Below are 71,842 nucleotides of genomic sequence, written 5' to 3'. Positions count from 1 at the left end.
GGACAGAATGTCAAGTGTAATACCAGTTTTGTTTTGTGACTTTTGTTGACAGGGTTTTGCTTTATTGGCTTAATATGTATTTATTTTTAAAGCAATAAAACAAAAGAAAGAAAGAAAGAAAGAAAGAAAGAAAGAAAGAAAGATGTAGTACTTTATATTGCACATGCAGGGTTTTTCCTGGCTTAAAACGAGGCGGAGGTGGTGAAATCCTGACCGTGTATTTTGATAATAAGATAATAAATAATCCACCCTCCAACCACCCAAACATATGATATTCTCTGAATTAGATATCTGCATCTGATCATCACATTACAATTATTATTATAAATTATCAGCGTTAAGCATGATAATATGGTAAAATATCACACTGAAGTAGACCGATTTAAAATTAACATTTATTTTAAATAAAAGTTCTTCTTTTGGCAAAATTACATTTCCTTAATAGCCTAAACAGAGTCCGTCTTACTAAACTAAAACTTTCCAATTTAAAACCTTCAAACTTCAAGCTTTTAAAACTACTTCAAACTTTCAAGTTAGGCTTTTTCAAGAGAACTTAAAGTTTGTTTACAAACTTTGTAAAGTGTTACCGAATTATGGTAAACATCATGTAGCCTACACGTTACAACGCAGATAGTGGCTGTTAATGCATGAAAATAAAAATTCAGCATTAACAATCACCATGTTTATTCTCATTTGAAGGGCTTTGATAACATATCTGTGAAAATAAAAGACATTACGAATAAAAAAAGATTGAAAATGGTGCACGTTTGTGCGAGTTATTCATCATTGTGCAACACAATTCGGATACCACATGACAACTTACTTACAGTGCTTGACTTTTTCACTAAAAACCCCATGCATATGTGTATCAATGTCTTAGTAAGGGAGCTCCGATCAGGATTTTTGGAACCGATCACTGATCGTCAATCACAGGAAGCAGTATCTGTAGATACCACTATATCTAGTCGCAAAACAGCACAAGCACAGCACAAGTGCGTCTTTACACATCGTCAGCTTGACCGACCGGTTTGTGAGAACGGCAAATTGAGAGATCAGTGATCAAATCATTAGAAGCGATTATCAGCCGATAGCGATCGGTAGCCGATCAAACATTGCAAACATTAAGGTTTATTTCCATGGTGACGCATCTAGCTTGTCAGTCACCATTACACAATATAACTTATTTAAAGTATAACTTATCTATCGGTTTTATTTCATTTTTTTATTTTTTTTATATTTTTTATATCTGAAATATCTTATATTCTGATTCTTAAATACATGTAAGTGAATTTATGTTGTCGTTCAAACACCTAATGATCATGTAAGTTGATCTATAATGCCTGACGGGCGCTGCCATGTTAGTTTGCACTGCAATGCTGAGAATAGGGGACCGGTTGCATGAAAGCCCTTAAGTTAAGAAAACTATGTGAGTGGTGCAGCAGGATTTTGAGCACCCTCCAGTGTCATAGCTGGACTTTTATAGATACAGAGAATATATAGATAATTGTCCTTAACATACTTGAGTATCTGCAGTCTATAGTTTGGATGGTTGAGTTTGTCGGAGAGCAGCTTGACTCCTGAATCTCCTGGGTGATTGTAGCTCAGATCCAGCTCTCTCAGGTGTGAGGGGTTTGAACTCAGAGCTGAAGACACATAACCACAGCCTTCCTCTGTCACCATACAGCCTGATAACCTACAGAGAGAGAAGATCTAAAATCTATTCTTGTTTTTTGTCATTTTTGGTCATTGTGCAAATTATCTCCTTTTGTGTCGCAGGGAAGAAAGTAAAACAACATGAGGATGATTAAATTACACAATTTTAATGTTTAAGCATAAATGCTTTAATGTTATAGTAACTTGTAAATGTAACCAATGTAACTGCTGTATTTCTCATATGTTTCCACATTTGTTTAAATTCAATTCTAATGTGAATTGTTTTCCACAATAAATGTGGAAAACAGAAAATGTGATCCGATTTAATGAATATCTCAGTTCTTCCACTGGACTATACCTGGAATCTCTACTTTCTCTCTTTAAATCATCACTCACCTTTTCTTCCCTACTTCTCTCCCTATTATAATTTACAGTGGGAAGGTTTGTAACTAAGAGAAACACAGTAGACCAGATACCTTGTTGTTGTTTTTTTATCTGTCAAAATGATGGATTTTTTTGGAATGTTTTTATAATCCAGCAAATGACAATTTTCACACATACCTGAACATTAAATTAATCAATCTAATTGTTAGGTTGTAATGACACTGTTAGCTCTAAAGTGACTTTTCCATATTAGTTAGGGAGACAGTGGCACATTTGTTTTACTATCAATGGCAGATCTAAATCTATATGGCTGTATTTACCTGTGGCCTCATGCCTGCAGACAAATCAAAGCTATGCCACTAGGGAAAAGGTGAGGTGAGCTGCTCCTCTTATCAAAAGCTATTTAATGTAATCTCCTAATTGAAAAAATACATAGCATCCAGAGTATATGGCCTCTTATCAGAGATTACACATGGCTAAATACAGAGGTGTAAAGTCCAGGTTCAGAAAGTAAAAGTCATCCTCAGTATTTTGTTCCAATCACCTGGATTTGCTAAATAGCACAGTTTTTTAGCCAAGATATCGAGCTAATTGGTGAGTTTAATTGGTGAGTAATTGGTCAGTTGGTTGAGTTCATGGGTGGAATAAACATATGGCAGGACTTTTACTTTCTGACCCCTGGACTTTTGTCACAGTGTCTGGTTTGTGTTTCCCTGGGTTAAACACTGGAGGTCCTCAGTTTTCACGGTGTCTAAGCATTCTCACTACGTTTCCCATGATCCTGTCTGTCACTGAGTGTTTATTGTGTTCAGCTGTTTATGTCACAGTGTCTGGTTTGTGTTTCCCTGGGTTAAACACTAGAGGTCCTCAGTTTTCACGGTGTCTAAGCATTCTCACTACGTTTCCCATGATCCTGTCTGTCACTGAGTGTTCATTGTGTTCAGCTGTTTCTCGTCACCTCGTTCAGCTCAGGAACAGACACGGGCACGGGCACCAGCTCTGGAACAGCAGACACTGAACGAGGTGACGAGAAACAGCTGAACACAATGAACACTCAGTGACAGACAGGATCATGGGAAACGTAGTGAGAATGCTTAGACACCGTGAAAACTGAGGACCTCTAGTGTTTAACCCAGGGAAACACAAACCAGACACTGTGACAACTTTACACCTCTGGCTAAATATTATTACTACACACTTGAGTATCTCCAGCTGACAGTTTTGGCTCTTCAGTCCACCAGAGAGCAGCTTCACTCCTGAATCATGCAGGTCATTGTTACTCATTTCTAGTTCTCTCAGGACAGAGTTTGAGGATTTTAGAGCTGATGACACAATTTCACAGCACTGAGCAGTGAGGTTACAGCCAGCAAGACTGAAAGAGAGTAAAACAATTTTACTGTGTGAGTGCAAAATCTGTAATAGTGAAAATATACATCAAGTAATGTAAAAAGATAAACAGTTCATAATTTAAAAATGTCATAAGTTTATAAGTACAAATCACTTACATGGCTTTTGTGCAGTTGATCACAGCTGGTATCAGTCTTCTTCTCCCTTCATCTGATGTGTTGTATTTCTTGAGGTTCAGCTCATCCAGCACCTCCTCTGACATCTGAAGCATGTAGGCGATTGTTGAGCAGTGAGCAGGAGAGAGTTTCTCCTCTGAGTTTTTGTCTGATTTAACAAACTCCTGAATCTCTTTGGACAGAGTCTGATCTTTGACTTCCAGCAGACAGAGGAACAGATTAATGGATCTTTCAGCGGAGAGTCCATGTCCATCTTTGATCTTCTCTTTTATGTACTGTGTGGTTCTCCTGATGCTCTCTGAGCTGTTCTCTGTGTGCATCAGTAGATCCTGTAAGAGTCTCTGATTGGACTCCAGTGAGACGCCCAGCAGGAACCGCAGGAACAGATCCAGGTGTCCATTCTTACTCTCAAGAGCTTTATCTACTGCACCTCTAAGCAAATTATGCATTGAATCAAAAACCTTAAGGGTCTCCACGGTGCTTCTTAAATAGCAGTAAAACACATGGAAGGCAGCGAGAAACTCCTGAACGCTCAGATGAATAAAGCTGTAGACTTTCCTCTGATGAATCACTGATTCCTCCTTGAAGATCTCAGTGCAAATCCCAGAATACACTGAGGCGTCAGTGATGTCTATGCCGCTCTCTCTCAGGTCCTCCTCATAGAACATCACATTGCCCTTCATCAGCTGTTTGAAAGCCACTTCAGCAAGTTTCACAATCACTTCTCTGTTGGACTGCAGGAGTTTCTCTGGATCTCTCTCTTCATACTTCTGATTCCTCATGTTGATCTGAATCAGCAGGAAGTGGATGTACATCTCAGTCAGAGTTTGAGGGATTTCTGCACTCAGATCTTCTTCCAGGAGCTTCTGAAGCACAGTGGATGAGATCCAGCAGAAGACGGGTATGTGGCACATGATGTGGAGGCTTCTTGCTCTTCTGATGTGTGAGATGATTCTGCTGGCTTGATGCTCGTCACTGATTCTCTTCCTGAAATATTCCTCCTTCTGAGGCTCATTGAATCCCTGAATCTCTGTCATACGGTTGATGTATTTGGAGGGGATCTGATTGGCTGCTGCTGGTCTGGAGGTGATCCAGATGAGAGCCGAGGGAAGCAGATCTCCTTTCATGAGGTTTGACATCAACACACCCACTGTTGAAGTCTCAGTCACATCAGAAACTTCCTGAGCGTCTGAAAACTTCAGTGTGATTCTGCTTTCATCCAGACCATCAAAAATAAACACAACTTTACACTCCTCATAAATCTTTGAGTCCAGATCTTGAAGTTCAGTATGAAAGTCCAGCAGAAGTCTGTGAAGACTGTACTGATGATCTCGGATCAGGTTCAGCTCTCGAAATGGAAGCACAAACATGAAATCTACATCCTGATTGGCTTTTCCCTCGGCCCAGTCCAGAATAAACTTCTGCACAGAGACGGTTTTCCCGATTCCAGCGATTCCTTTAGTAAGAACAGTCTTGATGTGATCTTTCTCCTCATGTCCTGGTTCAGGAGAGGCTTTAAAGATGTCATTGCAGTAGATTGGATTGTCTTGTGAATATTGTGTACTGGCGGTTTTCTCCATCTGTAAAACCTCATGTTCTTCATTCACTCCTTCTGTCTCTCCCTCTATGATGTAGAGCTGTGTGTAGATCCGGTTCAGGAGGGTTTGATTATCTTGGAGTTTATTTCCTTCAAATAATCTCTCATACTTGTACTTCATGCTGGTTTTGTGCTGGTCTTTGACTCTCTGTAGTTTATCATTCACTGGTTTCTGTAAGTTTGCAGTCTCCTCCAGCAGGACTACTGCTGCATTGTGATGCCTAGGTTCAGATATCACAGCTCCATCACTGACTCCAGGGGGCTGGATTAAAGATTGGTTACTCTTCAGAGAAACACAGCTGGGTTCTGGTGATGCTGTTCTTAGACTCCTAGTTATAATCAGCATATCCAGAAAAAAAGAAGAAATCAAACTATATTTCTTGTGTCTTAGTATCTGCTTAAGTTATTTTTAATTATATTGCTTGTATCAAGTGAATCACCTTAAGTCGGATGTCACTTCTCCATCACTGACTCCAGGGGGCTGAATTATAGATTGGTTACTCTTCATAGAAACACAGCTGGGTTCTGGTGATACTGTTCTTAGACTCCTAGTTATAATCAGCATATCCAGAAAAAAAGAAGAAATCAAACTATATTTCTTGTGTCTTAGTTTCTGCTTAAGTTATTTTAAATTATATTGCTTGTATCAAGTGAATCACCTTAAGTCAGATGTCACTGCTCCATCACTGACTCCAGGGGGCTGAATTATAGAGTCGTTACTCTTCATAGAAACACAGCTGGGTTCTGGTGATGCTGTTCCCTGTGTTCTCTTCTCCTTTCTTTCCTCACTCATTTTGAGACAGTACTGATCTTCTTGTTCTCTATTAAAGCGAGTAAAATTACTCCTGCAAACAGATTTATCACCTAACATCACTCAATGGTCACTTTGATGGTTGCCTTCAGCCATTCTGTTGTGTGTGAGTAACGTTACACATACTTGTTAGTAGAATAAGTTGACATGTACAAGTGCAAGCCTTAAGGCCATTGCACACTGAGTCTGAAATTCGCATCCGAAATTTTCGCACGTTAAAAAAGAAATACGACCTTGCGTTATGTCAATCACGCTTGCACACTGCCTCCGAAACTTTCGTCCGTCATAAAAAAAAACGAAACAGGTTCGATTTTCTGCGTTTTTCACATCTGTATCAAGCAGTTTGATTGGTGTTTGAATGGTGCTTTGACAATTCAGAGCCAACGAATTACGAATACGAAAAAACGCATACGAAAATTTCGGACTCAGTGTGCAATGGCCTTTAGTGCTCAATTATGATTTATTTCTCAGATCAGATTTTTTGTTTGTTTGGCTGTTCACATTATTAACACTGACTAAATCTGAGTGTGAACTGATCACAGTCCTGGGCTGCGTTTCTTAAAAGCATTGTGAGCTAAGTTGATCATAGAGACCATTGGAGGTAATGGTTTTACAACTTATTTAGACTTATGATGCTTTAATGGAAACAGCCTTGGGGCCCATACCATGATGGTAGTTGAACAAACTCAGGGTTACAGGATTAGTTTTGAGTTGACAAAACCAAACCAATCCAACCAGGTTTTGTTGGTACCATGATGCTGATCATCAACTTTCTCTGTCAACTCAGGCTTTGATTCTGAGTTTAGGAGTTTAGGTGTGACATCAGTAGCGAACAGTCAATTACATGCTGAGAAAGACGGGTTAGGAAATTAAAGGAATTTTTTTTTTAACAGAAAGAAGAAAATAGCCATCTATGAAAGAGGACGACTAAAAGAAAAAGTCTTGATATCTCAGTGCAAGTAAAAGTTGTTAAGTTAGTTTATACAATTGATAAAGGTATAGAGAGAATTGAACATTTAAGCTCACATGTAGTGATTTTATAGCTTTATCTATTGATTCTAACGCATATTTATACTACCTTTATATATTTATATTTAAACTGTGCATAATAATAATAATTGATCAACTAAAATTGTATATGTGTGTCCAACTTTTTGAGGGTTAGCAAAAACTCACCATTTTGTGTCTGGCCCTTTAAATGCTAATGAGCTGATCTGATAAATTCTATAGCTTAAATGCAGCGTTATTGGCTTGCAGTTTTCGCCGTTTACGCTCCTGTGTAATGACCCTGCATTCAATATGAATGATGAAACAGGTTAAATTATTGGCAATACAGTATAGTATTCTAGTTTTTCTTCGATTTTCATAACTGTAAAGATAAATACTGTAAAAAGGTAACAAATACATAACCTCAAAACATGAATAAACCATAAATATAGCTTTTATATATTTAAATATAGCCATAAAACTGCCTATACAGTAGTACTACAAAGAAACAAAACAAAAAACAAATTTATTTAATACGCTCAAATTTATTTATAGAATCTGGTTATTTTGAAACAAACGTCTCAAAATAAAGTGGGAGTGGCTTGCGAGACTAATGATTATGATGCTAACCTTTACAAATAGTGTGGAAAACATTTTAGTCAATTTGTGTTTCATGGAAAATAGCATTTAACAAATCTGTTGCCGCATCTGCTGGAAAGCCAGGTAAAATAATTTGCATGTACGCGCATGTCCCCAGTGTTTTTTCAGTCTCTTAGACGCCAGGTTTATTTTCCACTACGTCGTAACAACAACAACAACAACGCCCTTCGCGTTTGCCAAGACTGTCATTCTAAAAACACTCTCAAAATCAACTGGACAACCATAAATAACAATAACCATGAATTTATAATCTAAACGACACATTAGTTGTTGTATATAAATGTACTTACGTGGAAGAACTCTCCCGCTGTTACAGCCACCTTCCTTGTCGAACTACCTGTGTGCGCTGCTTGCTTTCGTTTGACCTGTTCTTCCGGTTCACCTGCTTTAGTCCAAGGCTTTAGAACTCACACAAATATTTCAGAAACACGTTTATTTACTGCACACTCACTCACTCACACTCTCTCTCTCTGTCTCTGTCACACACTCAGAGAGAGAGAGAGAGAGAGAGAGAGAGAGAGAGAGAGAGAGAGAGAGAGAGAGAGAGAGAGAGAGAGAGAGAGAGAGAGAGAGAGAGCGAGAGAGCGAGAGAGAGAGAGAGAGAGAGAAAGAGAGGGAGAGAGAGTTTAATGTCTGTAAAATAAAGTATTACTTTACAAACTATTCAGTATAAATTGTTTAATAAATGACCTTCCATTTACAGATGTAGGATTATGTGTGCTTCACTTGTTTTGTTTTAATGTCATCAGAACTGCACTGATATACAGACAGTAATATATGAATGAATATTGAGAATATGACTAGAGAGAAACATCCCTAATATCACCAAACCACTAATAAAGTTGTATTTTTGATAACTGTTAGTTATCCTTTGATTTATTAGAATGAGAGAAATCTAAATGTGAGAATAAATGTACAGCTTTTATCACACATATCTTATATGTTTATTTGACGTACACAAGAATGACTGAGCATTGTTCATTCATGATGTCATGTTTAGTGTGAACATCTCCCTCTAGTGTCGCACGTCATCATCACATTCTCGAGTGAGTTGCTGCTGATTCTACTGTACATGAACATATTTCACACATTCAGTGAAACGGGAAGTAACTGAACACACATAAATTAAAACTCAATTTAAAGAGATGGTCCTCACTGCAGAACACGAGATCCAGGGGGCGAGGTTTGATCCAGATCCAACTCCTCCCACTTTATATAATTTGCTTCACCAGATGAACCAGCATATTTGTGAAGTTGCAGCAATTTTAAGAGTAAGTTGTGTGCATGATGTGGTGCAATGTAAAAGGATGAATGAGTGATTTATCGTTTAATTCTATGTGTAAATAGAATGTCTGTGGCTGAGTTCACTGAATACATTTTAAATGTCCATCAATCAAGACAAAGAACATTTTCCCATGAATGGTCCTGCATAATCAACATGCAATCTTTGCCATGGTTTTTCAAGGATGCATTGGGGCAAAAGCCGGAACATTCATATGTTATTGGCACATACAACAGGTTTTAACCTTTCAACATACTGATCTAACTTGGGCCACCTTACATAACTTCGGGGCAAAGCTTTCCGGTCTACCGACACTGGGAATGATTCCTCGTCAGAGCACACAACCATCCTGTTCACTTAATTCATCTTTTCTAGATGTGAATGGGTCAAATTCTGCTCCAATTAATTCATGCAGGGATCCTCATTGCAACATTTCTCTCACCCTGGATATTTCTGGACCTCTTTGTGTCCACCCTCTCACCTGTTCTGCTGTAATCAAGGTCCTGTCTGCGTTCTCCAGCATTAGGACTCGTTCCTCCAGTGCCAGATTCTGTCGACAATGGTAACCAACTCAGAGCATCTGCATTTCCATGATCCTTGCCAGGCTTGTAGATGATGTTGTATTCATATGCTCTATAGTGACACAGCCCATCGCTGAATCCTAGGAGATGACATTTGGGGAACTGATTTTAACTCTATTTTAACTAGGGTTTATGGTCTGTAATGATGGTAAACTTCTGACCATACAAAGAATTATGAAAGCGTGGAGTAAGCCGAACATTACGGCCAACCCTTCCTTGTCCAACTGCGAATAATTCCGCTCAGCTTGATTTAATGTACGTGACAAATCCAATGGATTTCACAACCATCAGGCATCTTATGGGAACGAACTGCACTTAAGCCATAAGGACAAGCATCACATGATAAAATCAAATCCTTCTGAGGGTCATAGTTAGGGTGACCAGACGTCCCGTTTTTCCCGTGACAGTCCCGTATTTCAACTCTAATTTTAGTGTCCCGACTTATTAAAAAAAGCATGTTTTGTCCCGTATTTCATTGTTAATATATATATATATAATTTTTTTTTCTGAGTGATAGTGTGTGTGAGTACTCCTCTAATCACGTTTCCTCTCTCTTGGGCCAACTCTTGAACGAATTCTGCACCTTTTTGATGGTCTACGTGCATACTTTCTTTCTCAGGAAAAGTGCCCAAAGTTTTTAAGAGACACATTCAGCAACCATTGCACAAAACTTTGGCTTAGATTTGCACTTAAGCAAACTGCAGCTTTCCATCGTGCACTGGAGACAGTAGAGCAAGACAATATATCTGCCACAGAAGTGGCTTTGCACATATATGATCTGAGAAATGTCTTGCAGGCCAGGCTGGAGGAATCATGTATTCCCTCTGACATCAAAACACAGTTAGACACCCTTGTTGAAGCTGGTGACATAAAAGCTGATGATTTTTATTGTGCAGTGAGAAGCTTTTACTCAGCATCAGTGGATTACCTTGATAATTGGAGCTGCTCACTGGAGAATACAAAAGAACTAGAGTGGGTCCTACTGAGAAGGGTTCCAGAATGGAGAGACATTCAGAGCAGCCTCAGCAAATTCTACTCAAGAATACCTGCTCTCACATTGGTTGACGAAGCCATACTTTTTGATGAGTGGGCCTGTGCCAAAAACATTGTCACTTGTCACCTCACTGTGGAACAAAAACAAGGTGGCTGTGTCTGATAGATGGACAGACGTGTTTAGTGAGATGGGAAGCAAGTCTTATCTTTGACTGTGGAGTTTGTTTTATGCCTGCCGGGTACATCTGCACCTGTGGAACGTGTGTTCTCGTTAATGAATGCATCATGGACTGATGAAAAATCCTGACTGAGTGTTACAACAATGAAGGCAATGCTTTTCGTACAAATTAATTTCGGACTGGACTGCTACGCATTTTATGATAAACTCTTGAAAGACAAGCGCACGCTGGCAAAAATTGGTTCCAGTGAAAAATACAAAACGGTAACAGTGAATGATGCTGTTGCATCATCTTGTTCCCACTGATCTGCAATTTTATGTAAGTCTACATTTATTTTTTTACATAGCTAACAATATTATTAAGTGTAAATACTTGTACAGGTATGTGTGCAGTAGGTGTTGTGGGTTCTGTGTCTGTCCCGTATTCCACTCTGAGAAATCTGGTCACCCTAGTCATAGTGGACCAGAACTTGTACTGAGTGGATCATTTCTTTAGACTATATTACAATTTTTCCCTCTTCTCTTGATCTTGAATTGAATTTAAACTGCTGTACAATTTCACTGGGTTTTGGGTTGAAATGCTCTTTTAGCAATTCCACTAATTCACCAAAAACATTGTATGTTTGCCTTCCTACAGTGCTCAACAATATATATTTTTGCTTGTCTGCCTCTGTAATATAATTTGCCTTAAATAAATGTAGAAAAAAGTAACAATATTCTTCCCAACTATGAGATTGACCATCAAATGGCGTGACTGTTCCTATCATGTTGGCCATTTTCTTTTCCAAAGCTCCAACTTGTATGGATTCAGCTTCCTCACCTTTTAAAAACGTCTTTCCTCTTCAGAAACGTATTTTGCTTGCTTCCATCCTCTTTGCCAAAATGCAATAACTTGCAAGAAACAGATCTGTTCAAAATGGTTAATTTTACTCAGGTGATTCAGCAGCAAGCAGGACACCTGATAACATCACAGGTGGATTACATATGCACACATAACCGGTTCTTCTTTGCTACTTTTAAGCCAAGTGGAATGGCATTAGATTGCCCCCTACAGGTCGATATACAAAAGCTCACTCTACAACACCCTCTAATGTTGGTGTGTTATTCTGTAAGAGATTATTAGTCAGTGTGCTTACAATCTGCTCCCAATGTGGTCGTCCTTATGTTTCACGTTCAACGTTTCCCTACTGTATTCAGTGTATGTTTTACCTTGTGTTTTAATAAACTTTTTTTTTTTTGTATTTTTGTATTTATGTAAGTGAGATGTTTTTATTGTGTTATGTAAATTAAGTCAGATTCCCTTGTGAAGTCATTTATAAATATTAAATTACAGAAGCTTTACTATACTATATGCTGCTATACTTTAGTCACATTCAGTTTTATAATAATATGCATAATCAGTGGTGTAAAAACCAACTTCAAGTAGAAAGAGAACTTGATTTAATATTACTAAAATAAAGGAGAAGTGCCTACTTATAAATAAGCGTGTGTATTATAAGCCAACTGTATACCACAAACACATTTATTCATTATTTTACTCTCATGCCTTGTCGTACAGAACTGTTTTTTCTCCACTTCAACGAGTGTCATTAATTGTGCAGCTTTCTTGTTCCGTGTAGTTCTCGGCCTGGCACGTGATTATCACTTTCTGCGGAGATGCAAGGCTCTTGCCCACACATAATAGCTATAGCAAAATGTGCAGTATATTTCACAATTAAATGTTCCAGATAACTAAAGGGCATTAAGTACATCATTTGTTATTAGCAGACATTAAGTTTACCAATTTAGTATACCAAAAGTGAAATTTTTGTAGCATACTTAGCCTAAAATAAATGTATTTCAAGTACATTTTAGTATATTTATTTTTAACTAGGGTAGCCAAAGTGATACCTTACTGTTGTATATGTTAATGAATCTACTTAAAGGCACTAAAGGCGTACGTCCCACCCTGCCTGCAAATCCCCATCCAAAGTCACGCCTCCTGAAAGCATTAACAAGCACAGCCACCGGCCTAACAGACTTTTGTTATAAGAACGTTCTCCAAATATTCAGTGTTGTTCTGGGAATGTGAAAAATGTCCCGTTTTCTTGACGTTAGAGGAACGTGTTTTAAAAGGTATACTGTTCCTCAAACGTTCTTTCAACTTAATTTCGATTTAAAGTTTAACATTATAGGAACGTTGATTTCTAACATTCCAAGAACATAAAAATGTCCAGTTTCCTGAATGTTAATATAATGTAATTTAAAGGTTAGTGTGATGTTCCTGAAACATTCTTTCAATCATTCAAACTCCTGCTGTGAAATAAGAACACAAACTACAACTTTATTCAGACACAGTCTTAGATGAACTGAAGATAAAAGAAGACATTCAATCTCTCAAGATCTGATTAAACAACTCCACAAACAGCATTACCAGTTCACTTATTACTAACCAGACTATTTCTGTCACGTCTACAGAAGATCTTATTGAGAATTAACAGAGGTTACACTAACGATGTAATTGGCTATTAAACAGAATTCTCCCTTCATTTTTCTGATTTATTTCAACTAAAGAATAATTAATTTAAATGTCTTAGTATTTTGGTATGATGTCATCCCTGGAGCTGATATGATCCAAACCTGACGATGAGAATGTTTCAGTGTCTCTAATTTACTCAGAAACCTGAGCAACTGACCAAGAAAGAGAGCTGCCTACATTTTAAAATGAATCATGTTTGTTGCGGATGAGTAACAACGGCCGTCTCAGACTCAATGTGAGATGGCAGCATGGATGCAAAAAGACACAGAAACTACAGCCATGGCCAAAAGTATTAGCAGTGACATTTTGGGTTTTACAAAGTTTGCTGCTTCACTATTTGTGGTGTTGATTGACATTGTTTCTAGATTAGATGTGTAAAGGGGTCACATGCATTTTAAACAAGTGCAAAAACCTTCATCTGCCCAAAAATTGTAATCACAAAAAAAAAAATTTCACTCTTTTGGGCCCTTGCACATCATATCACACACCATATCACCAGCAGTGTTGGGGGAAACTCATAACAAGTAACATCTCTCTTTTTCAATTTACAACAAAATATCTAAGTTACTTCTTCAAATAAGTAACACTATAGTTACTTATTCACATTTATTGACTGACAGCTCTCCTGTTCTCATGTAGAGAGAAATAAAGTGAGGAGGTGTGTGTGTGTGTGTGTGTGTGTGTGTGTGTGTGTGTGTGTGTGTGTGTGTGTGTGTGTGTGTGTGTGAACATGATGGTTATTTTAGTTCTAGACTAAATGTGAACATATATTAACTCATCTCACTTGCACAAAAACATTCAGTATTCCTTAAAATTAATAAAAACTAATTTTATGCAAAACTTGTATAATTAATTAATTGCTTCATGTATTTAATCTCACTTTATTAACCAATGTCTTTGCTGCTGACCTTCAATGATGTAAATCAACCATACTAATAAGCAAAAATGACTTTAGATTAGATTTATAAATAAGAGTGTTGAACTTCCTTCTCCTGAATCCTATTGTTCTTTAATCCAGAATAACAGCAGCTGAAAGGTTTGTTTGAGCGGCGCCCTCTACTGTACAGGAGTGAATATGCATTTCCTTCAGCCTGAGGCTTATTCACTTCACTTTTGGGGTGCTTCTCAATTCTTATTTGTGCATCCTCGTTTCCTTTCCTCGTTTCTCCTTGAGGACGCGAGGGAAAGCTGCAAGGAAAGATCTGAGGACGGAGGAATTGAATGAAAGCTTTTTTCTACTTTGGAATACTTGATCACTCGAGCGTCACTTCTCATTGTCATCAGCAGCGCTCAAAGGATCTGCCTTTATGTTGTTGAAGTTTGGTTATTTAATAAATTCATATAATAATAAAGCAAGATACCCTGTTGAAATATGTGAGATGTGCGGTTTATATAAACTGCAAAGGTAAAGTATAAATTAAAATGATTGTGACCGATGAGAAGGGGGAGGATAATTTATACGTGCGTCATGTTTAGTCGATAAAACTCTTCCGCATAGGATACACCTGTGTATCCTCGCTCATAGCTCCTCTGGAAGCTCCTCACTCCTCACTCCTCGATCCTCGCCTCCTCGCGGTGCAATTAGAGAATGGAGATGTCCTTCAAGATGGCTGAGCTCGATCGGTTTCCGGGTCATATATGGAGGATGGAGGAGAGAGGAGACGAGGAGTGATATTGAGAAGCACCCTTGGTGTGAAAGGGTCTTTACATTTGCCAAAAATATAACTTTCTTTGTTGTTATTAAAAAACAAACAAGCAATCCCAGCGCAGGTGGGAAAAAGTAACGCAAAGTAATTTAATGCATGACTTTTCATAAAAAGTAACTAAGTAATGCAATCCAAAATGTTTGTTTGTAGCAGAAAGAGAACTGATTTGTTGTCTACTACATGGAGTAACATACACAAATGTCTTTCACAGACATTACTAACCAGTAGTGAGACCTTGTGACCTCGCCGCCAGCCACTGCAGTGTGAATGCAGCTTAACAAGTCTGAAGCTTAACTCGTTCATAAAAGTATCAAACCTGATAGCATAAACATTCCTCTCTTTATGGTCTGTGGTCCAGTCTCAGTATTTGCTCATGTGGATTTTTGCTGAGTTCATACTTCTGTAAAACAAAGTGTCTGCAGACAATTATAAATTCTACTAAAGATCTTACAGCTGCCCAGCTGGCATTCGACTGACCTTAAACATTTAAATGTGGTTGAAATAATGTCAGTTTATGAAAAAACATAAATTCAACGTCAAAACAACGTTGAACACCAAATGGTTGAAATTGTGTTGTTAACTCACTATGGATTCAACATAGAAGTTGTACGTCAAATCAACATTATTTTTACAACCATGAACAAAATCCAACGGTTATCCAACACTGACACCTGACGTTGATTCAACGCTGACTCTATGTTAAAATGCCAGCTGGGCTGTAAGATCTTTAGTAGAATTTATAATTCATCATTCAAATTGTTGTACTGCAAAGGCTACCCTGAGCTTATAAAAATATTATAAAGATATACATATGGAAAGAAACAATGTTCCAAGAGTTTGTAAAGTATCATTTCAAATTTTCATTTTCTTCATGAATAATCAGCTCTTGTAATATCTTATTAAAATCCATGTGTTTGTCTGATCGGCCTCTGTCCAGAAGGTGGCGCTAAATGATCATCAGATCATCTAATCCCAATTGAGTTACAGCAATAGAAATGTAAAACAGTGTTATGACCTCTTATCTCTAACGCTAACATTCATAGTGTTGTCAGTTATTTATTCATATAAACAAATTAATTAACCTGCATTCTAATTACAGTTATTAAATCAATGATTAAACTTACAGTACAACAAGACTGTGTTGTTTCAGACTGATTAGTTCAATAGGGAAACACTCGACCTTCTTCGAAAAAAAATTTGGGTAAGAAACAGGCTGAACCTTTCCAGTAAACAAACTGTCTCTAGAGGAACCGGTTTATATTCGCATTCCACAAACCAGTTCTCATGATAATATGGTTCCACCGCCCTCCTGTTATGCTTTCATAACTCCTCTGAATCTTCAAGAGAGCTTTTCTGGTTTCATAAACCGAGATCAGCACTAAAAAGATGTAGATATCACAAAATTATAGAATATTTACCCTGAGTTTATCTGTGATTGTTCTAGACACTTCAAGACGTTCGTCTCATCTGAATGTTGCAGTATTTTCGTGTCTTTTTTAAAATAATTATTTATTTATAATATAAAATTATTTAAAATAATTTGCTTTCTCTCTGACAGTCAAGAGACAAAATCTAGTTATACACAGAAAGTTCCAGTCCTAGTCAGATTTAAGCCTTTCTTACAGAACAATTTACAGTAAATAAACACCATATAGTGAGATTTATAACTTTTTTATTCTGAGAATAGACCAACAGAGTATACACTGCCAGATTTCCATACAAAGAAAGGGGTATACAAAGAAAATATTAAAAAAGAGATGCACTATCAACAAAAGAGAAAGTGTAACCAAAAATCTAAAATTCCTGTAAATAGGAAAATGTGCAACACTCACTCTTGAAGAAATCCAACTTTATTGATAAAAACAAAACGTGACGTTTCGTCCATTGTCAAGGCCTTTATCAGACATCAAGAGAAGCAACGTCACATACTGCTATATACACTCTAGCAATCAGCAACAGGTGCGCTACTCTAATAATTGTGGGAAGGGTTTCCTAACAAGATTTGGGGAGAAAGGAAGGAGAAAGAAAAGGGGAGAAAAAGGGGGAGGGGAAAATAAAGGAGGAAGAGAAGGCAAAAGATCAACAAAACATACTATAGTCTATTTCCTGATTCAGACATTTGGGAAACAATGTATTTAAAGTAAAAGTCCAAAAGGTTTCTCTGGACTTGCGCTTCACGTCAATATCTCCTCCCCGACCTACTGAATAAAGTTATTCAATGCCAAAATAAATAAAAAAAACTCAAAACTCACAAATAAAAAGAACAGGAACATTTTTTTATTTGTGAGTTTTGAGTTTTATTCATTTATTTTGGCATTGAATAACTCAAAATGAATAAAATCAAAAGTGAAATGCAAAATCAGAATACTATGCAAACCTCCAATAATTACATATGTTAAATAAAACAAATATTTTTAGACATTTAATCTAAATTTATTGACCAATGTACTTACTGCTGATCTTCGATGATAAGCAAAAAATAAAATAAAAATTTATTGGTGGCGTGTTAAACCTTCTTCTCCTGAATCATATTCTTCTGCAATCCAGAATAACAGCATCTGAAAGGTTTGAGCTGTACCCTCTACTGTACACGTGTAAATTTACATTTCTTTCAAACTGAGGCTTATTATTTACATTTAGGTATGAAAGGGTCTTTACATTTGCACAAAATAAAAATAAAAAAATTATACAAAAAAACAAGCCCAGTCTAGGTGAGAAAAAGTAACATAATGCATTACTTTGCTTAAAAAGTAATTTTGTAACGCAATTTGTAACATTTTAAGGGAGCAACGCAATATTGTATTGCATTACTTTCCCCAACACTGTCAACAAGTGAATCCAGAACCACCATCTGACCACCTCGACTGAGACTCTATTCAGAGGAACTTCACAAAGTAAAATATGACTCAGATTTTATATTTTTTGATGACTCATTGATAACTTAATTTTAATATTTTAAGCGCATCTCAATAAAGAATACATCACATTTGCTTTCATATGATTGACTATATTTACTTCTTTTACTCATGTAAATGTGCATACTCATGTATGCCTTTCTCAATGTAAAATTTACTAAATTTGTAGTTGAAATCATACATTATATACGGTATATGGTGATTTTCACAAGTTTCATCAAACTTTTCCACTTATAGCCATTTTACCAAGATTATAATGGAGGTAGAAGCGTTGTCAATGGTGTTGTTAAATCTGACACAGACACAGTTCAGACTCAAAAACCTTAAATCCAGCATAGAGGGGTTCAGTGAATGTGGTTTCGAATGTGTGTAAGTGTGTGAGTGTGTGTGTGTCAGAGACGCTGTAGAAGGACAGAGTGCCGGCTGACACATCCAAATACACTCCTACTCTCTTAGATTTTGGTACATGGGTTGATATGTTATTGCTCACATTATTGTGCCAGACAGCAAATCCTTTACTATTGCAGAAAAGGCACCAGGATTTGTCATTGAATCCAAACTTACAGACAGTCCCTTCTTTCCTACTGATTCCTTTATACGCCACTGCTATACGAGCCCAAGTCCCCCGTTCAACCTCCCAGTAACAGCGTCCAGTCAGTCTCTCTCGACACAGAACCTGAGGATTATCAGCAAATCTCTCTGGATGATCAGGATACGGCTGACGCTCTTTCACATATTTGATCTTTCTGTTCCCTTCAGACAGAATGAGATGAGTATTTGCTGTGTTTGGATCCAGTGTGAGATCACAGGCATCTGAACACAAGATGACAGATATTAAAAACAGTTTGTGAATCACATTTGTTTTACTAAATGTGCAAGAGTGTGTCAGAGGAAGAACTTACATTTGTGTAGTCCTGGTTTGATACATACAGGCCTTTCGTGATCCAAACTAAAACACAAACATACAGACAAAACTAACCGTTAGTACATTAAACAATTAAATATAGTGTTGTCAAATCTGTGTATAGCGCTTTTCCTATCATTCTAAAGAAGATTCACGTGTGCAGGGGCATAGCCATCATTTCAAACGTGAGGGGGACAGAATGTCAAGTGTAATACCAGTTTTTTTTTCCAGACTTTTGTTGACAGGGTTTTGCTTAATTGGCTTAATATGTATTTATTTTTAAAGCAATAAAACGAAAGAAAGAAAGAAAGAAAGAAAGAAAGAAAGAAAGAAAGAAAGATGTAGAACTTTATATTGCACATGCAGGGTTTTTCCAGGCTTAAAACGAGGCGGAGGTGGTGAAATCCTGACCATGTATTTTGATAATAAGATCATTTGTATAATTTGCAAGAGAAATAGGCAGAGTTATTCATCATTGTGCAACACAATTCGGATACCACATGACAACTTACTTACAGTGCTTGACTTTTTCACGAAAAACGCCATGCAAGTGTGTATCAATGTCTTAGTAAGGGAGCTCCGATCAGGATTTTTGGAACCGATCACTGATCGTCAATCACAGAAAGCAGTATCTGTCGATACCAATATATCTAGTCGCAAAACAGCACAAGCACAGCACAATTGCGTCTTTACACATCGTCAGCTTGACCGACCGGTTTGTGAGAACGGCAAATTGAGAGATCAGTGATCAAATCATTAGAAGCGATTATCGGCCGATAGCCGATCAAACATTGCAAACATTAAGGTTTATTTCCATGGTGACGCATCTAGCTTGTCAGTCACCATGACACAATATAACTTATTTAAAGTATAACTTATCTATCGGTTTTATTTCATTTTTTTTTATATCTAAAATATCTTATATTCTGATTCTTAAATACATGTAAGTGAATTTATGTTGTCGTTCAAACACCTAATGATCATGTAAGTTGATCTATAATGCCTGAGGGGCGCTGCCATGTTAGTTTGCACTGCAATGCTGAGAATCGGGGACCGGTTGCATGAAAGCCCTTAAGTTAAGGAAACTATGTGAGTGGTGCATCAGGATTTTGAGCACCCTCCAGTGTCATAGCTGGACTTTTATAGATACAGAGAATATATAGATAATTGTCCTTAACATACTTGAGTATCTGCAGTCTATAGTTTGGATGGTTGAGTTTGTCGGAGAGCAGCTTGACTCCTGAATCTCCTGGGTGATTGTAGCTCAGATCCAGCTCTCTCAGGTGTGAGGGGTTTGAACTCAGAGCTGAAGACACATAACCACAGCCTTCCTCTGTCACCATACAGCCTGATAACCTACAGAGAGAGAAGATCTGAAATCTATTCTTGTTTTTTGTCATTTTTGGTCATTGTGCAAATTCTCTCCTTTTGTGTCGCAGGGAAGAAAGTAAATCTCATATGCTTAAAACAACATGAGGATGATTACATTACACAATTTTAATGTTTAAGCATAAATGCTTTAATGTTATAGTAACTTGTAAATGTAACCAATGTAACTGCTGTATTTCTCATATGTTTCCACATTTGTTTAAATGTGGAAAACAGAAAATGTGATCCGATTTAATGAATATCTCATGAGTTCTTCCACTGGACTATACCTGGAATCTCTAATTTCTCTCTTTAAATCATCACTCACCTTTTCTTCCCTACTTCTCCCTATTATAATTTACAGTGGGAAGGTTTGTAACTAAGAGAAACACAGTAGACCAGATACCTTGTTGTTGTTTTTTTATCTGTCAAAATGATGGATTTTTTTGGAATGTTTTTATAATCCAGCAAATGACAATTTTCACACATACCTGAACATTAAATTAATCAATCTAATTGTTAGGTTGTAATGACACTGTTAGCTCTAAAGTGACTTTTCCATATTAGTTAGGGAGACAGTGGCACATTTGATTTACTACCAATGGCAGATCTAAATCTATATGGCTGTGTTTACCTGTGGCCTCATGCCTGCAGACAAATCAAAGCTATGCCACTAGGGAAAAGGTGAGGTGAGCTGCTCCTCTTATCAAAAGCCATTTAATGTAATCTCCTAATTGAAAAAATACATAGCATCCAGAGTATATGGCCTCTTATCAGAGATTACACATGGCTAAATACAGAGGTGTAAAGTCCAGGTTCAGAAAGTAAAAGTCCTCCTCAGTATTTTGTTCCAATCACCTGGATTTGCTAAATAGCACAGTTTTTTAGCCAAGATATCGAGCTAATTGGTGAGTTTAATTGGTGAGTAATTGGTCAGTTGGTTGAGTTCATGGGTGGAATAAACATATGGCAGGACTTTTACTTTCTGACCCCTGGACTTTACACCTCTGGCTAAATATTATTACTACACACTTGAGTATCTCCAGCTGGCAGTTTGGGCTCTTCAGTCCACCAGAGAGCAGCTTCACTCCTGAATCCTGCAGGTCATTGTTACTCATATCTAGTTCTCTCAGGACAGAGTTTGAGGATTTTAGAGCTGATGACACAATTTCACAGCACTGAGCAGTGAGGTTACAGCCAGCAAGACTGAAAGAGAGTAAAAAAATTTACTGTGTGAGTGCAAAATCTGTAATAGTGAAAATATACAACAAGTAATGTAAAAAGATAAACAGTTCATAATTTAAAAATGTCATAAGTTTATAAGTACAAATCACTTACATGGCTTTTGTGCAGTTGATCACAGCTGGTATTAGTCTTCTTCTCCCTTCATCTGATGTGTTGTATTTCTTGAGGCTCAGCTCATCCAGCACCTCCTCTGACATCTGAAGCATGTAGGCGATTGTTGAGCAGTGAGCAGGAGAGAGTTTCTTCTCTGAGTTTTTGTCTGATTTAACAAACTCCTGAATCTCTTTGGACAGAGTCTGATCTTTGACTTCCAGTAGACAGAGGAACAGATTAATGGATCTTTCAGTGGAGAGTCCATGTCCATCTTTGATCTTCTCTTTAATGTACTGTGTGGTTCTCCTGATGCTCTCTGAGCTGTTTTCTGTGTGTGTCAGTAGATCCTGTAAGAGTCTCTGATTGGACTCCAGTGAGACGCCCAGCAGGAACCGCAGGAACAGATCCAGGTGTCCATTCTTACTCTCAAGAGCTTTATCTACTGCACCTCTAAGCAAATTATGCATTGAATCAAAAACCTTAAGGGTCTCCACAGTGCTTCTTAAATAGCAGTAAAACACATGGAAGGCAGCGAGAAACTCCTGAACGCTCAGATGAATAAAGCTGTAGACTTTCCTCTGATGAATCACTGATTCCTCCTTGAAGATCTCAGTGCAAATCCCAGAATACACTGAGGCGTCAGTGATGTCTATGCCGCTCTCTCTCAGGTCCTCCTCATAGAACATCACATTGCCCTTCATCAGCTGTTTGAAAGCCACTTCAGCAAGTTTCACAATCACTTCTCTGTTGGACTGCAGGAGTTTCTCTGGATCTCTCTCTTCATACTTCTGATTCCTCATGTTGATCTGAATCAGCAGGAAGTGGATGTACATCTCAGTCAGAGTTTGAGGGATTTCTGCACTCAGATCTTCTTCCAGGAGCTTCTGAAGCACAGTGGATGAGATCCAGCAGAAGACGGGTATGTGGCACATGATGTGGAGGCTTCTTGCTCTTCTGATGTGTGAGATGATTCTGCTGGCTTGATCCTCGTCACTGATTCTCTTCCTGAAATATTCCTCCTTCTGAGGCTCATTAAATCCCTGAATCTCTGTCAGACGGTTGATGTATTTGGAGGGGATCTGATTGGCTGCTGCTGGTCTGGAGGTGATCCAGATGAGAGCCGAGGGAAGCAGATCTCCTTTCATGAGGTTTGACATCAACACACCCACTGTTGAAGTCTCAGTCACATCAGAAACTTCCTGAGCGTCTGAAAACTTCAGTGTCAATCTGCTCTCATCCAGACCATCAAAGATTAACACAACTTTACACTCCTCATAAATCTTTGAGTCCAGATCTTGAAGTTCAGTATGAAAGTCCAGCAGAAGTCTGTGAAGACTGTACTGATGATCTCGGATCAGGTTCAGCTCTCGAAATGGAAGCACAAACATGAAATCTACATCCTGATTGGCTTTTCCCTCGGCCCAGTCCAGAATAAACTTCTGCACAGAGACGGTTTTCCCGATTCCAGCGATTCCTTTAGTAAGAACAGTCTTGATGTGATCTTTCTCCTCATGTCCTGGTTCAGGAGAGGCTTTAAAGATGTCATTGCAGTAGATTGGATTGTCTTGTGAATATTGTGTACTGGCGGTTTTCTCCATCTGTAAAACCTCATGTTCTTCATTCACTCCTTCTCTCTCTCCCTCTATGATGTAGAGCTGTGTGTAGATCCGGTTCAGGAGGGTTTGATTATCTTGGAGTTTATTTCCTTCAAATAATCTCTCATACTTGTTCTTCATGCTGGTTTTGTGCTGGTCTTTGACTCTCTGTAGTTTATCATTCACTGGTTTCTGTAAGTTTGCAGTCTCCTCCAGCAGGACTACGGCTGCATTGTGCTGCCTAGGTTCAGATATCACAGCTCCATCACTGACTCCAGGGGGCTGGATTAAAGATTGGTTACTCTTCATAGAAACACAGCTGGGTTCTGGTGATGCTGTTCTTAGACTCCTAGTTATAATCAGCATATCCAGAAAAAAAGAAGAAATCAAACTATATTTCTTGTGTCTTAGTTTCTGCTTAAGTTATTTTTAATTATATTGCTTGTATCAAGTGAATCACCTTAAGTCAGATGTCACTGCTCCATCACTGACTCCAGGGGGCTGGATTAAAGATTGGTTACTCTTCATAGAAACACAGCTGGGTTCTGGTGATACTGTTCTTAGACTCCTAGTTATAATCAGCATATCCAGAAAAAAAAGAAGAAATCAAACTATATTTCTTGTGTCTTAGTTTCTGCTTAAGTTATTTTTAATTATATTGCTTGTATCAAGTGAATCACCTTAAGTCAGATGTCACTGCTCCATCACTGACTCCAGGGGGCTGGATTAAAGATTGGTTACTCTTCATAGAAACACAGCTGGGTTCTGGTGATACTGTTCTTAGACTCCTAGTTATAATCAGCATATCCAGAAAAAAAAGAAGAAATCAAACTATATTTCTTGTGTCTTAGTTTCTGCTTAAGTTATTTTTAATTATATTGCTTGTATCAAGTGAATCACCTTAAGTCAGATGTCACTTCTCCATCACTGACTCCAGGGGGCAGATTTATAGAGTCGTTACTCTTCATAGAAACACAGTTGGATTCTGGTGATGCTGTTCTTAGACTCCTAGTTATAATCAGCATATCCAGAAAAAAAAGAAGAAATCAAACTATATTTCTTGTGTCTTAGTTTCTGCTTAAGTTATTTTTAATTATATTGCTTGTATCAAGTGAATCACCTTAAGTCAGATGTCACTGCTCCATCACTGACTCCAGGGGGCTGAGTTATAGATTCGTTACTCTTCAGAGAAACACAGCTGGGTTCTGGTGATGCTGTTCCCTGTGTTCTCTTCTTCTTTCTTTCCTCACTCATTTTGAGACAGTACTGATCTTCTTGTTCTCTATTAAAGCGAGTAAAATTACTCTTGCAAACAGATTTATCACCTAACATCACTCAATGGTCACTTTGATGGTTGCCTTCAGCCATTCTGTTGTGTGTGAGTAACGTTACACATACTTGTTAGTAGAATAAGTTGACATGTACAAGTGCAAGCCTTAAGGCCATTGCACACTGAGTCTGAAATTCGCATCCGAAATTTTCGCACGTTAAAATATAAATACGAGCTCGCGTTATGTCAATCACGCTTGCACACTGCCTCCGAAACTTTCGTCCGTCATTAAAAAAAACGAAACAGGTTCGATTTTCTGCGTTTTTCGCATCCGTATCAAGCAGTTTGAATGGTGTTTGAATGGTGCTTTGACAATTCAGAGCCACCGAATCACGAATACGAAAAAACGCATATGAAAATTTCGGACTCAGTGTGCAATGGCCTTTAGCGCTCAATTATGATTTATTTCTCAGATCAGATTTTTTGTTTGTTTGGCTGTTCACATTATTAACACTGACTAAATCTGAGTGTGAACTGATCACAGTCCTGGGCTGCGTTTCTTAAAAGCATTGTGAGCTAAGTTGATCATAGAGACCATTGGAGGTAATGGTTTTACAACTTATTTAGACTTTTGATGCTTTAATGGAAACACAGCCTTGGGGCCCATACCATGATGGTAGTTGAACAAACTCAGGGTTACAGGATTAGTTTTGAGTTGACAAAACCAAACCAATCCAACCAGGTTTTGTTGGTACCATGATGCTGATCATCAACTTTCTCTGTCAACTCAGGCTTTGATTCTGAGTTTAGGAGTTTAGGTGTGACATCAGTAGCGAACAGTCAATAACATGCTGAGAAAGACGGGTTAGGAAATTAAAGGAAATATTTTTTTTAACAGAAAGAAGAAAATAGCCATCTATGAAAGAGGACGACTAAAAGAAAAAGTCTTGATATCTCAGTGCAAGTAAAAGTTGTTAAGTTAGTTTATACAATTGATAAAGGTATAGAGAGAATTGAACATTTAAGCTCACATGTAGTGATTTTATAGCTTTATCTATTGATTCTAACGCATATTTATACTACCTTTATATATTTATATTTAAACTGTGCATAATAATAATAATAATTGATCAACTAAAATTGTATATGTGTGTCCAACTTTTTGAGGGTTAGCAAAAACTCACCGTTTTGTGTCTGGCCCTTTAAATGCTAATGAGCTGATCTGATCAATTCTATAGCTTAAATGCAGCGTTATTGGCTTGCAGTTTTCGCCGTTTATGCTCCTGTGTAATGACCCTGCATTCAATATGAATGATGAAACAGGTTAAATTATTGGCGATACAGTATAGTATTCTAGTTTTTCTTCGATTTTCATAACTGTAAAGATAAATACTGTAAAAAGGTAACAAATACATAACCTCAAAACATGAATAAACCATAAATATAGCTTTTATATATTTAAATATAGCCATAAAACTGCCTATACAGTAGTACTACAAAGAAACAAAACAAAAAACAAATTTATTTAATACGCTCAAATTTATTTATAGAATCTGGTTATTTTGAAACAAACGTCTCAAAATAAAGTGGGAGTGGCTTGCGAGACTAATGATTATGATACTAACCTTTACAAATAGTGTGGAAAACATTTTAGTCAATTTGTGTTTCATGGAAAATAGCATTTAACAAATCTGTTGCCGCATCTGCTGGAAAGCCAGGTAAAATTATTTGCATGTACGCGCATGTCCCCAGTTTATAAACCCTTTATTGTGGGATTTTTTTTCAGTCTCTTAGACGCCAGGTTTATTTTCCTCTACGTCGTAACAACAACAACAACAACGCCCTTCGCGTTTGCCAAGACTGTCATTCTAAAAACACTCTCAAAATCAACTGGACAACCATAAATAACAATAACCATGAATTTATAATCTAAACGACACAGTTGTTGTTGTATATAAATGTACTTACGTGGAAGAACTCTCCCGCTGTTACAGCACCTTCCTTGTCGAACTACCTGTGTGCGCTGCTTGCTTTCGTTTGACCTGTTCTTCCGGTTCACCTGCTTTAGTCCAAGGCTTTAGAACTCACACAAATATTTCAAAAACACGTTTATTTTCTGCACACTCACTCACTCACACTCTCTCTCTCTCTGTCTCTGTCACACACTCAGAGAGAGAGAGAAAGAGAGAGAGAGAGAGAGAGAGAGAGAGAGAGAGAGAGAGAGAGAGAGAGAGAGAGAGAGAGAGAGTTTAATGTCTGTAAAATAAAGTATTACTTTACAAACTATTCAGTATGAATTGATTTAATAAATGACCTTCCATTTACAGATGTAGGATTTTGTGTGCTTCACTTGTTTTGTTTTAATGTCATCAGAACTGCACTGATGTACAGACAGTAATATATGAATGAATATTGAGAATATAACTAGAGAAACATCCCTAATATCACCAAACCACTAATAAAGTTGTATTTTTGATAACTGTTAGTTATCCTTTGATTGATTCGAATGACAGAAATCTAAATGTAAGAATAAATGTACAGCTTTTATCACACATATCTTATTTGTTTATTTGACGTACACAAGAATGACTGAGCATTGTTCATTCATGATGTCATGTTTAGTGTGAACATCTCCCTCTAGTGTCGCACGTCATCATCACATTCTCGAGTGAGTTGCTGCTGATTCTACTGTACATGAACATATTTCACACATTCAGTGAAACGGGAAGTAACTGAACACACATAAATTAAAACTCAATTTAAAGAGATGGTCCTCACTGCAGAACACGAGATCCAGGGGGCGAGGTTTGATCCAGATCCAACTCCTCCCACTTTATATAATTTGCTTCACCAGATGAACCAGCATATTTGTGAAGTTGCAGCAATTTTAAGAGTAAGTTGTGTGCATGATGTGGTGCAATGTAAAAGGATGAATGGGTGATTTATCGTTTAATTCTATGTGTAAATTGTAATTTTGAATGTCTGTGGCTGAGTTCACTGAATACATTTTAAATGTCCATCAATCAAGACAAAGAACATTTTCCCATGAATGGTCCTGCATAATCAACATGCAATCTTTGCCATGGTTTTTCAAGGATGCATTGCGGCAAAAGCCGGAACATTCATATGTTATTGGCACATACAACAGGTTTTAACCTTTCAACATACTGATCTAACTTGGGCCACCTTACATAACTTCGGGCCAAAGCTTTCCGGTCTACCGACACTGGGAATGATTCCTCGCCAGAGCACACAACCATCCTATTCACTTAATTCAGCTTTTCTTGATGTGAATGGGTCAAACTCTGCTCCAATTAATTCATCCAATTAATTCATGATCCTCATTGCAACATTTCTCTCACCCTGGATAATTCTGTATCTTTTTGTGTCCACCCTCTCACCTGTTCTGCTGTAATCAAGGCCCTGTCTGCGTTCTCCAGCATTAGGACTCGTTCCTCCAGTGCCAGATTCTGTCGACAATGGTAACCAACTCAGAGCATCTGCATTTCCATGATCCTTGCCAGGCTTGTAGATGATGTTGTATTCATATGCTCTTAGTAACACAGCCAATCGCTGGATCCTAGGAGATGACATTTGGGGAACTGATTTTAACTCTATTTTAACTAGGGTTTATGGTCTGTAATGATGGTAAATTTCTGACCATACAAAGAATTATGAAAGCGTGGAGTAAGCTGAACATTACGGCCAACCCTTCCTTGTCCAATTGCGAATAATTCCGCTCAGCTTGATTTAATGTACGTGACAAATCCAATGGACTTCACAACCATCAGGCATCTTATGGGAATGAACTGCACTTAAGCCATAAGGACAAGCATCACATGATAAAATCAAATCCTTCTGTGGGTCATAGTGGACCAGAACTTGTACTGAGTGGATCATTTCTTTAGACCATGTTACAGTCTCCCCCTCTTCTCTTGATCTTGAATTGAATTTAAACTGCTGTACAATCTCACTGGGTTTTGGGTTGAAATGCTCTTTTAGCAATTCCACTAATTCACCAAAAACATTAACTGGGCTTAATAAATTCCTCAGTAGACTGTATGTTTGCCTTCCTACAGTGCTCAACAATATATATATTTTGCTTGTCTGCCTCTGTAATATAATTTGCCTTAAATAAATGTAGCAACATGTAACAATATTCTTCCCAAGTATGAGATTGACCATCAAATGGCGTGACTGTTCCTATCATGTTGGCCATCTTCTTTTCCAAAGCTCGAACTTGTATGGATTCAGCTTCCTCACCTTTCAAAAACTTCTTTCCTCTTCAGAAACATATTTTGCTTGCTTCCATCCTCTTTGCCAAAATGTAATAACTTGCAAGAGACAGATCTGTTCAAAATGGTTAATTTTACTCAGGTGATTCAGCAGTAAGCAGGACACTTGATAACATCACAGGTGGATTACATATGCACACATAACCGGTTCTTCTCTGCTACTTTTAAGCCAAGTGGAATGGCATTAGATTGCCCCCTACAGGTTGATATACAAAAGCTCACTCTACAACACCCTCTAATGTTGGTGTGTTATTCTGTAAGATATTATTAGTCAGTGTGCTTACGATCTGCTCCCAATGTGGTCTTCCTTATGTTTCACGTTCCACGTTTCCCTACTGTATTCAGTGTATGTTTTACCTTGTGTTTTTCCCCCCATTGTGCTGGTAATGCATTTTGCATGTATTTATGTAAGTGAGATCCTTTTATGCCCTTGTGAAGTCATTTATAAATATTCAATTACAGAAGCTTTACTATATGCTGCTGCTATACTTTAGTCACATTCAGTTTTATAATAATATGCATAATCAGTGGTGGAAAAACCACACATATTTTCTACTTCAAGTAGAAAGAGAACTTGATTTAAAATTACTATAATATTACAATATTAATATTACAAACTCTTGGAACATTGTTTCTTTCAATATGTATATCTTTATAATAGTTTTATTTACATATTTTAAGCTCAGGGTAGCCACACCTTTGCAGTAAAACAATTTGAATGATGAATTATAAATTCTACTAAAGACCTTACAGGTTACATCATGATGTAACCTGTAAGATCTTTAGTAGAATTTATAATTGTCTGCAGACACTTTGTTTTACAGAAGTATGAACTCAGCAAAAATCCACATGAGCAAATACTGAGACTGGACCACAGACCATAAAAAGAGGAACAAGTTCAGCACATGTTTATGCTATCAGGTTTGATACTCGAACACAAAAACTGGTGCACAATGACATTTCTAGCTTTCTTTTCAATGACACTCCTTGTAGCTGCCGTCAAAGGCAACTCATATATGTCAGTTCAATATGGTTCACAGTTAAAATATAAATATATAAGAGGTTAAAAATCATACAATTGAAGTAAATAATAATTTCGTGTTTATTTCTTTTTGTGAAAAACTTTGTGAAAAAAGAGGGGAACTTATTTTTTTGTTCCGTGTGGTAATTATAATTTGTTGCTATGGGGACGCTATGAGTGCACTCGCTAAGATCATGGAGATATGTGCTGCGGCTTACGAGCCTGCTGTATGAAAGCCCCAGGAAGATATTAAGTTATCCATAAGTTTTGTCGGTGAAGTATGAAGATGAATACCCCCTAAAGTTTACCCTCTCGGCTTCATGCGGCCAATGAGGTATATTTTCTTTCTCTTTTTGGCATTTATTTGTTTTACGCGATTGTGTTTGTAAGCCAATTAAGATATTATTTTACATGTCATAAATGTATGCTTTATTTCTTAGTTTTGTATGTGATTTCGTTAAGTATTGTCTGCAAGTATGTCAAGAATTTAAGGTTAATTTACGCTTTTCTGTGTTTTGTTTGTACCAGTTCTGACGGCAATGTGAAATGAGCAATAAGGGGACATGTAAAGACATGTTTGAAGATTTGTCATTGAATAAATGCCTGTTAAAACCCAGGAACGATTTGAGCCTTTTTTAATACTCGAGGGGAGTAACAGTCAGAACTCAGCCTGCTTCTTTGTGCTGTACATATTTTTTTATTTGACATTGAAGGTCATTTCTATATTTAATACAAGGTGAAAACAGTTTAAGTTAATTCTATCAGAGTTCATATTTACAGTTAAAGAGTATTATATCTGTAATTCTTCACAATAATTTAGGTAATCTTACAAACTCCCAAAAAATCTTACCTTAAGTCAATACACATACTTCAGCTCAAGTAGTGAAATGGCTGAGCCTGAAATCCAAGGAAGCGAAGCTGTGAAGTTTCAGGAGCAAGCAAGCCCTGATGAAGAAACTGTAGACTCAATCCCACAGCAAGAGGCAAATATAAGTCAAGTAGCTGAAGAAGATGCTTTGAGAAAAAGCCAAAGAACCAGACAGCTTACGGAAAAGGGCCAAGCTCTACACGAAGAAAGAGTGAATAAGCTTCAGTGTCGCTTTAAGAGCAATTATGACAAATGGAAAGCTATTGCCAAACAAGCTAAGAGAGCACTCGATACACCTAGCACTGTAAGCTTACAGGATCACATCGTATGGGTCGAAAATGCTTCAGCAGAAGTAAAGCAAACCTATCACGAGTTGCACAGTTCCGACACTCCTGACAGTGATACCCGTCGTCGAGTAGACACATGTCATGCTGTTTCTTTAAGGATAATAGAACATGCAGCTGAAATTCTTAAAGAAGAGGAAAGTGGTAAATATACAGCTAAAAGGTCAACTCACTGGAGTGAGGCTGGCTCTGCGTTCCAATCAGCAGCATCTCACAGGTCCAAACGTGCGGGTAGTGCAATCACACGTTCAAGCCATTCGAGCAAGTCATCTGCGAAGAAACAAGAAGCAGCAGCGGAACTGGCAGCAACTGAAGCCACCTTAAAGGTGATGCAAGAAATGGAGCGTGAGCAAAGGGAACTTGAAATTCTTGAAGTTGAAAACAGAAAAAGACTTGCACAACAAGAAGCAGAAAATGCTGAATAACAAAGGACATTAGAAGAAAAGAGAAGGCAGATAGAACGCTTAGAGACTGTCAAGAAAATGAAAGCCGCCAAAGCACGCCTGGAAGTCTAAGAACAAGAATCAACTTCAGATGAAGAAATATCAGACCTTCTACACAGTAAGTCAAAGCCGAAAGAAGCTGCACCTTACCTGGTTAATTTGCCTGAATTTAATTTTACACAACCCACTGCTAATCTGCAACAACGCACTGTGCCACAAGAGGCCACAAGCCAGCAACATGCAATCAATGCTACACAAGAAGATAGCATTACTGCATTAGCCAGAGCGTTAGCAGAATCAATCAACATAAGCCGTTTACCAGTACCAGAACCTTCAGTCTTCATTGGAGACCCACTCAAGTACAAGGATTGGAAAATGTCCTTTCAAACCCTGATAGATAGGAAGAACATTCCAGTAAATGAAAAACTCTACTACCTCCGCAGGTATGTTGGTGGGCCAGCAAGAAAAGCAATTGAGAGCTATTTCCTGTTGGGAACGGACACAACGTATCTTGCAGCATGGGACATTCTGGAGGAAAGGTATGGAAGCTCATTTGTAATCGCCAAAGCTTTCAGGGATAAGCTCACATCATGGCCAAGGATAGGGTCAAAGGACAGTGTTGAACTACGAGAGTTCTCAGACTTTCTCAGAGGCTGTGAAGCAGCAATGTTCCAGATTAAGAATCTTGAAGTTCTCAACGACTGCAGCGAAAATCAGAAAATGCTCTGCAAGCTTCGTGATTGGTTAACAGCAAGATAGAATAGAAAAGTCATTGAGATACAAGAGAAAAGTGGGTCATTTTTAACATTCAGCAACTTTGTCGACTTCGTCACAAGAGAGGCCAAGATAGCGTGCAATCCAGTAACGTCACTGCATGCACTAAAGGCAAGTGAAAACAAAGAACCCAAAGACCCGAAGTGTTGGCGCAAAGGTGCTAGCAAGCAGTTCAGAAGAGAAACCAGACACTAGGAGGTGTATCTTCTGTGAAAGGCCAAACCATGGAATTCATGTTTGCTGGAAGTTCATGGACAAGTCAATTGCCGAACCGGTCAAGTTTGTACAAACAAAGGGCTTGTGCTTTGGATGTCTCAGCCCTGGTCACCATTCAAAGAAATGTGAAAGGAGAAGTGTTTGTAACACATGGAAAGGAAAGCATCCAACATGCTTACATCAGGAACGTGACAAGGAAGTCAAAAAGACAAAAGATGCTGACAAGGAACAAAAGGACACAAGGGAAACCAAACAACCAAGTACAGAAACACCAAACGAGGCAATATCCAACTGTGTTGTACAAAACATTAACAGTGATCTCACATCCACAATCATTCCAGTTTGGTTGTCCACAACAAGTGATCCAGAACACGAGGTTCTTGTCTATGCCCTTCTGGACAGTCAGAGCGACACCACATTCGTTCTTCAAGAAAAGGCAGACGCTCTAGTCACAGAAAAGAAACAAGTGCAATTGAAACTTTCCACACTGTCATCCAGGGACACAGTTATTACAAGTCAAAAGCTATTTGGGCTGCAAGTCAGAGGCTTCTATACATCGAAGAGAATCCCTCTCCCAACGACATACACAAGAGACTTTATCCCTGCCAATCTAAGTCATCTCCCCACACCTAAGACAGCAAAAGAATGGCCTCACCTAGAAAACCTTATAGGGTACAAGTGTTCGCAAGCTTTACTACCCAGAGAAGTGGTGTCAGGAAAGAACAATGAACCATTCGCTCAAAGAACAGACCTTGGTTGGACTATAGTCGGCAGTACTGATCCCTGCGTGGACTATGGAGACGCTATAGGAAGCAGCCACAGAGTCATAGTCAAAGAAGTGACACCTTCTGTTCAGTCACCAAAAGCCTTACCAAATGAAGTCATTTATGTCTGTCGTACACAAGTCAAAGAGCTAGTCACACCACTAGATGTGATCAAGGTACTGGAGTCCGATTTCAATGAACGTCATGTTGAGGACTCTCCCCTCTTCCAAGAGGATATGCGTTTAATTATGGAGGAAGGAGTGAAAATGAAAGCGAATGGTCACTGCGAGTTGCCCTTGCCCTTTAAGAAAAACAGACCAAATCTGACAGACAATAGAATATGTGCTGAACATAGACTCAGATGTCTAAAGAAAAGATTTGAGAAAGACACGCAGTACTACAAAGACTACACCAAATTCATGAATGAAACAATAACACGTGGAGATGCGGAAAAGATTCCACCTGATGAACTGGACAAAAGCCCCTCCTGGTACATCCCTCACCATGGGGTCTACCACCCCCAGAAACCTGGAAAAATAAGAGTAGTGTTCGACTGTTCGGCAAAGTACGAAGGTGTGTCATTAAATTACTTTCTGCTCACTGGACCGTTGTTGACCAACACCCTGGTTGGTGTTCTATGCCGGTTTCGTAAGGGTCAAGTAGCGGTGATGTGCGACATTGAACGCATGTTTCATCAATTCCATGTCAAGCCAGAAGAACAAGACTACTTCCGCTTTCTGTGGTGGGACAATGGGGACTTCTACTCCAACCCCTCCATCTACCGTATGTGTGTCCATCTGTTTGGAGCCGCTTCATCACCTGGCTGCGCAAAATACGGCCTCAAGTACATCGCAGCTCAAGGGCAAGGTCATTTCAGTGAAGCCACAATTTGTTTCATTGAGAGAAACTTCTATGTGGATGATGGCCTTATAAGTATCCACTCTGAAGAAGAGGCTATCCAGTTGGTAAACGAAGTAAGACAACTCTGCAATACAGGAAAGTTGCGACTTCATAAGTTCATATCAAACAGCCAACAGGTATTGGCATCCCTCCCAAAGGAAGACTTTGCAGAGACAGTAATGAAACAAGACCTAGCTCTTGGCGAACAACAGATTGAGAGAGCTCTAGTTGTCAAATGGTGTCGCATCAGACCATTTGCAGTTTCGAGTAGTCGTGAATGAGCGCCCTCTCTCCAGAAGAGGAGTTTTGTCCACAGTAGCCTCTATCTTCGATCCACTTGGCTTTGTGGCGCCTTTTGTCCTACTCGGGAAACAAATACTTCAACAGATGTGTCGTGAGAAGATTGACTGGGATGAGCCACTGTCAAATGAGTTGGCTGTTGGATTTGCGGAATTTGGCCGATATCAAGATTAAGCGATTAATTGTAAATGTTTTTAATTATTTGTATTGTACAACTTTTATAAATGTAATTGACTGTGTTTATGCTGCCTCTTGGCCAGGACTCCCTTGAAAAAGAGGTTTTTAACCTCAATGGGACTTTCCTGGTTAAATAAAGGTTAAATAAAAAAAAAAAAAGCGATGCTACCTACCAGTAGATTTCAAGACAGTTCACAAGTATGAAGTACACCATTTTTCAGACGCAAGTCTCACAGGGTATGGAGTCTGTACTTATCTAAGAGCAACCAGCACAACAGGACAGATACACTGCGTCCAAGTCATGGCCAAGGCCAGAGAATCCCCAACAAAAGGTAACCACGGTGCCAAGACTCGAGCTATCAGCAGCAGTTGTAGCAGTTCGCACAAGTGACATGCTCAGAGGAGAATTGGAGCTTGGAGACGCCCAAGAATTCTACTGGACAGATTCTAACGTCGTATTAGGATACATTAACAATGACGCGAAACGGTTTCATGTCTTCGTGGCAAATCGCATACAGAGCATCAAAGAAAGTACAAAACCAACCCAATGGAAACACGTGATGTCAAAAGACAATCCCAAATAATGTTTTGTTAGCCAATGATCTGACATTAATCAGGGCCATATTAAGAGATAAATCCAAGCTGTCTGGCTTTAAGGCCCGTCGCAGTGCGCGCAGATTAGCCACCCTCACACCGCATCGATAGTCCGGCCGACACTTCCTCACCGACACCGGATCTCCCCACCCGGTACCCGCCCACGGAGCACCGCACATCTGATTTGAAGAAGCCACAACAAACTGTGACACAACAGCAATCGAACCGGGGAAGACAGGTCGAATCCATCGCAACCGTGGGACCTCTGAACACCGGCAGTCACAAGCAGCGGGACGACCGCAACCCCCACCGCAGAGGAGACGAGAGTAAAGCACATCCGAGGACCCCAGGTAAGCCTTAAGGCGAACAAGCACTCCGGCACGCCTTCCACGTCTCCTGTTGCGTTTTTTCCGGGGAAGATCACACGGATCACAGCGCAGGTAGTCTGGAATGTTAGACGACCACGGTGGGAGGCCACCAGATTGTTCTCCAAAACTATCTCTAAACAGCCCCAAGGCCTCACAGGACGCTCGGATGTCAAACAGAATTTGGCGATCATATACGAGAAGGCTAGATACGTCCCGGCAGCAAAAACACAGAAATAAAACAACAGCAAACAAAAGGCAGGAATAGCGTGATGATGGCAGACGGCATGCCTTACACACTGGCGCCATCTTGCCCTCACACTTTTAGAATATATAGAAAATTGTCCTTAACATACTTGCGTATCTGCAGTCTATAGTTTGGATGGTTGAGTTTGTCGGAGAGCAGCTTGACTCCTGAATCTCCTGGGTGATTGTAGCTCAGATCCAGCTCTCTCAGGTGTGAGTGGTTTGAACTCAGAGCTGAAGACACATAACCACAGCCTTCCTCTGTCACCATACAGCCTGATAACCTACAGAGAGAGAGAATCTGAAATCTATTCTTGTTTTTTGTCATTTTTGGTCCTTGACAGCAACTTGATCATTGTCCAAATTCTCTCCTTTTGTGTTGCAGGGAAGAAAGTAAATCTCATATGCTTGAAACAACATAAGGATGATTAAATTACACAATTTTCATGTTTAAGCTAAATCAATCCTTTAATGTTACAGTAACTAGTAAATGTAACTGCTGTATTTCTCATATGTTTCCACATTTGTTTTAATGTGGAAAACAAATGTGATCCAATTTAATGAATATCTCAGTTCTTCCACTGGACTATACCTGGAATCTCTCATTTCTCTCTTTAAAGAATCACTCACCTTTTCTTCACTACTTCTCCCTATTATCAGTTACAGTGGGAATGTTTGTAACTAAGAGAAACACAGTAGACCAGATACATTGTTTTTTGTAATCTGTCAAAATGAGGGAAACTTTTGGAATGTTTTTATTACTCAGCAAATGGCAGAATTGTCACACAAAATTGAACATAAAAATGAATCAATCAAATTGTTAGGTTGTTAGAACACTGTTAGCTCTAATGTGACTTTTTATATTAGTAAGGGAGACAGTGGCACATTTGTTTTACTATCAATGGCAGATCTAAATCTATATGGCTGTATTTACCTGTGGCCTCGTGCCTGCAGACGAATCAAAGCTATGCCACTAGGGAAAAGGTGAGGTGAGCTGCTCCTCTTATCAAAAGCTATTTAATGTAATCTACTAATTGAAAAAATACATAGCATCCAGAGTATATGGCCTCTTATCAGAGATTACACATGGCTAAGTAATATTACTCATACCCGGCGCTATGGGCGGGCCTTAGGGGGCCGGGCCCGCCTACAGAGCACCTGTGCCCCCCTCCATCCAATTTGCATTTAATAAATTATTTTAAAAATAATAATAATTTACGTGTAGTATTTATATATTTATTTATGTGTGTATTTAAGTGTAATATTTCACTCATAATCTTATAAAAAAAACACCTGGAAGTTTGACTGATTGTTTACAAAAAAGGGTTTTCCCGCTGACCCGCTCTAACAGCAGAAGCATCTCGGCAAAGTTATGCGCTCGGTTTTGCCTAAGCTAGCTAGCTAGGTTAAATTATTCGTGAAAGTGGAAATTGAAAATATGGGTATACGAAGATTTTTCAAAGAAGAAGGACCTTACCAGGAGATTCAGAAACGAATGGAAAGAGAAACTCATGAGGAGATTCCACTCCCAAAAACGTCGACTTCAGCTATCAAAATCGACTGCTGGCAGTAGATCCTTTTCCTGGCGTCTACACTAATTTTAGTCCTTTTGTTTATCCCAAGGTTTACCACAGTCTGCCGGATCCAGGCCGTATCCAGATCTGATGAAGGACCAGTGCCTGGACACGACGACACCGCTGTCCTGAAGTGTCAACTAGTCTCTCCCCTGCGAAGGCCTCCTTTCCCTTCCCTTTACCTCTATACTTTCCTGTAGCTCAGTGGTAAGAGCATTGCGTTAACAACACAAAGTGTGGGTTCGATCCCAGGGGATTGCACATACCTATGTATAAATGTATAGGATAATGCAATGTAAGTCGCTTTGGATAAAAGCGTCTGCCAAATGCATAAATGTAAATGTAAATGTCTATACAGATCCGACGTTGTTGGGATAATTCCGGTTCGCGTGGCTACGCAGACGTGACAAAAATTTCTGTATTATACATTTTTAAGGCCTAACAAGTAGTTTGTTGAGGGTTGATTTGTGAAGAAGGTCTACACGCCTGTGCATATATATATATTCAAACGCGCATACCTATCGACCGAACACGTGATGCGCATGTGCGCGCCGTCTGCGTTTTCGCAACCTTACTGTTACGATTTTATAGCATTTTAGAAAACGTACCAACTATTCTGGAAATGGGGTTGTAAATGACTGATTTGCCATTGAATAAAAAATATTGTATATTAACTGTTCCTGTCCTATATATAACTGAGATAAAAAAAAACTTCAATATCAAATTGACTGACCTAGCACTGTCAAAAAAAAACAAAAAACAGGAAATGGGTTAATGTATAAAACCCAACCAGCTGGGTAAAAATAACCCAGCATGTGTTCTGTACAATATTTACCCAGCACTGGATTGCCAAATAACCCAGAAATGGTTGTTTTTAACCCTACAATTTTTTTAGAGTGTAGACTTTACTGGATAAATAAAGACAAATGTATTCACATCAAACAAAGATTAGAGGAGAGAATTAATTTACAGGTGTGTTTTTGTCCGAAACTTGAAACTGTTAGTTAAGGAGAGACAGAAAATTATGTTAAGCATTTGTAAAGACAATGTCAAATTAAATTTCAGAGATCTCACTTATTAAAACAATTTCTTTATTATCTTTAAAATTCAAAACAAGGTAAATAGATCAAAATTAAAATGGTACAAATATTAGCACATGCAAAGTAATGACAGTGGCAACTTTAAGTATGAGAACATTAACAAAAAATCGTTCCATGCATAGAAGAGCAAATAGAAAAGAGGGCATAAACTTCTTATACAATTCTTATAAAAAAACAAATTATTTCATTGGTAAAATGTAAAGCATTTAATTGTAAATAACAAAGTAATCATATTGCAATCTAATGACTTGTTTGCACTAAAAATATCGTTTATTTTAAATGTTTTTTTTTAACACAAATTACATAAGGTATCCAAATTACAACTTATTTCATGATATATATAAAATACAAAATTTATAATGGCTATTATTGTTCAATAAATAAAATGTTATATTACAACGTGGGCGTACTTGGTATTGAGGAATGGTCTGATGGGATTTTTTAAATCAACAACTTACACCAATAGGTGGTGGCAAGGGACTGACTTAAGTGTGAGTTAGTAGACCATTCATTAAAAATTTCCTTATAAGGCACAACCATATTAAATATGTGAGTAATATCACACTCATAGCCATGCAAAATTGTTCTTAATCCAAATCAGACATGCTGCAGCGTTAGATTTGCTATACACTAATGTCATATAGTCTTTCAAAAATTCAAACAGATGTACCTCTTCATAAATATGTCTATTTTCTAGGTTTTTTTTAGAACATAATTGTTGGGGTACTTCGAGCACCTTGTACAAACCCTGCATGTTTCACTTGGTGTGTGAGAAATGTTCTTTGTTATTTCTCTGCTGTAGGTTGTTACATCTGACACAGATATACTGAGCAGTTAGAATAAAAAACCCCAATGCCAGCATAGAGGGGTTCAGTGAATGTGGTGTTGAATGTGTGTAAGTGTGTGAGTGTGTGTGTGTCAGAAATGCTGTAGAAGGACAGAGTACCAGCTGGCCAGTCCAGATACACTCCTACTCTATTGGATTGTGGTGAAGGTACAGTAATATCAATGCTGATTTTATCATACCAGACAGTGAACCTGTCTTTGATACAGCTCAAAGTCCAGGACTTTTTGTTGAGTCCATAATCACAATCATCACTTCTTCCTTTCCTGCTGATTCCTTTATATGTCACTGCTATATCCACCCAGCCGCTCCATTCAGCCTCCCAGTAATAGCGTCCAGTCAGGCTCTCTCGAGATAGAACCTGTTCATAATTCTCAAACCTCTCTGGATGATAAGGATACGGCTGCGGCTCTTCCACAAGGCTTGCCTTTCTGTTCTCATCAGACAGCATGAGTTTAGCATTTGCTGTGTTTGGATCCAGTGTGAGATCACAGGCATCTGAACACGAGAAGAGAGATTAGAACTGTATCATGGATGGTTTTTAAGCTATGTTGATACATGTTGTGTTTGCAGACCTACATTTTCGCAGTCCTGGTGAAATCCTGAAATGTCCTCCATGACTCAAACTAGGCAAATATACACACCATATATTTAAAAAAGTGTTAGAGAAACAGCACAACCTCTTTAACACTAACACAAACAAATCACTGACTTTCATTATGATCTAATGACAAAATTATCAATATATACAACATATATATATATTTTTTAAATGCATATAACTCAAAACAATAAAAACACTCATAAATTTAACCAACAAGTGGAAATTGGCTATGTGTTTTTTTCTGAGCAATTTCGTTCTACCGGGTTGAAAAACAAAGTCGAAACAAAGTCATGGAATCTGAGGTAAAAGCGTTTATCCAGAGTGTGTGATTGGCTGGGGGGCTGGAGAGGCACGATTCTACGTCATCTGGTTCTGAGCGCTTCTCTGCATTTATTCACGAGAATGAATTATTTTAACCCAATTACTCCGCTGTATTATGCATCACATTACATGTATGCGATGACATGAGGCATTATTCTGATACACAGAAGACAATGTTGTAGACCAAAAATTCAAAGAACAATGGACAAAATGTTATTTTTGGAGGCTTTTGGAGACTTTCATGACACTTTAAAATTGCTTTTCAGTGCAAATTGTATTGTAAAGTGTGTTTTACATTGCATACAAAAATATAATTTTAATCAACCAATTTTTGACTGAGTTTTTTTGTTTTACACTATTTTATCATTACATTATACGAATTGGGCAAAAATGATTGATAATCTATGTTAAACAAGACAACATTGCAGTGTTTATCTTACCAGTTAAGGGTAAAACCAATCCCTCCTATACACAAGCACACACAAACAAATGTATCAGACTGCTAAACATACTTGAGTATCTGCAGTGAGCAGTTTGAATCCTTCAGTTTGTCGGAGAGCAGCTTGACTCCTGAATCTCCTGGGTGATTGTAGCTCAGATCCAGCTCTCTCAGGTGTGAGGGGTTTGAACTCAGAGCTGAAGACACATAACCACAGCCTTCCTCTGTTACCATACAGCCTGACAACCTGCAGAGAGATATGTATTATGTTGCATTAGAATTACATTGTTGCAGTCAATTTTTTTAAATTCTTTACATTATATGGTGACTGTTAAAATCACATACAAAATAAGATTGAATAAACAACAAACTTTTTGCATTTGGGCACAGTACCAAACAAGCGAGTAATATTTTCCACTTAGGAATTGAGAGAATTGATGAGCAATTTATATAAATGCCTGACTTTTATCACTTAAGAAAATCTTTGGCTAGATCAATTTAATGATGTTTTATTAACAAGGTTCGGGAGAAGCACGTTCAGATAATTAGTGCAAGCCCAGCCCAGGTGGGGAAAAAAGTAAAACGCAAAAGTAACGTAACGCATTACTTTTCTAAAAAAGTAACTAAGTAATGCAATTAGTTACTTTTTAAGGGAGTAACGCAATATTGTAATGCATTACTTTTAAAAGTAACTTTCCCCAACACTGCAAGTGACAAGCAATGACGCGTCACCATGGAAACAATAAAGTGACAGATTCTGATTTTTTTTCACATGTGCAGTTTTCACATGCTGCAGCTCATTTCACATTTACTTTTTCAAATGAATAATTCATATAATAATTTCTAATCATATCATTGCATTTGTGTTTGAAGAATTAGTTTTTGACTTGAAACAGTTGCATATTAAACTTAAATTTAGCTTATCCTTCCTATTTTGTTGTTGGGGGCGTGTTAGAGTTGGATTCTGTTAGGTGGTCCTCAGAAAAAAATTGGAAGATAAAGTGGTCCTTGGGCTGAAAAAGTTTGAGAAACACTGTAAAACCAATTTATACACAAATGTCGAAAAATTTAATCAATGAACAGCACTAATAAAGCCCCAGTCTTAGAGACCATTAACTAAATAATAGTTGTTTTAGGGTTTAGTTACCCTTTAAAAATATAATTTCAACATTTTATTTAAAATGGAAACAAATGCAACAACAACAAAAAAATCAATAACACGTTAAATTGCACTGTTTTCCACAGGATTTTGTGAAACTATGGGGGCATGGTTGTCATGTCCTCTATGTGTCTAGGGGCATGCTCCCCCTTTAGAATTATTTTTATATTTTAAAGGTATCAATCAATTTTGTATGTATTAAGTGTCAAATATGATACAACATGCTTTTGAGAAAAGTTTATTTGTTCATCTCTCAATCATTATTGTAGGCCTATTGCATTGCATTGTGTTTTGCCCCCCACAATAAAAATTATAGAGCTTTCATCAGAAAACTAAGCATTTAAATATCATCTTACTAAGACATATTACTGGGAGATATAGAGTGATAAGTGATATTTATATGCATTTTATGTAAGTAGTCTCCCTGATAGCAATATACTCCAGGGCGGATCTGTCCTCAAGTTGCCAGCTCCACTGTACTGCCAGACTTAATTCGGCCATGCGCACAAAATTTGCCCGTCTCCGCGAAGCGCACTGTCAACAAGTGGACTCGCTACAGACGTTGGGCGGATTCTCTAATCGAATGTGCCTTTTTTAAACCGTCGTTGGATTCTCACAGAGTGGAGAAGCGGGCCAAGAGGAAAGAGCACGGTAAGTACTGTCAAAATATGCTTTATTAGTACATTTACCTATACCAGTAAATATATTTCTCAGATCTATATTTCTTCACGCCCTGACAAAACTTAAAAATTCACAACATTAACAGAATGCATAGCGGATATAAAAAACTGGATGACTTTCTTTATCACCAAAACATTGGAATAATCTTCCTAACATTGTCCGGGAAGCAGACATACTCTGTCAGTTCAAATTTGAACTTAATTCAGAAAAAAACAGTGATTCTAATTATTGGACAAAAAACTTCATCACATAATAACCTGAATCCACTGAATTGGCTCTATCACTCTCTCTCCCCTCCACTTTTAGCTGGTCTGTGGTAGGGATGCGCCGATCCGATACTCAGTATCGGTATCGGCTCCGATTGCTCTATTTTGGCCGGATCGGTTATCGATCAGACGAGGCCGATCCAAATCCGATATTGTGCTTATCACTATTCTGTCATTGTTGAGCCCTATAAAGTTTTCATGCACTATATTATACGTGTTCAGAACCCATTCTATAGTCTAATATGAGGTAGAAATTAATATTTAAGTCGTTAAATTCAAGTTCGTTTACGACAGTCAACAGCATGAAACTCTCAACAAGATGATTCAAAGTTAATATTATTATACTTGATCTGTAGATAAAGGTATGGTTTCGCATAAAATAACTTTATCTTGCTGGAATGTATTGCTGTAATCGTTAGCCTACTTTCTACCTGTTGTCTCTCACAACACTGGAGTAGAGCACTATGATTGATTCACGCGCACAGTAACTGAAATTTAAAACTGTTAAAAGAAAAGAATAAATAAACTATTGCTTAGATAGAGACTGTATAATACACTACGCATCAATATGTTTTTCCTTTGTGCTTTGAACTCTTCAATGTGGACTCGACGCGCTGCGACTCATGTTGCTTCAAGCGCATCATTCTGCGCTCGCGATGCGCATAAGCGCTTTGTGCCGCACTGTATTGGAGCCTTTTATATTATAATACTTTTGCGCAATGACAGATTATTAATAGCCTTTCTTGTTCTGTCCTACTCCTATCTATCATATGTTGCTGCCTCATTAAACAGCTGTGCTATAAATAAATAAAAAACATCTTGATTTTATAGTAGGCTATATATAGCCTACATTTTTTTTAACTTTTTGATCATGTTATTCATAAATGTATATTTTACAACAATACAAAGAGCAATGTCTAACGTTTTACCAGATTTTACTACACTTATTGTCTCTTAATTGTTCCCCACTAAATAATGTGTTTTTTTACTAAATGCTCAGGCTTTATAAAATTATTGTGCACTTGTGATTTTACTGCTGAATTATCCACTAATCTAGTTTATAATAGCATTTTTGCCATAGATTATGATCATATATTTTTCTAATTTGTTGTTTTTCTTTTTACACAAAATAGTGATTATCAGTTCAATACACAGGGTTATAGAAATTCTACTTGATTTAAAAAAAACTGCCCTGCATGGTATCGGATTGGTATCGGTATCTGCCTTGATGTGAACGATGATGCAATTTTCTTCTAGAAACAAACTTTGTTGTATTATTTTCATGTTATCGCTGTGAAGCTGCTTTAATAAAATCTGTATTGTAAAAAGCGCTATATAAATATAGGTCATTTGACTTGACTTGACTTGACTTGACTTGACCTGACTTGACTTCACTCTAGGAACATTTAGTGCCTTCACAATCTTCTTGTATCCTGTTCCTTGTTTGGGAAGAATGATGATATCGATATCTTCGCTTATAAACCTGGAAATAAAGTTTCTAAAGAACATTTTATAAAGTATAATGTTTCTACAGAACACTCAAGATTTAATTATTATTATTATTGCTATTATCATTATTTTTATTTATTTTTATGTTGGTATTTTTTTGCCACCAGCTAGAATGCCTTGTAAGTAATGGATTTGTAATGGAAAAGTTTTACTTTCCTGTATCACATGTTGAAAAGCATATTATGTTTTAAAAGCCACTAATGAATAATATGAGGAATAGCTGGAATGCTAAATTATTTACCGTATATACCCGAATATAAGACGAGGTTTTTGTCCTAAAAATAGGCTGAAAAATGGGGGGTCGTCTTATATTCGCGATATAGACAAAATCACGGGGGAAAAGGGAGAAAGAACAAATTAATATGAAATAGTGACTGAAACGCGACCCATTATGAAAAAAACTGTTTCCCTTCCAAGATGTTAATCTGCACAAATATCCTGATAATCGAGCCGTCGTCTGATGAAATCAAATACACATAAGATAAAAACAATATATGTGCTGTGATTTCGGCTATACTTGCATGTAAAATTAGAGAAGCAACATCTATACAACAACAATATCTGTGTTTAACTGAATTAAAACTTTGCTCCTCTCTACTGCGTGAGACGCAGAGCGAGCGAGCGAGCGAGAGAGAGAGAGAGAGAAGTGCGCGCGAGAGATGCAGAGCGAGAGAGAGAGGTGCGCGAGAGGCGCAGAGCGAGAGAGAGAGAGAAAGGTGTGCGCGCGTGCTGGAAGAGAGAGAATGAATTATCAGTGCAATTTTCAAATAAAATTATTTTCTGTTGAAAACCAGATTTTTTTCACATAAATCTCTTTTTGTCCCAAAAATATGTCTGGAAATGGGGGGGGGGGGTCGTCTTATATTCAGGGTCGTCTTATATTCGGGTATATACGGCATTTGTGTAAAAATACACACATTTGTGTGGTGGTGAATGTGAATGTCCCACTCTCAGTGGTGGGTAGTAACTGATTAAATGTAATCTGGTTTATGTAATCGGACTCCAAAAATTAAGTACTATCTTGGAATCAGTAACCAACTATAATTTGTAAGTAATCTACCCAGCAAAACCCACTCTGTTCACAAACCTCAGTATCTCTAGCTGACAGTTTAGGCTCTTCAGTCCATCAGAGAGTAGCTTCACTCCTGAATCATGGATGTCATTGTTACTCAGGTCTAGTTCTCTCAGGACAGAGTTTGAGGATTTTAGAGCTAATGACACAATTTCACAGCACTGAGCAGTGAGGTTACAGCCAGCAAAACTGAAAGAGAGTAAAACAATTATTTTTAAGTGATTACATTTCGAAATTCAATATGACTATTTCTTGTGAACATTGTAAATTATCATTTGTTTCAGAGAGGATAATGCTGCTCTACAGAAATATGTTATCCATTGTAACACTCACAGGGCTTTACTGCAGTTGATCACAGCTGGTATCAGTCTCTTTCTACTCTCATCTGATGTGTTGTATTTATTGAGGTCCAGCTCATCCAGCACCTCCTCTGACATCTGAAGCATATAGGCGATTGTTGAGCAGTGAGCAGGAGAGAGTTTCTTCTCCGAGTGTTTGTCTGATTTAACAAACTCCTGAATCTCTCTGGACAGAGTCTGGTCTTTCACTTCCAGCAGACAGAGGAACAGATTGATGGATCTTTCAGTGGAGAGTCCATATCCATCTTTAATCTTCTCTTTAATGTACTGTGTGGTTCTCCTGATGCTCTCTGAGCTGTTCTCTGTGTGTGTCAGTAGATCCTGTAAGAGTCTCTGATTGGACTCCAGTGAGACGCCCAGCAGGAACCGCAGGAACAGATCTAGATGTCCATTTTCACTTTTTAGGGCTTTATCTACTGCTCTTTTTTGCAGATCATACAGAGAATCTAAACATGCTTCTGAATTCATGCCTGTGTGGTAGTAAAACACATGAAAAGCAGCAAGAAACTCTTGAACGCTCAGATGAATGAAGCTGTAGACTTTCCTCTGATTAATCATAGATTCCTCCTTGAAGATCTCAGTGCAAATCCCAGAATACACTGAGGCGTCAGTGACGTCTATGCCGCTCTCTCTCAGGTCCTCCTCATAGAACATCACATTGCCCTTCATCAGCTGTTTGAAAGCCACTTCAGCAAGTTTCAAAATCACTTCTCTGTTGGACTGCAGGAGTTTCTCTGGATATCTCTCTTCATACTTCTGATTCTTCAAGTTGATTTGAATCAGCAGGAAGTGGATGTACATCTCAGTCAGAGTTTGAGGGATTTCTGCTCTTAGATCTTCTTCCAGGAGCTTCTGAAGCACAGTGGATGAGATCCAGCAGAAGACGGGTATGTGGCACATGATGTGGAGGCTTCTTGCTCTTCTGATGTGTGAGATGATTCTGCTGACTTGATGCTCGTCACTGATTCTCTTCCTGAAATATTCCTCCTTCTGAGGCTCATTGAATCCCTGAATCTCTGTCAGACGGTTGATGTATTTGGAGGGGATCTGATTGGCTGCTGCTGGTCTGGAGGTGATCCAGATGAGAGCCGAGGGAAGCAGATCTCCTTTCATGAGGTTTGACATCAACACACCCACTGTTGAAGTCTCAGTCACATCAGAAACTTCCTGAGTGTCTGAAAACATCAGTGTGATTCTGCTTTCATCCAGACCATCAAAGATGAACACTACTTTACACTCGTCATAAATCTTTGAATCCAGATCTTGAAGTTCAGGATGAAAGTCCAGCAGAAGTCTATGAAGACTGTACTGGTGATCTCGGATCAAGTTCAGCTCTCGAAATGGAAGCACAAAGATGAAATCTACATCCTGATTGTCTTTTCCCTCTGCCCAGTCCAGAATGAACTTCTGCACAGAGACGGTTTTCCCAATTCCAGCGATGCCTTTAGTAAGAACAGTCTTGATTTGGTCTTTCTCCTCACATCCTGGTTCAAGAGAGGCTTTAAAGATGTCATTGCAGTAGATTGGAGTGTCTTGTGTTCTGGTTGTTTTCTCCAACTGTAAAACCTCATGTTCTTCATTCACTCCTTCCTTCTCTCCCTCTATGATGTAGAGCTGTGTGTAGATCCGGTTCAGGAGGGTTTGATTCTCTCGGAGTTTGCTTCCCTCAAATAATCTCTCATACTTGCTCTTCATGCTGGTTTTGTGTTGGTCTTTGACTCTCTGTAGTTCATCATTTACTGGTTTCTGCAGGTCTTTGGTTTCCTTCTGCAGGGTTACTATTGTGTCTTGCTGTGTGATGTGTCTTCTCTGTTCTCTTCAGAAAATTAAACAGAAATAAAACAGGAAAAAAATATATATTTGAAAAACACAAAACATCCAAACACTATGATATTTTAATCTGTGGAACAGAATGATTCTATGGTTTTAAGGTAAAAAGTCGTAAAAAGGTATTGACAACCGAAATGTGTCTCTCAAAAATATTCATGATTAAACATTGCATACACATCTTCCAAAAATATTATAAAAATCCCAATCAATTGAATGTTCATTGCATCTCTATGTTACTGTCTTTTATGTTATGTAGTATCTTACTTGGGGTCAGAGGTCACTGTTCCATCACTCAATACAGGTGGTTCCTTCATAGAGTTGTTACTCTTCAAAGACACACAGCTGGATACTACAGATGCTGCTGTCTGTGTCTGACCCTCTCTCTCCTCCTGGAGACTCATTTTAGAGCTCCAGAATCAGTGATCTTTTTGAGGAAACACAATACATAAAAGATACAATGAATTTTAACACTGAAAAACAAAAATCTGTATATTAAACATTACATTTTGGGTTAGCACGAGGTACAGACTCAGTGGAATCAGCCATACTGTCTGACATAATCTACAAAATATGCACAAATGTTTTCTACAAAACTAAACAGAACATTATATTTGATATACTGGAGTAAATGAGAGAGAGAGAGAGAGAGAGAGAGAGAGAGAGAGAGAGAGAGAGAGAGAGAGAGAGAGAGAGAGAGAGAGAGAGAGAGAGAGAGAGAGAGAGAGAGAGAGAGAGAGTTTTTGAGATTTGATGTTCAATACCTTTTTTATTACAAAAAAGACTATACAACTAATTAAATATTGAAAATCAATAGAAATTCATCTTAACAAAAAAGAAAAACACATCTCTTCTTCAACAACTTCACAGAGAATCACACTTAACCCTCTCGGTTCTGAGATGTTTTCTGGGCCCTAGAGGTGTTCTAATATGCCCTGACATTTGTGCTTATTTATGTTACTTATAACATTTTCATGGCTAAAGTCTGATTATACTGTATTCAACACAAACTCTCCTACAATAATATGTGAGCAGCATGTATGTAAAAGTTTGCAGTTTTGAGAAAATGATGTTTATGCTTGGTTTGTGAAAAAAAAGCTAAGTCACTGAAATAAGGTCATAAAACCATACTGAATATTTGTTCATAAAACTTTTGATTTGATCATTTTTAGAGTACCCCTTTTCTGCAAGATGGGTTGGAGAGAGGGCTGTCTCCCTCCACCCTCAAAGTGTATGTTGCCTCTATTGCCGCACATCACAATGCAGTGGATGGGAGATTCGTAGAAAAGCACAACCTGATCTTCAGGTTCCTGAGGCGAACGAGGAGACTGAATCCTCCTTGCGCCGCCTCTATACCCTCTTGGGACTTGCACTACACCATTACACATCATAATTATCTCAGCCTTTTGCAACAAGTCTTTAACCCTCTGGGGTCTAAGGTGTTTTTGGGGTCCTTGATATGTTTTGACATGCCCTGACGTTTGTGCTTTTTTCAGTTGCTTATAATGTATTAATTAATAATACATTAACACAGTGTAATAATATATTAATGGCAAATGTGTCAATACACTCTATTCAGCACAAACAGGGCTCCAATAATATTTCAGCAACATGTATGTACATGTTTGTATTTTTGAGAGAATTATGTTAATGCATGTTTATTGAAAAAAAAAAGTTTCTGAAATAAGGTCATAAAAGACTTTTGACTATATGAATTTATTGATTTAAATTTAGTAAGACACTTTTTGTTAGGAAAGGCAATATGCGTGGGCGTGTGAATGATCATGAATAATGCTCTGATTCACACCTGAGAAGACAATGACCTGCATAATGAGCCTTTCACTCAGGTATGTCACTGAGAGGGTACCACGAGAAAGATTGCGAGGACAAAAAAAATAAAAATAAATAATAATATATATATATATATAACCAGGGCCGGAGTGGGGTCACTTTTCAGCCCGGGAGTTTCAGGCCCAAGACGGCCCACTTTTTCCATGGTGGAATTCCGAATTAGCATTTTTTCCAAATTGGATAAATGAAGTACCAGTTCAGCTCTTACTATTGTGTAGTTTTTATTAATACCATGTTCAACAAATAATTTAAAGGTTAAATAATAATTAACAGAAGAAGTTAACAAAAAAATATTCCACTATTCCACAAGAATGGGTTGATAAATTAACAAAAGCAGAAAGAAAGAAAGAAAGAAAGAAAGAAAGCATTTGAAATGTATCCCACTCTTCCACAAAGAGGCATATTGAACTAATGTTTACAGTTGCTCAGAAGATACAAAAAATAATTAAGAGGTCATTTTACTGCATACACAGATCAAGCTTGAGTTTTGTTATCAATATTAAATTGTATAATATTTGCAAATCTATGAATCGCCATGACATGTATTGAGTGATACAAAAAGGCTAATATTTTAATTAAATGTTATATTTTGCTTGTGAATAGGTTGACAACGATACAACGGTATTAGCCGAATAATTACGTTGCAGCGTTGCTATTGCTAATCATTACTAGGCTTTACCTGCTGTTTGTTAGCCTGGGAAAACCCAGACCACTCTCAGTTGTAACTGAGTAAGGGTCTGGCAAAGCTCCATAGACAATTCATTTCCACAGGGGCGTCACCAACGGACGTCGGATAGATCTAAAACCAATCAGAGCGATGAATGACATGACGTATGCAGAGCGACGGAGAAACATCTCGAGACTCTCAGCAATTCTCTGTTTGTGTTAACGAAAATGACAATTTTAAATAGCTTGAAACAGACGCGATAGCTAATTCGAACGAGTGATGTTGTGATGTTCCACGGCGGCATCCATCTCTGTAATGTACAAAATCTGCATCACCGTCTCTGCTCTGTCGTCATCGTCTAAAGCCCGCCCCGACGTTTCTGATTGGTGCCGCGATTTTGACGGATTGGAAATGGGTTTCAATGGGCTCTTTGCCAGACCCACTTGCAGAGCAAATCTAAATTTGCCGGAAGTGGTCTGGGTTTTCCCAGGCTAGCTGTTTGTCCTAAAATCTGCAAATAAATCTGTAAGCTTGGCACATTTGACAGCATCCTCCTCCAATGCCTTTTCCTTTTTTTCAACCTGGCTTTTTCAGCCCCTCCTGGCCTCTTCCTCCCATCCATCCTCCCTGACACGTACCGTTACGGTAGGGCCGGCCCAGCTATCGGGATTCGGTACCTGAGAAAATGTTTTGGAAAAGATGCGCTATGGACACAACCAACTCTATGGGATGGGAGGGGAGAACTGCCTTACATGGTACAACCCATGCAGAGGCTGCACGCTGCGGTGTCCGAATGCGGAACGTGTGTAGTCTGACGGCGGTGATCCACTTGTCCGTGCGACACTTCTGTCGCGCTGCACTCCACTATATTCCTATGGGTGACGTCAAGCGACTTTGACGCGCTCGCAAAGAATTCCGGGAAGGCGGCGCTTCATTTGAAAAAATGCCGCGCGTCAAAAAGCTGGCCGATGCCCATCTTTATGCAAATTAATTCCATTGAACGCGACGCGGCTATCCAGTAGAAGCACGCACATGGAGACGGGGGGAAGTCTCTCGCGGGTCCTTTGTTCTAGGCTGGCCGCTGGCTCAAATCCACGCCCATAGCGGTAAACTAGAGGAACGCCCATCAACGTACACATGTGGGGAGGCGTCGCGACACCACACGACATTCGTGTCGGACAAGTGGATCAGAACCGTGAAGCCCCGTTCACACCGCCAGCGACACGAAGCGACAAAGCGACAAGATCCCATTCATTTCAATGGAGCGCTGGCGACTTCCGGCGACACGAGCGACAGTGACCGTTGGCGATAGAATGTGGGCGTGTCAAGCGACAGGAGACAAGCGACAAAAGTTCCGAAATTTCAACTTTATGCAAATGAGAAGCGATTTTCGCGAGCGACAACCAATAGGAAAGAAGACTTTCAGTGGAGCTCACGTTACGTCACCATCTCAGAGTGCAGGCAAGACAGAGTTCGAGGGCGATTTCACTTATATGATTTGACTAACCACATTCATGGATATAATACAATTCCCCTGCATTGTGTTGAATATTAGGGACAAGAAAATTTATTATTTGTCAAATACAAATGACGTTTTAGTCATTTATGACCGAACGTATGAGTGAGTTTAATTTGTTGCTTGATCGATCGTTAATCTAGTAAATGATTTAATCCACTGAACACTGCTATGGGAATATAAAAACACTCTCCCAACAGCATACTGTTTCTTTTGAGCCTATAATTTCTAGTCAAATTAAAATAATATAACGTTAGTTGTGTCACTTGTGATGGTATAGTATAGATATGGCCAGACGTCCTGTCAACCAATAACATTAGAGCGACAGCACTACCAACGCCCACAAGCGACTTCACAGTACAGAGACTAGCGGCATACAGAGACAAAATCACTGGCGGTGTGAACGGGGCTTGATCTAACAAACGTGACAAATGTAAAAAAAAAAAAAAAAAAAAAAAACTCGACCGGCCCAAAAGTGAAACGGCCTACCGGGAATTCTCCCGATTCTCCCGATTACCCACCCCGGGGCTGTATATAACAATATAATCCAAATATAAATTGAAGTCAAAAGCACATTTTTTGTACATAGTCATACCTGGAAACAAGTCCAAAGTTTGTTCAAATAGGCTATATGGGCCATTCTACAGAGTTGGAAACATCTTAAAGAAAATGTATTTTTCCACAAATTTTGTATGCATGCAAATTGTATAATATCCAAGAAAAACATTTCTAGTAATTGTGCAGTTAATTATCATACTGTATTTTCAGAAAGTTTTGGAATATATTCTATCTCCAAATGTGTCACTAATAAAAAACAATAATAAATAATTTGATGAAAAGGCTTATATTGACCTATTAAGATTTTGTTTACATCTACCTTGTACATATATTTTTTGCTATTTTATTAAAAAGTTTTCACATGTAAATCAACAACAAATACAATTTTAACAATATTTCAAGTGTGTCAATAAATTAAAGCTTTGTTACATCATTCTATCTCCAGAGTCTTTCTGGTAGAACTACACTCCTCTATACTGGCATTAGTACAGATTTTCACACCACGACGTCTCGTTAGAAACACTCTGCACCTGGAGCTGTCATACTCCCTGTACGCAGACTGGGAGTGAAAACTCCCCCAAAAATAAACACCTTTCTCTCACTAATATTACCACACCTCAACATAACTAATATGATACAGTTACCAGAGATAGAAAAGGGTAGAAAAGGTTTTCAAACACTCAAACCTTACACCACCGTCACACATTCTCCATCCCTGCTCCTCACTCACTCAACGCATGCGCACACACGGAGAGAGAGGGAGATTATACCGTACAAGGTTCAAACCCAGATCAAATGTGGTCAATGTGGACATATTTTCAACGTCATTTAAGGTCTCAATTAGACAATTTATTAGTGTTGGGTCCGAGTCCACCTTTGTCCGAGTCCAAGTCCAAAGGGGGTAGAATCAGACTTGAATCAGAGTCCTCAACATCCGAGTTTACAAAGATTTCAATTATTTGAAATTGACCTTTCACAAAGACCTGCCCCTCTTACTTACTGTTACCTTGGAAATCCAGAGTTCTCGCGAGAGCACAAATTGAATTTGCTCAGCGAGTTGCTCTGGCATCGAGTAATTATGCTCATTAACTATGCCCTTGTAGCCAAGCTGCACCAATCACATCAGTGTACAGTATCTGATATAGGCGGGCCATAGATGATTGTGGCAAGGGGGGCGTGGTCTAGCGGACTCTGTGACAGGAGAGAAGATTGGGAGACACGTGAGGAGTAAGTGGGTCAAGTGCAAATGACAAACACCTGTGTCTTGTTCCAGTGATTGGTGTGGAGAGTGAATAAAAGCCAAGTGGAAACAGTACGGGGAGAGAGACCAGGGGAGATCTGTGGGTAATCGCATGGAAGCTGAAGTCAGCGGAAAGAGTGCTGTAACAGAACGTTGGAGTGATTAAATATTGCTGGACTGAGTTGTGAGATCATAGAGCGCTGTGTGCGCGACGTTGTTTCTGTTTGTTTTGTTTTGTTCTAATAAACACCCGCAGTCTCCATGAGCCGACCCTGTTCTCTTCCTTCCCAGAATCATTGAAACCTGCTACAATGATAAACAGATGATGACAGCGCTGCTACGTCGAACTCATTAGTAAACATTGCAAGATGGCTGTGGATTGAAAGTTGTTTGAAACGGCTTTGGACGCTACAATGAACGAGTTAGACTTAGTTTTTTATCTAAAAGATGAACAGAAGACAACGCTCGAATCATTCCTTGGCAAGAAGGACTTTTTTGCTGTTTTGCCGACCGGATACGGTACGGTCGCCAGTTAGCTCCGCTAGCAAACCGTATGGGGCTTTGGATACGTCACCCCGTATATTGTGTATTGTGTATTGTTGTGATTGGTCGTATACTTGTATAGTGTTATCCAATTGCGTGCAGTGAGATTTTCAAATGCATGCTTGGTGCCGCCCATCGTAATGAGTGATTTCATTACTCGATGCCAGACCATTATTCTTTTGGATTTAGGTCTGAATTTCCAGGCTAAGTTACTGTTGCTACAGCCGACAAGCCATTCCACTCTCACGCCAGTCCACACATCATGTTCTCACACAGTGAAAAATATATAGCAGAGCAAAGAGGACACTGGCAATGCACCAACAGACAAGACAGAGCAGGTTACTTTGGTATGAAATCAAGTTTCAGCTTTCCAATTTTTGTGAAATTCAAACAAGAAAATACCATTTTGTGGTGCTTTAATGTGTAGTGCTTCAGTTCAAGCAGCATGTGAACTGATCATCTCTTCTAGTTATAGCACAAATTAAACATGAATGACTTCAGAACTGCAAAAAGTTGTCAATATACAACATTTTTCAAGCTCAAATCCACTGACTGGTTTGGGGTTTTTTTTGTCAGACAAAAATTTGATATCAAAAAAAAGATATCTGCATTATGATTGGTCAGATCGCCTGTCAATTAAACTATAAAAAATCTCAACACTGAGCTCTTAAATGAATATTTTACCTTTACAAAAGGATTGCACAGTTACAGTCATACGTTTACCTACTGTACATCTTTCAGAATCTGCAAAATCTGCAAGGTAATGCTCAAGAATGCAACAAATCCCCGGTGTTAAATGAACACTGAAGCAGTGTTAAAGTTAATGAGAAAATAAAGTGAATAATTGAGTTATGATTGAGCATTATTGAAGACACCGGATGTTAACAAGCAGAATCACTGAAGGAGAAATTCTTCATAATTTCACCATTATGGAGATCAGTGTTTGTTTCAGTTGAGCTCTTGACCCTTAAATCATTTACTTTAGATTTTGTTTGGCTATTGTACATGAGTTATAACAGCCAGATGAACAAATAGACAAGGTGATCTGATATGGTGTTGGTTTACACGTGCATGCGAGCGTGTGTGTGCATGCTTCGAGTGCTTCTTAACTGTGGAGCCTGTCGTAATAGCCTGCACTGGGGCTCATCATTACAAAGTTACTCCACTGGCAACAACAATTGTGTTTTACAAACACACAGTTACAACAGCCGAAAAGCAAACACAAGAAGTACAGGGACCAAGATCCCAACTAAAGCAAACACTAACCAACACAATGGTGACTTCAAGTGAAACATAAATATCATCATCTAAACCTCTCTTAATTCTCAATAAGAATGTCTGTATCTGACTAAAATAATCGAAGTATCTGTATTTTATGTCTGTGATTAAGAGCAGCATGAGTGGCTCAGTGGGAAACACAGTCTGAGTCAGAAAGTCTTTCCTTCAGATCTGGTTTCTCTCACGATCCACAGATGTGTGAATTACAGATGCTAAGTTGTCTAAAGTTTTTAACCTTGAACGAAGGTTCCATGAACGTCTATATCGGACATGCAGAACACGTAAAAAAAAGACGTCATAAAAACTTTCATTCTGGCCCCTCAGTGGATGTCTTTCCAACGTACGCTTTTGTGACAAAGATGTTGAAAAGACGTCTTTTGAACATAATTTTGCTTACTGGGGTGGTTCAATATAATTTCAAAATAATATTGAAATGTCCCTTCTAGAGAAAATAGCAACTTTAAATTTTAAAAGTATAAACCATACATCAGTTTACATTCCAGGAAGTCTTAACAATCAGGAAATAACAGTAAATTGTGTCACGTTTTGTCTGTAGCTTGACATAAATGATGCATTTATAAACAAAGTAGCTCTCTTAAGGCAAAATAAAAAAAAATTAAGGAACTTACGTGATGGTATTTTAGGTTGTGGTTAACATAACCTTGAAAAAGTCATCTGTCGAGGATTCACTTCCACTTTCAGTTTGAAGAGGTGAATTAAGCTCCACCCATAAAGAGTGTCTGCTGCGTTATTTCACACTTTTGTTTGTATAAAGAAATTAAATCATAAATTAAATCACGCAGTCACCTCTCAAGAAAAGTTAAAGACTTAAAACAAATGCATAACCTATTTGATCGTAATGAACAGTGTGCTGTGTTCTGACTGTTTTCTTCCTTCTTCTTTTTTTTTTTTACTTTTTAAATAGCTAGGATGCTGCTTCTAAAATATCTTAAAATTACCAGAAGTATATATATATTTTTTTTGTAACAAAATCTATCCTTAGTGGTTGAGATTATCACATGGAGTTCACATGGGTTAAAACTGCCAAAACAAATTCATTACAAAATACATAAAATAATAAATGTGCCACAAAACTTTATTTCTATAGTAAATAACAAATAAGTCTTAGAAGTCTGAAGTGTAATTTTTTCATAGTCTTCCACTCCTCAAAGGTAAAGTCGTCTGCAGTCTGCCATTTTTTCTGTTCTGTTTTTTTTCTCCATCTGTAAAACCTCATGTTCTTCATTCACTCATCTATGATGTAGAGCTGTGTGAAAACCTTGCTTAGGAGGGTTTCATTCCCATGGAATTTGGTTCCCTCAAATAATCTCTCATACTTGACCTTCATGCTGGTTTTGTGCTGGTTTTTAATTCTCTGTAGTTCATAATCTACTGGTTTCTGCAGGACTGCTCGTGTCTCCTCCTGCAGGACTGCTTGTGTGTAACAGTGAACAGAACCAGCAGAACGTCTGAGTTATGTATGTAACCCTTGTTCCCTAAAGGAGGGAACTGAGACTTAGTTGGCGTGTCGACTGATTGGGATCACGCGTAGGGAGCCTGTAATCTTCGAGTATTGATAAAATAAGCCAATGCACATTGGCGTGCAAGCTTTACATCTCATGCTCCACCCCGCGGCGCGGGTATAAATATGGAAGTGGATGCACGCACCAGTTGTTTTTCGCTGAGGAGCCAAGCGGGGCCCGGAGTCAGCGGTGGTCCAGCAATAGTGGCGACGGGACTATGTCTCCATCCACCGAGACATTCCCTTTCAGTCACTCACGTTCGATGTAGTCGACTGATTGGGATCCCAATTAAAAATGGCAATAGTGCTGCTACCTTCCAGTGCCTAGACAAAAGTCTCCAAAAGCCTAGAACAGGGCTTAGGCCAGGGAAGTCACTGCTGTTCCACAATACCAACTCAGTCAGACTTGGACAGCACTGGGAAAGCGTGCCCTTTCCGAGGAAAGGAAGACGCTGCGGAAGCCAAATCCTGCCCGAAGGGAGGTAACATGTGGAGGAAACACATATGGACTGGGTATTTTACCGGGCAGTACAACATTTGGAATGTCACTGAGGTGGCTCCAGCCTAAAACATGGGGGAAACGCACCAGTCAGAGACGGCAGAAGACACGGGCTCGCCGTAGGGAGCCGTACCGTGGAAGAATACACATATGGGAATATGTGTAGGGATCGTAGGGATCACAATATATGGGACCCAGCCTAACAAAGGTTTCACAGTGCATACGAGTGATAGGCCTGGCAACACACACTCCGCCACGTCCATCGCCAAAAGTTGTGGGGGAGCTCAACAGGGTTCGGCCAAAGAGGAACTCTACTGGAGCAAGAATGGCGCACGTATCCGGTCCATAGGAGGGGAATGGCGCAGCAAGCCGACACTTCGAAAAGGGCTTACATTGTAACTCTAATTCTTTGTGAAGGGAGCACATGGGAAGCAACCGGCTTGACATGTATTATACATGTTGGTGTCGCCCAACCCACAGCTCTATAACATCTGTCAGTGAGGCACACTGTGCCAACGCCTAGGTAGCAGCTACACTTGGGGTGAGCTCGCAACCCAGGGGGCAGGTGCATCTTGGGATTGATACGCCAAGATGATGGCATCCACTATTCAGTGGGCCAACCACTGCTTGGAGACAGCCTTTCCTTTCTGCTGGTCTTCGTAACAGACCACTGTCCACATATAACCGCAGGAGCGGACGGGACAGAAAAAAGCCAGGGCTGGGTCTGCCTCCTCCGCGGGGCAGCGCTTGCAAGCTCACCACCTGTCCCGAAAGGGAGTGGTAGGAACCTTGGGCACATATCCAGGCCAGGGTTTCAGGGTAGCGTGAGAGTAGCCGGCCTGAAATCCAGGCACGATTCGTCAACCGAAAATGCGTTCCCCTACCCTCTTGACAGAGGCCAAGCAAGCAAGATAACTGTTTTTAAAGACAGGACTTTTTACTCAGCTGCCTGCAGGCTCAAGGGAGGTCTCTACAGTGCGGTTAACACCAGAGATAAGTCCCTAGAGGGTATAGAGAGGGCGCGAGGCAGAATCAGTCTCCTCACTCCTCTCAGGATCCTGTCGATCAAGTCGTGCTTTCCCACGGATTTCCTTGCTTGGTCTGACGCTTGCCACCTGTTTTGGCAGCGCCTGAGATGGGCTGGGCGGCTTGCCTGTGGCCGGCTCCATGCTTAGGCCTGGTTGGAGGCTGCTTCGGTGGCCTAGCGGGAGCGAAGGTGGCGGCAGGGGGATGCCCTCGGTGACGAGCAGGCAGAGGATATGCCACCGGCGGCTGGGGGAAGGCAGCAGCGGGCCGCCAGGGCAGGATGTGTCGGATGGCCTCCGTCTGCACCTGGGTGGCAGATAACTGTTAGGCGCAGTTCTGTACCAAGTCACCGGTCAGCCCAACCTGGGAAATAGGGGAGTCCAGGAACCGAACCTCGTCCGCATCCCCCATATCAGCCTGGTTGAGCCAGAGATGGCACTCCTGGACCACTAAGGAGGACATCGCCAGAAACCGATTGCACAGGCCGCAACGCCAGTACCCGGAGGGCGAGGTCGGTTGCGGTGTGGAGCTGACCTATGAGCGGACGGTCTGGTCTACCCTCGTGCATGTCCATGAGTGCCTTGGCCAGGTAGACCTGTAGCAACGCCATGGTATGTGAAGAGGTAGCGGTTTGCCCACAGGCTTTGTAAGCTCTGCCTGTCAGAATGGACGAGAACTGGCCTGAGAGGGGAGACGAGGATCCCCCGTCCAAGAGGCAGCAGCCGACGAACACAGGTGTGTCCCGACAGGCAGCTCAACTGGAGGGATAGCCTCGTAACCCTTCACCGCTCCTCCGTCAAGGGTAGTGAGGAGGGAGGAGCTGCTCAGGCAAAATTCTGGCAGAGAATGGTGCTGTCCACGACCTGGTAAGCTCCCCATGCACTTCGGGAAAGAAAGGCACTGGGGCGGTAGGCTGAGAACCAGCACGACCCGCCCAGAGAAACCAATCATCCCACGAGACTGTTCGGGACACTGTGGAGGATTCCACTCAAGCCTGACAGCCTCGGTGGCCCGTTTCAGCATAGCTGATATCTCTGGATCTGGCTCGGGCAACGTTACACTCCCAGAGGGAGATAACGCTGCCGAGTCATCATCTCCAGAGGTCAGCTCACCCTCCGATGCTGCAATCGAAAGCCTGTCCTCTGGAGGGGCCCTGAATTAAACGGCTGGTCAGACCATTACAGAGGGACCAGCGCGCCCAACGGGGGGCTCCACCGGCTGCGGTGTGATAGAGGAGTGAGGGGCCTACAGGGATTGGTTACCGGGCAGGGAAGCCATCACTGTAATCCGCCGATCACCCATCTCACACGGCACCCTGGGGAGGGGCGTGGTAATGGGGACTCCACCTTTGTGGACGAAGGCGAGTCTTGATCTCAACACCGCAATAATCATGTTTCCGCAATGGGAACATGAACTATCCACCAAAGCTGCTTCCGCGTGATGTAAGCCCAAACATGTGATACAACTATTGTGACCGTCAGAGGGGGACAGGGAACTACCTCATTTAGAAGCGCACGGGTGAAATGACATCTTGAAAAAGACGCAAACCCACCCGTGTTGCTCTTTCAGGAAGTTTTGGGACTCTCACCAGTGCCGGAGCACCCAGGGGAATGATCGCGGCAAACACTGACAGGAATGGTGCAGCCTGTACCAGTGAAGCACTCACTTTCTTTGCCCTCAACCGACCATCAGACAAACAAAATATAGCAGTTGAGGGCTCAGAAGGCTTGCGACCACCGCTGCACTCGCACTGTAGAAACACCAGCACCATGAGAGACTTCCTGTAGAAGCACCGACACACTAGCTCGTTGAAAATATTAAACACTCTTCAGAGACATCGACGTGAAGACCAATCGGCTCCGAAGTGACAGGCAAATGGTGCGTGCATCCACTTCCGGATTTATACCCGTGCTACGGGGCGGAGCATGAGATGCAATGAACTCGCACTGGGTCAAAGTTTGGGGAACACCTCCGCGTGAACCGGTGTCTGAAACACTTATCTAATCACTGCAATCCTATTGGCTGGCTACAGCCTATGACATCATCACCAGTGCGACCCAGAAGTATATAAGATGAGCCTGGAGAACATGTCAACAGCTTCCCATCTTCAGGGAATGTTTTGTTTGCACGCTTCAACTTGAAACTTCAAAAAGATAATCATGGTTTGTGAAAAATGCTTCAAGAAGTGTGTGCATCCGTGTCTAAGATATTGATACTTGATGACACACAACTTGTGTGTTTATTGTTTGGGCTCAGAGCATGCATGATCAGTTCCTGAGGGATCTGCTTGTGCCACTGTGAGTTTTTTTCCCTTGAGAAAACTCCACTCTCATCTGCTCTCTTCTCGAGGGAAGAGGGACAGAAATCTGTACCAGGCGATTAAGGTCCCGCTCGCGCTAAGGCAGAGCAGAGACTGGGATCGTGGGGCTTTTCAGAGGGAGCTCTGAGGAGGTTGAGAGAGTTGTTCATCTTTCACGCTCTTCAGAGACTCGCGAGAGTGAGCTGCGGGATGAGGATGTGTTGTCAAAAAAAAAAAAACATCCTCTGATCCAGCAATGAGTGCTCTGCTGTATATAAAAACAACCAGCCCAAGAGAGCAGGAGATGGCTGATGAGGGTGAAGAAGATATACAACATAAACACTCACAGCCACCCTGCACCGTGTATGTTAAGCTGTTGAGTGTTATGGAACGCGCTTCAACAAGGCTTTTGCTGTCGTTGGAGTGCTTGAGGGAAGATACCACTCGTGACAGACTTGACGAATGGTATTTTCCACCCATAAAGCTCTAGCTTTCGTGAGCCTTCCATTCCTGCCCGATCTACACAATGAGATCGGAAAGGCATGGAAGAACCCGTATTCAGTGTTCCCCCTTGAAGGCGGATCCCCAATGAGTTGGATGCTTAGCATTGCAAAGGCAAAACCTAGCCCAGAGCCTGGTTAATACTTATCAGGTTTTGAGTATAGTGTTCCAGAATCTATCTGAGGATCATTCTGTATGAATACTTAGCTCCCGAAGTCTGGCCGGAAGGCCGAAGGACTCTCACGAGGCCTCCCTGTTAGATCAGCCCCAGAGCTGGAGGCGCTCCCATATCAGGGTCCCTTTCAGAGTGCCCAGCCTCCACAGGGCTCTGAAGCACTGTGTAGATCCAGGATTGGGTAGAGTTACTCCCCTCGTTTGCAAGGGTTAGAAAGCGCTATGCTGAGTTCTACTCTCCAGGATGATTAGATAAGCGTTTCAGACACCGGTTCACACGGAGGTGTTCGCCATAGCGCTTTGACGCAGTGTCTCGTTCCCTGTTCTCAGGGAACATAGGTTACAGTAGTAACCTGAGACAAACTGTATCCTCTCATGACTCTGTGTGTCTGTAGAACAGGACGTGCTGTGCATCTCTTTCTGCACTGAGGACAGTCAAAATCTTCTGATAGTCTGGACTGATCCCAGAAGACACTGATGCACTGTCTGCAGAAAGTGTGTCCACAGGTGATAGAGACTGGATCTTTGAGAACCTCCACACCTGGACTGAACCTGGATCAGATTGTCCCACTGACTGCTGTGTGAAGGAAAATATCAGTTTTGAATCACAATAAATAAACACAAAGAGGAGAATAGAACAATTATTTCAAGACAATATTTCGACTCTGATAAGTAGTTGAAACACCCCGCACTAGTTGAGGTTGTCCTTTGCTGTAGAAAACCCTTATTTCTGTATGTGAATGGCCTTATTGCAACAAAAAAACTTAAGGAAGACATGGTTTGGTCTACCTGGTTTATTGCAAACTCACCACAAATTATTGTATATAATATAAAATTTCCATAACAGGGGTCACACTGCTGTGTTCTGGAGATGCTGCTTTGTAAATATTCAGCATCATTCAATCAAAGTACTCAATCTCCATTTATGTATTTAATGAGGTCTATTCAATATCAGAGTTTGTCTTACCTGGGGGTCAGAGGTCACTGCTTCATCTGTGATATTAGGAGGCATAACTATAGACGTGTTACTTTTCATAGACACACAGCTGGGTTCTGGAGAGGCTGATTTGTGATTATTTAGCCTCATGAGATAAAAAGACTCAGTCAATCTCCATTTATGTATTTCATGAGGTCTATTCAATGTCAGAGTTTGTCTTACCTGGGGTCAGAGGTCACTGCTTCATCTGTGATATTAGGAGGCATAACTATAGACGTGTTACTCTTCATAGACACACAGCTGGGTTCTGGAGAGGCTGCAGAGCCCCTCAATCTCCTCATTCAGACTCATTTTAGAGGCAGTGTCCTCATCCTCCTGCCCCTTAGAGATTAGATTTAGATGTAGTGTTTTGCTGCTCTTCATTCCTTCTAAAATAGGCAACACAATTTATGGAATTTACATTTTCCATAAAGAACACAACAAACATTAAATAATTGGGGCATCATTCATCTAAGGTCACTAAAACTTTCTTTTGGCCAATAACAGCTGCTTTAAACGATTGTTCATTACAGGTGTAACAACATATCGTGTCACAATATATCGCAATACAAAAATGCAACAATATGTATCGTGGATAGTGTCAATCTGTATTGTGTATCGTTCACCCAAAATACTTTTGGAGTGTCACAATAATATTGTATCGTGAGCAGTGTTGGGTATAGTTACTTTGGAAAGTAGTTAATTAGGTTACAACGTTACCATCAATTAAAAGTAATCAGTTACGTTACTGCGTTATCTATTCATAAAAGTAACGCGTTAGAGTACTCATGCGTTACCAAAAATGAAAAGCCGTTTGCAGCGCCTCACACATGCTGCAGCTTAATTGACAGACACGGCCCCCTTTAAATGCACCTAGAAGTCGTGACTCCTGGCAATGAATAACGTCAGTCATCCGACTAATTTAACACTGCAGGATAACAATAACAGGAAAGACAGTCATCAATAGGCTATTCCACATAGCGTTTTATTTATTTATTATCACAGAACATATTAATCAAAATTCACACCTTCCCAGCCCGGGTAGTAGAGATGCGTGGATGGGCTATTATTTCAATAAAAAAAACAATAATTATAATGGCGATATTATTTCAGTATAGAAATGCAGACATCCCAAGTCTATCGGAAGTTCCGGGAGTCTCCCGCATATTGATAGCGGCTCACTGATGCCCGCGAATTAGTTAAAATCTCCCGGAATCTAGAGCGAGCTCGCCCGCGAGACAGAGACTGTGCTCCAAACCGCGCAGCGCGTGCATGGCTGAGCGGGAGAGAGAGCAAGAGACCGCGCGCGTGCCTCGTGAAGCGCATGTAAACGAGACTCCCGAGGCTGAAAAGCCTCTCCACGGGTGCGCTGGAGGGTGGTGGGGTATTGAAGCGCAGAAACACTGTCTTGATCCTGGGGAAATTTTTTTATTCAGGATTTTCCTTTCCTTAAAATAACGGATTACTTTTTTAAAAAAATAACGAAGTTGATTACTTAACGCACAAAACTAACGCGTTAAGTTACACATTTCACGAAAAAGGTAATTAGAGTACTCTAACGCGTTACTTTATAACGCGTTACCCACAACACTGATCGTGAGTTCAGTATCGTGATATGTATCGAATCGTGACAGTTACACCCCTAATGTTCATTAATACGTTTAGACTATGGATGTGAATAATTAATAACACATGTTTTTGTGTTAATTTGTGATAAATTGCACCCAAATTAATTAAAGCCCACCTACATAATGTCCATACACCAAAGCATCAATAAAAATTTTTTTTTACTTTTCATTATTGAACAACTACAACAACAAAAAAACAATAATCTATGTAAAACTAAACTGAATGTAAAACTCTTTCAAACTCTCAGATCAGTTCATGTGAGTTCACTCTAAAAACAACAACGACCAGAAAAACTGGTTTACAGTGCAACATAAAAAAAAAATTCACATACAAAAAAAGAATTTTAAACATGAATTAATTTAAAATCTGTTCAAGACAGAACAATACTGTGGCGAGCAGGACGAGGTCGAGGGACGTGAGAGATACGAGACCGGTGCGTCGCGCAGGTGTCGCTCATCATTAATCACGCCACCGGTCTCGCGCCGCTCTCACGTCCCTCGACCTCGTCCTGCTCGCCACAAATACTCTGTGAAATTAATCAATCATATTAGTACACAAATGCTGCTTACATCAAATAGATTGCTCTGGTTAAATAAAGTTATGGTCTCTGTATGACAAAGTCTTTCATCAGATGCCGCACCTCATTACTCGAATCTCGTTATCGGCTGTGAGAAGGTGCGGGCAGGTGAATTCTACACAATTTTTTTCAGGTGGTACCATATTTTTAGTTTTAAACTGTCTAAGTGGTAACATGTCATGTAGTTTAAACATATACTTACCATGAAAACTATCCTGCTAGTCAATGTTTATTTGTCATTCTCTTTCCTTGCCGATGAAAAGCTGCAGTATGGTTTTGTTTTCAGCTTTAGCTGTTCTACTTGTTACACCTGCTTTAATCAGAATTCAAGGAGGAGTTTCATGAAGTAGTTTGTGGTTAGGGTTTTTTCCCATTTTGAACTGACACCATTGGCATTTCAATTAAACAAAGATCGCTAAAGTAAACAGAGTATGTTAAATTTTCTCAAGAAAAAAAATCTCTCTCAACTAATACTGTAAACAGGGATGTATATACAGGGAACCCTGTCAGCTGGTAGCCTACATTATTATTAAATTAAAAACTATGCTTAAAATTAACTACTGATTAGTGATTAGTATGCAATTGCATAAGGCAATTCTTATTATGAATATGTAATAGTGCTCATACAAAATACTAGTGTTCATTTTTCAGTTTTTATGAGGTAAATGTAACGTTACGTGACATGTTGTTTAGAAGTTGTTTAATTGACGTCTTTCCACATTTGAACGTGAGGCATGATTCATTTTGGTAAGTTGTAATGTTATATTTAAAAATTCCATCTGATGTTCATTCATGTTTATTTGGTGCTGTATTAAAGAGGAAGAGATGTTCGGTTCACGAGCCGCTTCAACTGAGGTGCCACAGCCATCTGTCGCGCCCAATTACACTTCAACTCAGTTTTTACAAAGATGGTTTCTGTCACTGTTCTAACCGTTTCTCCGGGAGTTTTGGCAGTTTTTGGCTCCACTTCACGCTCACTACTGCTCAGACTCGGACTTCAAGATCTCAGCGCCATATTGGGACTTTGGTGGCTTCACTTTTCTACATTGGAAGAGAGTAAAGGTGCGTCGTCCATCTTGTTTTACAGTCTATGGTCATGGCACATTAAAGAGCTTCAAGTTCTTCACGAGTTCACATTTACAAATAATCAGATAGAGTAAAGTAGTATGTGTAATTGGAGTGCTGTCCGAGGAGAGGCTCTGAGCTCTGTATTTTGGCCCGAACCCAGAGTACTCCCTCGTATATCTGGTTAGGAAAGAAACCAGGCGAGTGTTAGGAGACGGGGTGGTGGAGGGATGCTGAAAAATGTAGAGGAACATAAGTGAGTCGACTGTGTATATATACAGGCCTCCACTCATTTTGATGACTGGGTAGACATGTTAACTACTGATTGTTGACAGCTGGCTGGAATGACGTGATGATTGGATAGATCATTTGAACTTGTTCCTCCCGAACTTTGTTAATAAAACATAATTTGTTGTTTGAATTTCATAATAAAACTTATAAGCTGAGACATTATTTCATATCTGCTCTGTCTTGTCTGTCGGTGTCCTCTTTGCTCCAAGATGTTGTTTCACTGCGTGAGAAAATGGACTCCAGAATAGTCAATCCAAGAATGCAAACCAGCAAACCAGCAAACCAGCAAGAACTTCGGAAGTGACATGTAACAAGGACTCCGTGACAAACACTGAAACCAACAGGGTATATATACACACAGATACTAACAAGGGACGGGAAACAGCTGTGTGCAATGATCAATGAGTGACAGAACAGGATGATGGGAAATGTAGTTCTGAGTGAATGACACCGTGGGGGAAGAGGACCTCTAGTGGTTACCCAGGGAAACACAAACCAGACACTGTGACAACTACCCATCACTGGGGTTTAGACAAATCGTACGAGTGTGATCGTATGAATTAGCCACCTTTTACTCCCTCGTTTACGAAGTGGTCGTGAGATAGCGTTGGTTTTATCAGACAGTAACTGATTCTTTGACACTCTCAGAGGGTAAAATAGACGAACATGAGCATAGCTCTTATCTCTGTGTTTGAGGAGAAATTTTATATGAAGTTTTCTCTTAGATCTTCGTTCATTCCTGTTTATACGTGCTCTTACCCTTGATTTAAAGTCCTGCCCATGTGATCACACACACACAACCCCACAGTCAGACTCTGGACTTCTGTTTGCAGATGACGAAACTCTTTAAACACCAGATGAGACACACAGTTCAACACTCATCTTTTTAACTTGTATTTCAATACATTTTACTGCCATGATAAATTAGGGCTGCTATTCCCACAAACCATTTATAAACACATAATTACGCACACACACAGTAGGATTCATTGAGGTTATATTGAGGTTTAGGTGAGTAAGTGTGCAGTCATGTTCTGGCTGCTGTTTATTGGGGTTTCAATGTTTGTTTTCCCCAGAGATTCTGTTTATGTATGCACGACATGGGCTTGAGATATGGGTTTTATGTCGGTCCTATCTAAATTAACCCATACTGGGGCTAATTAAACCCATGGACAAACCCATGTAGGGCCCATATACTGTATATTGGGTTGGGTACCGAAACCCAGTGCCAATATGGCAGCTATATGAACGGTATGTACCGGACTGAAGCAGAACGCAGACTTTGGTGGATCACTTCGGTGCCACTTAACCCTTTGACTCGTACGATCATCGGTGTGATTGGTAAGTTCAGTGCATCACGTGACCAACTGCTAAATTCAAATGTGCTTTTGCGTGTTGGTTGATGTGCTAAGCACTTGTAATATATCACAACTATTCAGTGTTTTATAACACATAATCTTTATTTTAGGTTTTAGACATTTAAATACACACAAGTAATAGCAAAACAATACATTTATTGTTTGTAAAATACACACTGATGATGTCTATGAAAGCGGCAATAACAATATTTATTCATATCAGATACACATTGTGTAGGTAGCTGTAAAGTTTACTCTATTCTTCTCCTACTTCACCGGCCACTTACTTTCATGTATTTCGGGAGAAGTGGATGAATTGATGAGTTGTAAATCCAACAGATCCGATTCTCTGAACTGCGGCGCAAACTAACATGGCGGCGCCCGTCGCGCTTTATAGATAGATAGATAGATAGATAAGATAGATAGATAATTTATTGTCCCTTAACGGGAAATTTGTTCTCACATATTATCATACAACACACGCAACTGGCATGTAACAGCAACAACAAAACACATGTAACAGCAACAACAGCAACACACATTTAATGTTCATCTTTGTAGCCTATTAAAGATGAACATTCAATGTGTGTTGCTGTTGTTGCTGTTGCATATAAGATCAGCTTATATGATCATTATAAAGGTTTCTAAACTGCAAAACACATTCACATCCACATATTTGAAAATTAGAATATCAGGGGATTGATGACATAGCTAACAAGTATTAGTACTGTAACTATTATTTAGTGTTATTTAGTGTCTGTTAAATTATTGTAGTTGGTTAGCTTAGGTTTTATTGTGAATGTTTTATGTACATTTATTGTGTTTCGTATTTACTTAGTTATGTATACTTCAAACTTTTAATATTTTCTTCAATTTGAAGATTTCTTTTTCAATAAAAAAAACATTCTTTAATGTCATCCACCATCGTTTTTGTGGCTCTTTTTTTGTTAAAGTATCGTTTACTTTTAGGTTTTAAAAGTATCCATTTGGCACCGGTATAATAAAAACCCAAACGATACCCAGCCAACCCATATTTACAGTCTTTATAATGCCTACATTCGCCTCACCATGAAATATTAGCTGGGTGGCTTGGCTGTAGGCTACATATTAAAAAATTTAAATAAAAAAAAGAATAGAGGTAAATTTATTGTAAATGTTACTGATGAATTTACTGTAATGTTGTGTGCTAAAACGTGTTTGTTTAAAATAATCTTTAAGATCTCCAATTGACAAGTATTGCTGGCTTATGTTCTCTGGTGTTTTCAAGTTTTTTTGCATCTTTTTGCGATTTTTGCTTTTTGCTAGTAATATAACGCAATAATATACAGTAACAGCATCACATGTTCTCAGGTTCTTCTCTGCATATCTTATTGTGATTTCTGTTTAGTTTCAATCAGTCTCCTAAAACATACACACTAAATGTTTAATCAGCCAGTCGACGGCTATTGTTTTTGTATAAAGAGAATTATAATTACTGTAGTCTGAACTAAACGTTACTCCTACAAGAAGACATTTTGCACTTCTGAGTAAACATCTGTGGTTGTTAAATTGGTATAATTATCCTGTATGCTTGACATGTTTAGATGTGAAGGACGTTATTTAGTCCCGTTATGAATCTGACTCCAGCAGTTCATCGTGGTAAACGGTCGTGCACATAATTACCCAGCTAACAGGGGACGTTCTCTCAAGGTTCTCTCTAAGTTCTGAACAAACGTTATTCCAGTAACATTACTAGAGTGTTTGTTCAAAGTTATCTGGTATTTAATAATGTTCTCAAATCGTTAGCACAAAAAAATGATTTATTCTTTGGTCATGGAAGTATTTTACCTGAAACGTTTAGTTGTAACGGTGTTGACTTAAAAAAAATGTGATGGTATTTTTTGTGTATTTTATTTTACTATTCATTCGTTATATTGTGAATTATTTCCTCCGGGACTTTTATTTTGAAATAGCATGTTCAGAGCGCAACAAAACATCGCAGCACAGCTTACAAATGCGATCTTCTAACAATTTAGCCTGGGAAAACATTTGATTGTAAGCCATTAACAAGTTTATTCTGCTATAATTAAGTTATGATTGTTGAATGTAAAGTGATTGAACTGAGTACAATATTGAAACTTTGTAGAATATGGTTTGAAATGAGAGCAAACAGTTGATTGTTATCCAACAGTATTATTAGGGCCCGAGCACCGATGGTGCGAGGACACTATTGGAATTGCTCTGTTTATTAGGGCCCAAGCCCTGAAAGGGCGCAGAGCCCTATTGTTCTTCTAAGGGTTTTTTGTTTTTCTTCTTCTTCTTCTTTATAATAAATTTTTTTTCAAGGTTTTTGCCACTTTTGGGGGCCTTAACGTGCTCAAAAACTCTTGAAACTTTGCACACTGGTCAGAACCTGCGGCCATTAGAGCCAGACTGAAGCTGGTACCCGGGCGTGGCAGGGGGGCTCGACAGCGCCCCCTGGAACGGGGTCCGAAAACTTGGTCCATAAATCAAACACGCTTGCATGAAATAATATGAAACTCGGTACACTTATAGATCTCATCGGTTCATATATCCTTCGTGCTCTGACTTTTTACCCCAGCCCAACAGGAAGTCGGCTATTTGGCGTAGTTTAAAAAACACATGCAATGGAATTTAAAATACTTCTCCTAGACGATTCAAACAATCACCACGAAACTCGGTGTGCATGAAGTCAAGACATTGAGGATGAAAAGTTGCGAGGGGATTTTTGATATCTCGAACGGTTTGGCCGTGGTGAGGAAACGAATTTATGGCGAATATTGGAAACAGGAAGTGTGTTATAACATCCTCATACATTAATTGATCTTGATGAAACTTCAGCAGTGTGTTTGTTGTAAGAGGCCGATCACATGGATGTGACTATTGTGAGTCAAAGTTATAGCGCCACCAACTGGCAGCAGGAAGTGTGTCACTTTCGAAATGCTTTGAAATCACCCTCTTATTTTTACCCGATTTGCTTCAAACTTCATCTGTATAATGTAAACACACGACAGATGTAGACCTGTGAAAGGATTATTGATATCTTTAATACTGTTGCCATGGCAACGCTTTAAACTTTTATATTCTTTTTGGATGCATTTGAGGCTCTTAACATGCTTCAAATTGCATGAAACTCAACATGCATTTGACATTTATTGTGTAATAGACATGTGCGAAGTTTCAGAAACGGGCGTGGTAAGGGGCTCAGTAGCGCCACCTTTAGTCAAAAATGGGGTATTAGTTTTACCTACAGTAACCAAACTCGGTACGTATATTCTTCTCTTCGATCCAGACAACTTTCTAATTTACAGTCATTAGCTCCGACCAACAGGAAGTCAGATATTGTGGTTTGAATGTGTATTTTCTCTCTCTCTGTCTCTCTGCCATTCTGTCTGTGTGGGGAGGGGAGGGGAGGGGGGATGTGTGTGTGTGTGTGTGTGTGTGTGTGTGTGTGTGTGTGTGTGTGTGTGTGTGTGTGTGTGTGATTTTGGTTGGGTGACAGTTGTAGGTTACAGTTTGACAAGAGTTTATAGTTTAACAAAAGCACAATGTTGTGTTTCATTGCGAGTGTACACAAATATAGAGAAACACTTTGCATTTTAAATGATGGTCTGTATGAACAAAATGACGGAGTATGTTTTTATGTCTCCATTGTTCGATCGAGCCTCACACACACACACACACACACACACACACACACACACACACACACACACACACACACACACACACACACACACACAGCATTCCAGCATTGCAATCTTGACATCGCAGAATGTTCATTATAGCCTTAATAAAATATAATAATAAAATAGTCAACCTTACATATAAAAATTACACTGCTCTGTTTAAATAGTCATTTGTACAGTTTGTGCCGTTCATAATAATTTTTTTTAATTTTTCTATATTGGAACGTGAGTGTACAAAGTGTACAAAGTACAAAGCCTATAAAAAGAATAGTTTAGCATCCAAAAATGTTAATAATATATGTATTATTATTATATATATAATAATATATATGTTAAAAATAGGGGGAAAAAAAGAATTTACATAATATATATATATATATATATTTTTTTAAATATATATATATATATATATAATTAAAGCTGCAAGCAGCGATGGAGGGCCCAAGCCGGTGGCACCGCCACCCGGTGCCTTTAGTTCCACTAAAGGCACCAGGGTGGCGGTGCCACCGGCTTGGGCCCGCAAAAATTATTATTATTTTCCGCATTTAATCGCATTTTTGAGGGCCTAAACATGCACGAAAACTCACGAAAATTTGCACACGCGTCAGAACTGGCGAAAATTGACATCTGATATGCGTTTCAGAATTGGGCGGGGTAAAATGGCTCGATAGCGCCACCTGTAGAGGTTCAACGGAGTGCGCCTCCCGCTACGTTTCACGTACGTTTACGAAATTCGGTACATACATGTAATGACCCAATACCTACAAAAAAGTCTCTTGGAGCATAGCCTTAAACACAACAGGAAGTCAGCCATTTTGAACTTCCTCTCTGATTTTTATGCAGTTTTTGCCATTTTCAGGCCTCGTACTTTAACAAACTCCTCCTACAGTTTTAATCTGATCATCTTCAAATTTGGTGAGTGTAATCTTAAGGCCTTTGCGACGTTAAATTGCGAAGATCTAGAGTTTTCGTCGAAGGGCGTGTCCTCGGCGGCCTGACAAATTTTGATGTTTCGCCATGAAACAGGAAGTTTCTGTAACTCAGGCAAACAATGTCCAATCTGCCCCAAACTTCACACGGTTGATAAGAGTTCTGTCCTGAACACATGACCATGCTCAAATTCAGTTACAGTCATAGCGCCACCTGCTGGCAACAGGAAGTGACATGTTTAACACCGTTTTGGACTCCTAATAACATATAAAAAAGTGCCAGCAAGTGCTAAACATGTTAACAACATACTAGAAACATGCTAAAACAT

At 39.3% G+C, this 71,842-nt stretch overlaps 4 protein-coding genes across 8 annotated transcripts in view; all 4 read right to left on the bottom strand.

The window, feature by feature from the left end:
- The window catches only part of LOC307001053 (protein NLRC3-like), a 10,474-nt gene extending 2,387 nt beyond the window's left edge, over nt 1-8,087 (bottom strand). Inside the window, exons 1-6 of one of the 2 annotated variants that reach the window (XM_079617154.1) lie at nt 7,906-8,087; nt 5,817-6,002; nt 5,598-5,705; nt 3,543-5,486; nt 3,236-3,409; nt 1,520-1,693 (exon numbers count right to left, since the gene is read on the bottom strand). In XM_079617154.1, coding sequence (XP_079473280.1) covers nt 1,520-1,693; nt 3,236-3,409; nt 3,543-5,486; nt 5,598-5,705; nt 5,817-5,950 — 2,534 coding nt within the window. In that variant the 5' untranslated portion in view covers nt 5,951-6,002; nt 7,906-8,087. The remainder of the gene's footprint in view (nt 1-1,519; nt 1,694-3,235; nt 3,410-3,542; nt 5,487-5,597; nt 5,706-5,816; nt 6,003-7,905) is intronic. The other variant, XM_079617155.1, reaches the window with a different exon arrangement.
- Nucleotides 8,088-16,528: 8,441 nt separating this feature from the next.
- On the bottom strand, nt 16,529-26,302 carry LOC307001051 (protein NLRC3-like). Of its 4 annotated transcripts, XR_013798156.1 has the most exons (11): nt 26,232-26,302; nt 24,114-24,275; nt 23,894-24,001; nt 23,674-23,781; nt 23,454-23,561; nt 21,399-23,342; nt 21,093-21,266; nt 19,875-20,048; nt 18,691-18,737; nt 17,199-18,601; nt 16,529-17,113 (listed from the first exon to the last, which is right to left on the bottom strand). XR_013798156.1 is itself a non-coding variant. In XM_079617148.1 (10 exons), the coding sequence occupies exons 2-10, from the start codon at nt 24,245-24,247 to the stop codon at nt 18,075-18,077; spliced, it is 3,324 nt and encodes a 1,107-aa protein (XP_079473274.1). In that variant the 5' UTR covers nt 24,248-24,275; nt 26,232-26,302; the 3' UTR covers nt 16,529-18,074. The 4 variants fall into 4 exon arrangements, 3 of the variants coding, with proteins under 3 accessions (XP_079473274.1, XP_079473275.1, XP_079473276.1); XM_079617148.1 differs by having other exon boundaries at nt 16,529-18,601; XM_079617149.1 differs by lacking the exons at nt 23,674-23,781; nt 23,894-24,001 and having other exon boundaries at nt 16,529-18,601; nt 24,114-24,298.
- Nucleotides 26,303-38,215: 11,913 nt separating this feature from the next.
- On the bottom strand, nt 38,216-55,813 carry LOC307001056 (protein NLRC3-like). Its single transcript, XM_079617160.1, has 7 exons — nt 55,608-55,813; nt 47,593-47,752; nt 45,473-47,314; nt 45,155-45,328; nt 40,526-40,699; nt 39,668-39,714; nt 38,216-39,586 (listed from the first exon to the last, which is right to left on the bottom strand). The coding sequence occupies exons 2-7, from the start codon at nt 47,727-47,729 to the stop codon at nt 39,051-39,053; spliced, it is 2,910 nt and encodes a 969-aa protein (XP_079473286.1). The 5' UTR covers nt 47,730-47,752; nt 55,608-55,813; the 3' UTR covers nt 38,216-39,050.
- A 32-nt stretch (nt 55,814-55,845) lies between these two features.
- Nucleotides 55,846-64,502, bottom strand: LOC307001086 (uncharacterized protein). The gene is made up of 5 exons (XM_079617228.1): nt 64,384-64,502; nt 62,159-62,364; nt 61,967-62,081; nt 61,380-61,576; nt 55,846-56,600 (listed from the first exon to the last, which is right to left on the bottom strand). The coding sequence occupies exons 2-5, from the start codon at nt 62,275-62,277 to the stop codon at nt 56,495-56,497; spliced, it is 537 nt and encodes a 178-aa protein (XP_079473354.1). The 5' UTR covers nt 62,278-62,364; nt 64,384-64,502; the 3' UTR covers nt 55,846-56,494.
- Between the last annotated feature and the right edge of the window lie 7,340 nt (nt 64,503-71,842).

This window comes from Phoxinus phoxinus (genome assembly GCF_949152265.1).
Source record: "Phoxinus phoxinus genome assembly, chromosome: 6".
In the NCBI taxonomy this organism is placed as follows: Eukaryota; Metazoa; Chordata; class Actinopteri; order Cypriniformes; family Leuciscidae; genus Phoxinus; species Phoxinus phoxinus.
The sequence above is the reverse complement of the archived record's forward strand: the minus strand, read 5'-3'. Positions and strand labels throughout refer to the sequence as shown.

What these genes read in the sequence shown, in the direction of transcription:
- LOC307001086 (XM_079617228.1), bottom strand. Translation starts at nt 62,277, where the DNA reads ATGAGGAGATTGAGGGGCTCTGCAGCCTCTCCAGAACCCAGCTGTGTG. An exon ending in CAGTGACCTCTGACCCCCAG is followed by an intron (nt 61,577 to 61,966) that starts GTAAGACAAACT and finishes TCCTTCACACAG; the next exon opens with CAGTCAGTGGGACAATCTGA. An exon ending in CTGTTCTACAGACACACAGA is followed by an intron (nt 56,601 to 61,379) that starts GTCATGAGAGGA and finishes CGCGGGGTGGAG; the next exon opens with CATGAGATGTAAAGCTTGCA.
- LOC307001056 (XM_079617160.1), bottom strand. Translation starts at nt 47,729, where the DNA reads ATGAGTCTCCAGGAGGAGAGAGAGGGTCAGACACAGACAGCAGCATCT. An exon ending in ATCAACTGCAGTAAAGCCCT is followed by an intron (nt 45,329 to 45,472) that starts GTGAGTGTTACA and finishes ACTCTCTTTCAG; the next exon opens with TTTTGCTGGCTGTAACCTCA. An exon ending in TGCTCACTGCAGATACTCAA is followed by an intron (nt 39,715 to 40,525) that starts GTATGTTTAGCA and finishes ATATTTGCCTAG; the next exon opens with TTTGAGTCATGGAGGACATT.
- LOC307001051 (XM_079617148.1), bottom strand. Translation starts at nt 24,247, where the DNA reads ATGAGTGAGGAAAGAAAGAAGAAGAGAACACAGGGAACAGCATCACCA. An exon ending in GCAGTGACATCTGACTTAAG is followed by an intron (nt 23,343 to 23,453) that starts GTGATTCACTTG and finishes GATTATAACTAG; the next exon opens with GAGTCTAAGAACAGCATCAC. An exon ending in CAAACCAGGACTACACAAAT is followed by an intron (nt 18,602 to 18,690) that starts GTAAGTTCTTCC and finishes TCTTGTGTTCAG; the next exon opens with ATGCCTGTGATCTCACACTG.